At 43.9% G+C, this 66,859-nt stretch overlaps 10 protein-coding genes across 11 annotated transcripts in view; 6 read left to right on the top strand and 4 right to left on the bottom strand.

Annotated features, from left to right (window-relative positions):
* The window catches only part of LOC101762164 (probable methyltransferase PMT2), a 4,139-nt gene extending 457 nt beyond the window's left edge, over positions 1-3,682 (top strand). Inside the window, exons 2-7 of the mRNA XM_004984156.2 lie at positions 528-1,174; positions 1,298-1,508; positions 1,604-1,898; positions 2,024-2,413; positions 2,888-2,965; positions 3,049-3,682. Coding sequence (XP_004984213.1) covers positions 536-1,174; positions 1,298-1,508; positions 1,604-1,898; positions 2,024-2,413; positions 2,888-2,965; positions 3,049-3,271 — 1,836 coding nt within the window. The 5' untranslated portion in view covers positions 528-535 and the 3' untranslated portion in view covers positions 3,272-3,682. The remainder of the gene's footprint in view (positions 1-527; positions 1,175-1,297; positions 1,509-1,603; positions 1,899-2,023; positions 2,414-2,887; positions 2,966-3,048) is intronic.
* A 22,141-nt stretch (positions 3,683-25,823) lies between these two features.
* On the top strand, positions 25,824-28,270 carry LOC101761750 (transcription factor BHLH062). Its single transcript, XM_004984154.4, has 5 exons — positions 25,824-25,982; positions 26,102-26,220; positions 26,578-26,696; positions 27,222-27,349; positions 27,601-28,270. Exons 2-5 carry the CDS (start codon positions 26,150-26,152, stop codon positions 28,099-28,101), a joined length of 819 nt encoding a protein of 272 aa, XP_004984211.1. The 5' UTR covers positions 25,824-25,982; positions 26,102-26,149; the 3' UTR covers positions 28,102-28,270.
* A 608-nt stretch (positions 28,271-28,878) lies between these two features.
* Positions 28,879-33,525, top strand: LOC101761094 (CRS2-associated factor 1, chloroplastic). The gene is made up of 5 exons (XM_004984153.4): positions 28,879-29,546; positions 29,709-29,836; positions 31,250-31,475; positions 31,977-32,104; positions 32,184-33,525. The coding sequence occupies exons 1-5, from the start codon at positions 28,883-28,885 to the stop codon at positions 33,102-33,104; spliced, it is 2,067 nt and encodes a 688-aa protein (XP_004984210.1). The 5' UTR covers positions 28,879-28,882; the 3' UTR covers positions 33,105-33,525.
* A 118-nt stretch (positions 33,526-33,643) lies between these two features.
* On the bottom strand, positions 33,644-36,809 carry LOC101760693. Its single transcript, XM_004984151.3, has 3 exons — positions 36,181-36,809; positions 34,109-34,298; positions 33,644-34,031 (listed from the first exon to the last, which is right to left on the bottom strand). Exons 1-3 carry the CDS (start codon positions 36,738-36,740, stop codon positions 33,819-33,821), a joined length of 963 nt encoding a protein of 320 aa, XP_004984208.1. The 5' UTR covers positions 36,741-36,809; the 3' UTR covers positions 33,644-33,818.
* A 1,726-nt stretch (positions 36,810-38,535) lies between these two features.
* Positions 38,536-41,050, top strand: LOC101760289 (40S ribosomal protein S9-2). The gene is made up of 3 exons (XM_004984150.3): positions 38,536-38,703; positions 39,307-39,688; positions 40,616-41,050. Exons 1-3 carry the CDS (start codon positions 38,676-38,678, stop codon positions 40,788-40,790), a joined length of 585 nt encoding a protein of 194 aa, XP_004984207.1. The 5' UTR covers positions 38,536-38,675; the 3' UTR covers positions 40,791-41,050.
* An 891-nt stretch (positions 41,051-41,941) lies between these two features.
* LOC101759873 (aldose 1-epimerase) lies at positions 41,942-43,424 on the bottom strand. The gene is made up of 3 exons (XM_004984149.2): positions 43,223-43,424; positions 43,069-43,118; positions 41,942-42,949 (listed from the first exon to the last, which is right to left on the bottom strand). The coding sequence occupies exons 1-3, from the start codon at positions 43,422-43,424 to the stop codon at positions 42,095-42,097; spliced, it is 1,107 nt and encodes a 368-aa protein (XP_004984206.1). The 3' UTR covers positions 41,942-42,094.
* Positions 43,425-43,790: 366 nt separating this feature from the next.
* LOC101758373 (tRNA pseudouridine(38/39) synthase) lies at positions 43,791-50,131 on the top strand. Of its 2 annotated transcripts, none has more exons than XM_022823088.1 (17): positions 43,791-43,931; positions 44,044-44,106; positions 45,197-45,355; positions 45,447-45,510; positions 45,709-45,781; positions 46,246-46,291; positions 46,385-46,495; positions 46,837-46,903; positions 47,144-47,234; positions 47,515-47,575; positions 47,660-47,790; positions 47,874-47,991; positions 48,296-48,419; positions 48,804-48,905; positions 48,973-49,041; positions 49,336-49,497; positions 49,715-50,131. In XM_022823088.1, the coding sequence occupies exons 1-16, from the start codon at positions 43,860-43,862 to the stop codon at positions 49,389-49,391; spliced, it is 1,407 nt and encodes a 468-aa protein (XP_022678823.1). In that variant the 5' UTR covers positions 43,791-43,859; the 3' UTR covers positions 49,392-49,497; positions 49,715-50,131. The 2 variants fall into 2 exon arrangements, with proteins under 2 accessions (XP_022678823.1, XP_004984202.1); XM_004984145.4 differs by having other exon boundaries at positions 49,704-50,131.
* Positions 50,132-51,498: 1,367 nt separating this feature from the next.
* On the top strand, positions 51,499-54,750 carry LOC101759062 (probable F-actin-capping protein subunit beta). The gene is made up of 8 exons (XM_004984147.3): positions 51,499-51,890; positions 52,416-52,486; positions 52,841-52,954; positions 53,129-53,214; positions 53,296-53,357; positions 53,526-53,645; positions 54,095-54,190; positions 54,304-54,750. The coding sequence occupies exons 1-8, from the start codon at positions 51,762-51,764 to the stop codon at positions 54,385-54,387; spliced, it is 762 nt and encodes a 253-aa protein (XP_004984204.1). The 5' UTR covers positions 51,499-51,761; the 3' UTR covers positions 54,388-54,750.
* Positions 54,751-55,065: 315 nt separating this feature from the next.
* On the bottom strand, positions 55,066-57,484 carry LOC101759466 (uncharacterized protein OsI_027940). The gene is made up of 6 exons (XM_004984148.3): positions 57,328-57,484; positions 56,626-56,809; positions 56,388-56,547; positions 56,269-56,297; positions 56,118-56,193; positions 55,066-55,420 (listed from the first exon to the last, which is right to left on the bottom strand). Exons 1-6 carry the CDS (start codon positions 57,330-57,332, stop codon positions 55,341-55,343), a joined length of 534 nt encoding a protein of 177 aa, XP_004984205.1. The 5' UTR covers positions 57,333-57,484; the 3' UTR covers positions 55,066-55,340.
* A 6,038-nt stretch (positions 57,485-63,522) lies between these two features.
* Positions 63,523-64,530, bottom strand: LOC101757961. Its single transcript, XM_004984144.2, has 2 exons — positions 64,063-64,530; positions 63,523-63,965 (listed from the first exon to the last, which is right to left on the bottom strand). Exons 1-2 carry the CDS (start codon positions 64,479-64,481, stop codon positions 63,773-63,775), a joined length of 612 nt encoding a protein of 203 aa, XP_004984201.2. The 5' UTR covers positions 64,482-64,530; the 3' UTR covers positions 63,523-63,772.
* Between the last annotated feature and the right edge of the window lie 2,329 nt (positions 64,531-66,859).

Below are 66,859 nucleotides of genomic sequence, written 5' to 3'. Positions count from 1 at the left end.
TGACGATCCATGGTTTCTCACATGAAGTTGTGTGGTTTCAGTTGCCGATTGATTTGTGTTCAAATTCTTTGGCCTTGTTTTCATTATTAATTTCGAATGATACTTTGAATTTAGTGGATATGGTGCCTCTCTAAGTGTTGCAAAGAGCCTTGATGTTTGATACTTTGACTGTTCATCTGCTGATTTTTGCGACACCAAAAAGATGTGTGCTGATGCAGCATTGAATCTTGCTTCAATTGTTAAATATTGAATGCGACATAGAGATGAGTGAGGAAAAATGAAGCCTTTTCTAGCTGACCAGAAATCATTAAGGTTTTCGATGGTGATATGATACCAAAACTAAAGTGGTACATCTGTTTCAGTTCTGTGACGTATTGATGGCCTTTGATGACATCTCCATTTAGAACTTAATGGATTATTTCCTTTCCTGCTTACTTTGTGCTATTGTTGAGGAACTCTGTACTTGATTATTTTTTCATAAATATTAATTATGCCTGCTTACTGAATCTTAATGGCGATTCTGTTAGGGTCGGATATGGCTCGAAGCTTGACTGAGAACAGGACCAGAAACACACTAATTGTGGTTGTGGTCTTTGGCCTCTGTTCCTTCTTCTATCTCTTGGGCGCTTGGCAGCGAAGTGGTTCCGGAGGAGGAGACAGGATACAGAATTGGGTCAATGAACAGACCAAATGTGCACAACTCCCGAATCTGAACTTTGAGACCCATCATAGAGCGTCCGACCTTCCAAACGATACTGGTAGTTCCAAAATTAAACCTTTTGAGCCATGTGATGAGCAGTACACTGATTACACTCCTTGTGAGGAGCAAAAGCGTGCGATGACCTTTCCTAGAGACAACATGATCTATCGGGAGAGGCATTGTCCGCCGGATAAGGAGAAGCTTTACTGTCTTATTCCAGCACCAAATGGTTATGTTGCTCCTTTCCGATGGCCAAAGAGCCGTGATTTTGTTCCTTATGCCAATGTACCTCACAAGAGCCTTACGGTTGAAAAGGCTATCCAAAACTGGGTGCACTATGAGGGAAATGTGTTCAGGTTTCCTGGTGGTGGAACACAGTTTCCTCAGGGCGCAGATACATATATAGATCAGCTTGCTTCTGTCATCCCGATAGCTGAAGGCAAAGTGAGAACTGCTCTGGACACTGGTTGTGGGGTATGTGAAAGTCTGTAACCTGAAGACGCATACGCATGTTTACTGAGCAATCTGTCCGGGTTGCTGTTTCTCCTCGCATGTACTCTAATCTTCCCTTACCTTTTCTGTCATATTATCATTTAGGTTGCCAGTCTGGGTGCATACCTGTTGAAGAAAAATGTTTTGACCATGTCATTTGCGCCAAGGGATAATCATGAGGCACAAGTACAGTTTGCATTGGAGAGAGGTGTCCCTGCATATATAGGTGTCCTTGGATCAATAAAGCTGCCATTCCCATCTCGTGTCTTTGACATGGCTCATTGCTCAAGATGTTTAATTCCATGGAGTGGAAATGGTAAGGACACAATGATAACCTTTCTTTGTGGTGTAAATTGCCCATTTTTTGAGCATATGAAGCATGGTAAAACTTCCATTGCTCTGTTTCTGCAGATGGTATGTACATGATGGAAGTTGACAGAGTACTAAGGCCTGGTGGCTATTGGGTGCTGTCAGGTCCACCCATTGGCTGGAAGATTCACTATAAGGGGTGGAAACGGACAAAGGAAGATCTTCGGAATGAGCAGAGAAAAATAGAACAATTCGCAGAACTTCTTTGTTGGAAGAAGATATCTGAAAAGGATGGTATTGCCATATGGAGAAAGAGATTAAATGATAAGTCTTGCTCCATGAAGCAAGATAATCCGAAAATTGGCAAATGTGAGTTGGTGAACGACAATGATGTATGGTGGGTGTCATTCCTCCACAGCCCTCCCAATAGAATATGTGAATTTTGTCCACAAGATCTTTTTTGTTTATCTTCACTTCCAGCCTATATTTGCTCTTAAGTCTGACCTTATTCACAAAATGCAGGTATAAGAAAATGGAAGTTTGTATAACCCCTCTTCCTGAGGTTAATAGTGCATCAGAGGTTGCTGGTGGTCAATTAGAGCCTTTTCCCAAGAGGCTCAATGCAGTACCTCCTCGTATAACCCTTGGTTCCATGCCTGGTTTCTCAGTTCAGTCATATGAAGAGGACAATAAACTTTGGCAGAAACATGTTAAGGCTTACAAGAAAACCAATAACTTGCTTGATACTGGAAGATACCGCAATTTAATGGACATGAATGCAGGTCTTGGTAGCTTCGCTGCTGCACTGGAATCCCCAAAGTTGTGGGTCATGAATGTCATTCCAACAATTGCAAATACTTCCACTTTAGGTGTAATCTACGAACGTGGATTAATAGGAATGTATCATGACTGGTATGTAGTACGATTCTGTGTCGCCCTCCTGGGTTACCCAATTTTTGTTCGTTCTGTTCTATTTTCTCACTTCAATTCTGAAATCATTTTACGGAAGTTACATTGTGATATGGATAACTTTTCCTTTTGCTGTTAAAAGTGTATTCTCTTTGAGGATTATATTCATTTAACGGTCTATATGAAAACCGAGGGATAAAAATTGAACTTTAGCTATGTCAGTATCAGTTGGAGCTGTTTAAGGTGAAGTTGTAATAGAAAAAACTTGTTGCCAAGGTTACCATGTGAATTCTTTGCATTTATGCTTTTATCACTTGTACAAGCCTTTTGCTTCCAAAAAATATTCTGATTTTCGAATACTTCTACTTGTCTTTATAGATGTAGTGCATGCAATGCTAGTTTGTTGCATTATAAAATACTGATGTTTTTTTTTCTTCTCAATATCTGTTCGCTATACTATGATTATTCTTGGTCCAGGTGTGAAGGATTTTCTACTTACCCAAGGACATATGACCTCATACATTCTAATGCCATCTTCAGTTTGTACCAAAACAAGTAAGCATCTGATATTTTCAAAAGTTCAGTGTTACAAGTTTGTGAATAAATCTTACCAGCTGATATTTCATGTTATGTAACAGGTGTAAATTTGAAGATATACTCCTGGAAATGGACCGAATCTTACGCCCTGAGGGTGCGGTTATAGTACGTGATAAGGTTGATGCTCTTGTAAAGGTAGAGAAAATAGCCAATGCCATGAGGTGGAAAACAAGATTGGCTGACCATGAGGATGGCCCTCATGTGCCTGAGAAGATACTCTTTGCAGTCAAGCAGTACTGGGCAACCACAAGCAAGAGCAGCTAACGATGTTCAGATTATTTTTCTCCAGTCACACAGATAACTTGGTGCCTGGCTGTGTTTATTGGAAAAATATAAAAAAAAGTCACACTGGAGGAGAGTAAATTATGTGGACCTAGTTGTGATTTGGTTATTCTGCTGGTGCCAATCTGCTGATGGACGTACTGAAGGATAAACAGGCCTTTTGCTACTGACTCATCTCTGATCAGACGGATGCAGCTTCTCATGGTCTCTTAACTCCTGAGCAGTCCCTCGGCAGAACATGAACGAGCAATGCACTTGTAGTTTTAAATAGGATTCCTTTGCCCTCATCCCACATTTTTGTTGTTGTATATTAGAATTTCTTGAACTGGAGAGTGTATTTGAACCTATAAGGTTGTTTCCTATTTGATTTGAATGACAACCATTTCGAGCCCAGTGATGTCATTGTGTGACCTTGATAACAAAGGAGATCAAAATGCTTTCTTTTTTCTCCATGTCGGTAAGTTGGGTGCTTCCCTGCAAAGGGGTAGGTGCAAATTCATCGATTTTATTTTGCATTGTGTCCAGGGGGGGTGATTGCCTGATGACTTTGAAAAGGAAAATCTTCCATAGGCACATGCTTTCACTTAACAAATTTGTGTGCCTGAACATTTTGTTCTACTGCTCTTTTGACTTAGGATCGGTGGCAGATTCTGGGACCAATAGCTGACCTTTTTGCTGTCATTTTTGGGATGACCAAGGACAAGAAGGATCTGAACTTTTAAGTCCATCAAAAGGGTACAAGTTCTGATATAGTACTACATTCTCAATTGGTCATGCCTTCTTGCTTTTATGTACATGATAGGGTTATAGTTTGCACTTCGTCTGTTATGTCCTGCTTGATGTGGTTCGAATTGTTTGTTATTCCTGGCAGATATGTTGAAGATTTTGCCTACCAAAAGGAGACATCATGACAGAAGTGATTTGTCCAGCGTATCTTCGAGCAATGTGACCAGGGCGAGGTTACCTGTAAGTCTTATCGCAGGCAACTCCCTCCGTCCCATTCCCTCCGTCCCATTTTAAGCGCATCTTTAGAATTTAGAGGGAAATTAGTATGGAGAGGAAATGACATTAATACCCCTATTGGAAGGTAAGTCTGACAATGCAGCAGGCCCTATTGGAAGGTGACCCTTTCAAGTGCATCTTCAGAATTTACGGAGTAGAGGGTAAATTAGTATAGAGAGGAAATGACATTAATACCCCTATTGGGAGGTAACAGAAGGTCTGACAAAGCAGCAAAGCAGCGGGCCCTATTGGAAGGTGACTCGAGTGGAAGGATCTAGGCCGTTCCAAGCTTCCAGCTTTCAGGCCCGGCTGGGTGCTTCACCTTTTTTTAATTAACGAATGCGGCCCACAAAAGAGTACGGAGTACACATGCCAGGCTGGCATATCACCAATTGCTGCGTTTAATTTGGGAAAAAATTTGAATCACAAAAGTCTGGGACAGAGGGAGTATATTTAGAAAGATGATTTTGAAATACATGTCATAAAGCTACTCTAGAAGAGCTTAACCTCACTAAGGGCTGTATCATACTCTTATAGCTTAATTGCAGTTCCTACTAGTTAAATCTACTGTTGGATTGAACGCCATGTTTAATTGCAAGATTAGTTCAGTTTGAGTCTCAAACAGGTGTGAAACCTTCGTTGGTACTTGGTCAATAGGTTAGTTATGATAACTTGCAAAGTTGTTTTTATTTGATAACTGGAATAATCATATTGATTTCCATCATCAAACCTTAAAAGTTTGCCCCGTCAGCAACCCAGTAAAATGTCCTTGCAGCAAACAAGGATACTAGAAACTGGACCATGCAACAGAGTTTTCTTTCTTTCTTTTTGAAAGAAACCATGCAAGAGGGTGAGGTTTCAGATTTTCTGCTAGCATTGTATAACCTGTAGTGTGCTAAAACATACTCCCTTCGTTCCAAATTATAGGTCGTTTTGACTTTTCTAGATACATAGATATTATTATGTATCTAGACATAGGGTATATCTAAGTGCATACCAAAGTCTATGAATCTAATAAAGTCAAAACGACCTATAATTTGGAACGGAGGGAGTAGCCAACAGTTGTTTTTTGTTCCTTTGTCATGAACACGAATTGCTGCAGATGTGCTTTATAAGAAAGCCCTTGGGTTTACCTTTTCTCAAGTTTCTAGCAAAAATAGATAAAGGTCTTATGTGAAATAGTGTAGAAGCGCTGTGTTCCGCCGGTATTTGTCATCGCAAATGTATGCCACAGCAAGCTACACTATTACTGTACATCAGAACGGAGCAAGCTGATCCTAGCTGGATTGGCCTCAAGAACAGGTCGTCAGGCATTTGCCTTGGAGGCTTGAAACATAGTGGATCAGTCTGTTGACTGCGTGTTGGGGATCGCCCAAAAACTAAGCAACCTTCAGCACCATTCGTAGATAAAAACTGTTTAACCTCGCAAGTTCTGGACCAAAGAACAAAACTCGGTTAACCTCGCAACTTTTCGTAGAAGCTATTCTGGTAATAAAACTCGTACCCTCGCATATTCCTTGTTACTTTGGGATTCGAAGCTGACAACTATTGGCTGGTAACTAAACTCCAATTGAGCTAACCCTTGAACGTTCGAAGTCAGTCTCGAACATCAGACTTTCACCTCTTTTACTCTTTACTCAGGGGCAGAACCTAAAGGGAGCCGTCGCGAGGTTACAAGCTCTTGGGAGCAGCATGACGAACCGAATGCCACGAGGTTGGACGTTTTTCTCCGGCGTGAAGGTGAAGTCCTGAGGTTGAATAGATGAAGGCGTGAGCAGCGTGACTACATGGAGGAATTCCATTTGTACGCGTTACCCTAATGATCTTTAAGTACGGCATATCCTAGGAATGTAGTGGTTGAGAAGGGATATTTCCGAAATGTAAAGTGGTTCACGAGTCACTGTAAAAGGAGAACCCTACCCCGTTGTAAAGGGAGACTCATAGTTTTTTGAGAACTTACAAGTGCAATCTTTTTCCATTCACACACCTATTGGTAACGAGTTCCTTTGAAACCAACAGGATGCCCACCATATTCTCAGCCACAAAACAACCCACGATGCCACCACCAAAGAAGAAGAAGACCGCACCGCAATAAACCACCGAGGGTGAAAGAGAGCAAGAGAGAGGACTCGTTCCTATTAATCGAGACAATGACACCCTAGAGAAATTAAAAAGAATCGAGGCTAGTTTAAGAACAAGAAGTGAGAACAAAATAGCTGACGCAGAGACCTCGAACCAAGCACAACCAGAAACAAGCACAAGAAACGATCTACTCGGGGAGGCAGAAAAAGAGTTGGCCTCAGTACTAAAGCAGCTCGAAACTCTGAAAAAAGAAAAGGAAAGATTTGCTCAAGAATTGGAAGCACAACGGCTAGCGACCAACAAAATAGAGAAATTAAATCAAGCAAAAAAACAGCTTGCAAGAGGAGTTAGATGAGCTGCAATACTTGCAAATCACGCCACCGCAACCACCACTTTCGAGACAGCGGCATGTCATGAATGACACTCCCATCCCACATGCAAACCCCAACCTCATTGGGCACAACGCCCTAACGATGACAAATGCTTACGTAACGGTTGATAAAAACTCTCCATTGTCTTTAGGCTTGTAAATAGCTCCATGGCCTACAACCTACAAGGTGGTCACATTGCCAAAATTCAATGGGCAAAATGACCCTTGCCAGTTCCTCATGAGCTACGAAGCTGCAGTAGCATCTGCTGGAGGAGATGATGTGGTTTTAGTCAAGTCTCTAATCATAGCCTATGAAGGAGCAACACTAAACTGGTACTCGCTGCTTCCACCACAGTCAATTTATAGTTGGATAAACCTCAAAATCAAGCTAATACAAAATTTCTAAGGCTTCCATCGAGCAATGTCAGACCCGAGTGACTTGTTTCATTGCATCCAGAAAGATAAAGAACCCCTGGCCAATTATGTCAGAAGATTTGTGCAACTAAAATCGCAAACTCCAGATGTGGATGAGAGTGTAGCCATAGCAGCCTGCATCAAAGGGCTAGCACCAGGCCCAACAGCTTCGCATCTTACAAGAGATCAGAGGGCTAGTACCAGGCCCAACAGCTTCGCATCTAATAAGAGAAAAGCCAAAAACCATGGAAGCTTTGTTCGTCGAGCTAGAAAGACATTGCAGATCAGATGAGGATCACAAAAAAAGAGTGATGGAAAGAAACTGCCAAAGGTAAGCTCAAAAAGACCAAAATTGGCAAGCCTTGAGATACAACTTCGCACAACACCAGCAACCATACCCAGCTCAACACGTGCTACCAATCGAGGGTGCTCAATCCTCACAACAACAAAACCAAGATCATAGTAGACAGCCTCAGCAACAACAACAAGCAAACTATGGCAATGGGCAGAGAGGTGGTCACGCCGAAAGAGTAAGAGGCCGAGGCAGAGGACCTCCGAGACCCCACAACCAAAACAATCAGCCTCGAATGTTTTATTGCACTTTTCACGGCAAGCGACTAGATCATGCAACCAACTTTTGCCCAGAAACAAAAAAGACCTTCGAAAGAATAGTTGAAGAAAAAAGAGCTGCCGCGGCACCTAAAACCATCCACCATACCTCTTTTTGGCCACAACAACCATACTTCCAACTTTATATACATGTAAACCCAAATCCTAACCTCGCAAACTTTCAACCTACCATGATGTGGCAACATTCGCCACAGTTTCAACCCCAAAGTCAGCAAGCCTCGCAAACTACAAGCTTTGTACCTTCCCAGCCTCCACACGAAACAACAACCCCAAAGCCTTATCCACCTACGGCATGATAATGCCAATATTGGAAGGATCCTCTCAACTCAAAAGCCCAGAAACCAATTCAAGCGCCTTGCCCACCTACAGCATGATCATGCCAATAGCAGGTGGATCCTCCCTTGAGTTCGAGAACAAAAGACAAAGACAAAATTACTTCAGGCAAGTAAATTTCAACATCCCCGATGGACCACCAACCAAGCCAGAATGGCCACACATGCCCATCTCCTTCACAAAAGAGGACTTCAAACTAAAGACAGCTTCACATAATGATGCGATGGTGATCGAGGCTATCATAGAAATGTGGAAAATTGGAAAAATATTAGTCGATAACGGAAGCTCAGCAGATATCATTTCTACAAATACGTTTAGAGAAATGAAAATTGATCCTCATCTACTACATCCAGCAGAAGTGCCATTGCTTAGCTTCGGGGGGAGGCCAGTTCGAGCCTTTGGAAAAATATCATTACCGATGTCATTTAGAAACCTAGATAATACCAGAATAGAACACATAACGTTTGACGTTGTCAAGATGTACTATCCATACTTCGTTATCCTTGGCAAAGGGTTCATCAACAAGTTTGATGTAGCAATAAGGCAGCTATTCTTGTGTATGAAGATCCTAGCCATGAAAGGAGTCATCAAAGTCTATGACGACCAGCAAACGGCCAGGAACATTGAAAAAGGTGCAACCCCGGGCCAAAAAAGTGTACACCACTTAACAAGCCCTGATGAGGCTGAGCTTTTAGAGAAGAAAAAACCATACGTCGAGCCTAAGAGAGACAAAGAAAAGGTGAAAGTAAGTGCTGACGGTGAAACCAAAAGAGTGTTGTTACATGATTGCATTCTAGACAGAGCTGTAATAATTGGGGCTAACCTCGAGCTCGAAGAAGAAAAAAAGCTAATCGAGTTCCTAAACAAAAACAAGGATGTCTTCGCATGGTCCACAAGTGATCTATAAGGAGTCGACAGAGATATAATAGAACACAAGCTAGAAATAAAAAAAGGCATGAGAACCAAAAACCAAAAACTTCAAAAAATGTCAGAGGACAAGATACAAACTGTCAGATCCGAGGTTCAAATGCTAATTGATGCCAATGTGATATGCTCAGTTATGTAGCCCGAATGGTTGGCAAACACGGTCCCAGTCAAGAAGAAGAATGGCAAACGGAGGATCTGTATAGAATTCACTGATCTAAACAAGACCTGTCCAAAAGATGACTTCCCATTAGAGATGGTTGGTAAAGTAGTAGATGACGCTGCAAACAGTGAAATGTTGTCACTACTAGGCATGTTCTCAGGTTACCACCAAGTTCGAATGAAAAAACAAGATGAGGAAAAAACAAGTTTCATAAATCCATTTGGAACTTATTGCTTTGTAAGAATGCCCGAGGGGCTCAAGAATGCAGGACAAACCTTTTCAAGAATGATAGCAATAGTCATGTGCAAGCAACTCCAAAGAAACATCCTAGCCTACGTAGATGACATTGTTGTAAAAAGTGACAAACGAGAGGATCACATTCATGACCTCGCAGAAACCTTTGCCAACCTGAGGGCAGCAAACCTAAAGTTGAATCCAGAGAAATGTGTATTTGGAATTCAGCAAGGCAAGGTCCTGGGATGCCTGGTCTCAACAAAAGGCATGGAGGCTAATCCGGATAAAATCCAAGCCCTCGTTGATATGAAAGAGCCAACCTCGGTAAAAGATGTGCGAAAGTTAACAGGAACAATTGCAGCTCTCAACAGGTTCATCCCAAAAGTTGTTGAACGAAGCCTGCCTTTTTTCCAGGTGCTATGAAGCTCCAAGAAATTTGAATGGGGGAATAGCAGAGCAAAGATTTCGCGCAGCTAAAGGACTACCTAACAAACATGACAAAACTATGCCCACCTGAGCCAAAGTCCCCCTTGCTGCTATACTTGTCAGCCTCGAGCTCCGCAGTCAGCGCTGCCTTGGTGCAAGAAAAAGAGATCAACGACAAGTCAAAACAAACACCAGTTTATTTCGCATCAAAATCACTATCAGGCTCAAAGTTGTTCTACTCAAAGTTAGAAAAAATTACCTATGTCGTAATCATGGTAGCACGCAAGCTAAGACATTACTTCGAGGGTCACAGAATAGTGGTAGTCACCAACTAGCCACTTCACGACCTCTCACAAACATGGAAGCCTCGGAAAGAATAACAAAATAGGCATCAAAGTTGTCTGAGTATGTGGTGGACTTCGAAAAGAGATGTGCAATCAAATCTCAAGTTCTAGCCGATTTCATAGTAGACTGGACATCTCTATGTATTAACCAAACTAAGATTGAGATCACATGGATCATACACTGTGATGGGGCCTGGTGTGACAAGGAGGCTGGAGTGTCCACCATCATCATCTCACCATCGGGCGTCAAAATCAGATACGCCACAAGACTTGATTTCATAAACAAAGCAAGGTCCACCAACAATACTACTGAATATGAAGCATTACTCTTGGGGTTAAGGAAAATGAGGGCCTTGGGCCAACAAGTATTCGTTATGAAGACAGACTCAAAAGTAATTCAAGAGCATATTGAGCAAAACACCAAGGCTAGAGAGCCAGAGCTCGTGAAGTACCTGGCTATGGTAAGATCAATGGAAAAACATTTCAAGGGATTTACCGTACAACACATCCCGAGGGCAGAAACTGATGAAGCAGATAGACTAGCAAAAGCAGCGGCACAAAATCAACCTATGCCTCCTGACGTGTTCTACGAAGCCATCCATTCACCTTCAACAAAAGAGCAAATCTCAAAGGTTGTAAACGCAATCACCAAATTTGACTGAAGAGCCCCAATCATGGCCTATCTAAGGGGACACTTCGAGCCTCATGACGAGGCTGAGCTAAGCTGAATGAAGGAAAGGGCTAGGGGCTATGCCATTGTGGATGGAGAATTGTACAAATCTGGAATATCGACTCCTTGGTTAAGGTGCATAACCTTGGAGAATGGAAAAGAATTACTAGCTGAAATCCACAATGGGTTTTGTGGTTCTCATTTTCCAGCAATTTAAGCATACCCTCGCAGCAAAAGGAGGCATCGTGGTCGTTAGTTCCGATATTAACCCCAGGCAGGTACTCAAATTCTTGATCCATCCAATCGAATATTTCTTTGGCACCCTTGTCGAAGGGGAAAGGAAGGTGCTCAGCTCCAAATTCTGCTAAAGCAACCCTGTATCCATTGTGAATCTGTGCAAACCTAGTTTTCAGGACTTGCTCTGCTTCATCAATAAAAACTTTCTAGTCCTCGAGGCTCTTGCCAAGTGTATGGATCATCATGTATTTTCCGGCACAAGCCTTTTTCAAAGATGAGATATTTGTTGAATCTTTCTCAATGGTACTCCATAACTTCTCGAAAACGCCAAGATTATCTTGTGAATTTTTCTCCAAACTCTCCACCCTCTGAACAAGGTCCTGCAAGTTTTCACAAGCAATTCCTTATTCTTTTTCAAATCTTCGTTGGCCTCGGAAAGTGAAGCCTTGAGGTCATTTAAAGTATTGTTTTCCTTTTTTAGCCTCGCGACCTTAGCCTCAAGTTCAAGAACCTTAGTTTTGCGGCTAAGAGTGTCCTTTTCCTTCTCTTTAAGCCTCTCAACAGCAACTTTTCCAGCAATTACAACTGGAAAAGAAGGAACCACGAAAAACAAGTATAAAGCTAAAAAAAATGGCTTCATAAACAACCAAAACCTCATTAGTTGCAGAAAAATTACCTTATACCCGAGGGTAGCTGTTATTCTAGCCAAGTGATCAGGATCAAAACACCTCAAGGACTTCTCATACTTTGCAAAAATGAAAAACATCATATAAGCAAAAAAAAAACAAGACAAGAGACAATCAAAATACTAACTCTCGGGATCAAATGCGCTGCCTCGAGCATCTTCAACAGAAAGCTTAGCTGGTGTAGGGACCTGAGGAACATTATCTTTTTCTATGGCAGCCTCGCTCTCCTCAACAACCTCATCAGTATCATCCTTAGTCTTTCCCAAAGCTGCCTTCGTTGTTTCATCTACAACACGGAGTGAGTTCTTGGAACCCCACAGTAGCGGTAGATTGTAAGGATCATCATCCTCACCTGACCAAGGCACATAAACAGACAACAATTTCTCCCTTAGATTGGTGCCAAAGGCCTTGTTGTAGTCAACCACCGATTGAGGTAGAGTGGAGCCCTCAGGGTAAAGGATCCACCCTTAGAAACATCGAGGGCTCATGGTATGGCTCCCCAGTTGCGCCCATAGTATTTTGCAATTCCATCAAATTCTTAACAGAAGCACCGCTGGAGTCAACAAGACTTAATTTAGGTGAAAATTGATAGCATTTTTAACTGTCTCAGCAGGCACCGGGTCAAGCTTGTCCATCTTGACGGCAAAAGTAGCCTCGTGGTGCACCTTTTCCTTAGCCTCGGGGCCTTTTAGAGGAAACTTTTCCTTAGATTTAGGGCGCAAAGACGAGGCCAAAGACAAATCTTCATCCAGAAATCCTCCGTCATCGTCATCATCTTCCAGTGCACTAACAATCCTAACCCCGGTCTTCTTGCCAGCTTTCTTCAATTTCAGCCCTGCAAGAGCTCCGGTAGCTTCGAGCTTCAGCTTCGTGGCTTCCGACCTAACCTTGGGCTCGTGCGCTGAAGGCAAAAAGCTCTTGGCAACCCCGAGATTCTTGCCAAAAATACTTAGTTGTTGGTCAGCTGAGGAGCCCTGACCAAGTAGGCTTTTCTTCTTAAGGGCTTCAAGGCCAGAGGTCTTGGACCTCTTGCTGACCTCGACCATAGGCAAGGAGGCTGAATCCTCAGATTTCTTCTTCTTCTCTTTGCCTCCATTCCTACCGATCTCAACAGAACCGGTCACACCAACCTCACGCATCCGCTTGGAGGGTTTGCGAGGTTTGGTGCGAGGCTCGACCTCTATGCCCATCTCTGAAAAAACACGGTTCACTCAGAGACCGTGCGTAACAAACTTGCGAGCAGACAAAAATTCACTCTCATGGCAGGGCCTAAGAAGATCTACTTCCCGCCTTTCAACCTCATCAACAAAAACGTCGGCACTAGCTCCCTCCGGCAAGCTCAATAAAAATATAGGAAAAGGGACCGTCCTAGGGTACCACGGTACTGTCTTCATCACAATTTCCTTTGGTGCCCATCCGCTAGAAAGATGCCAGTTGTCTGCCGCCAAAAATTCCTCAACCAAATCTCGCCTAGCAATAGACGAGCAAGCAAGAACAAAGGCATCCTCACAAACCCGGAAAGCTTTTGTCCTGTGGAATGGAGGAGCAGTTGTAACATTCAAGGGGACATCGAGCTAAAAAATGGATAGAATGACTAGCCATAGCCATAAGTCTTGGACATGTCTATCTTAATGTAGAACCAGTATCTGAGCCAATCATCTTCCCATTTGTTCTTTTGCGCCGTAGACCCAGGAAATTTTCTTGCTTTCATTCTGTAACAACTAGGGTTGTTAAAGACCTAAGAATAGTCATTAAGGTGTTAATGGTGAAATTTGGACTAAAAGGAGGTATTATGGGCCAAAGTCAAATTTGAGATAAATTTGACCAAAAAAATTCAAATTCAAGATTCCAATTTGAAAAAAATTGACAAAAATATGGAATCAAGTCTTGAGGGCATTTAGAATCAATTTTGAAGTCAAATTCAAGTCATAGACACCTCAAATGCATAGTCAAAGATGAATTGACTTGAGTTACTATTCATCATCTGAAAATACTCAAGTTGGAAAACAGTGACACTCAACCAACTTTGAAATTAATTTCTAAAGGATTTTTCATCTGAGCATGTTGTTGGAGAAGGAAAACAAAGCATTAACAATTTTCTTGGAGCTCAAAGATTGAGTATTTCACTATTATGACTAACTGACGAAACTATGGCCAGAGCCAATTCAGTTTAGAAACAGTGAAAAATGGCCAAGTTTGGCTCAAAACTTGGGAAGATTCTAAATGTAAAAGTTGAACTCTAACATTCAAAATGGAATCCCTATTATATGGTTAACAAGTTCCAGTGGTTGTTGGGCAAAATAAACCAAGTTTGAATGGTTGAAGTGGAGATCAAAGTGAAGCATCACGCTGTCTGTGGGGTTTCTGACGAAACTGAATGGGAATTTCAGTTGAACTGTAACTGACCAAACCCTAGCTCGACTTTGGGGTCAAAATTCACGGTGATAGAGAGGTTTTTGGTCCTTAGTTCAAATCAATCAAATGTAGATCCAAGAACCCTATGTAAGTTTGCTTAAAGAACTTTGTGGCCGTCGAATTGGAAATTGAGCGCAAAGTTGAGTTGAACTTCAGTGAAATTTGGGGAAAGAAAAAAGAAGGGAGGAGCAAAACAAAGAGGCCAGTGCCGTATAGGCACAACTGTTCGCTGGTGATAGCCAGCGCGCCACCACCATGCCAAGCCCCGGCAAGGACGAGCCCCACGGAAGCAGGCACGTAGGCAGAAGGTGGCACTCGTGAAGGAGGTAAGAATTTGTATGAATTACTTCCCGCCACCGACGTTATCCCGTTTGACAGTGCCTCCCTATTTTTCACCGTGCCGCTCCAGTCAATCCTCGCCGTTGTGCGCCACTGCTGTTCCACAGCCGCCAGTCCATCCACCTCGCCAGAAATGCCGCCAAGAACTCCTAACCCAACCTCTACCGCCACCATCCAGTCCCAAGACTGTCGTCACCTCGACGCCGCTGTCTGTCATTCTTTTTATTTCCCTTTCCCATCCACAAGAACAGAGTAGAACAGAGACACCGCCGCCAGTTAAATCCCTGAGCCCCGTCGCTTCTTCCTTCAGTTCTTTGCGCCCACAGCTCCACCACAACCCAATCCACACCCCACGCCCCTCAATCGCACAGCTCCACGCCGGCAAGGTCACCCTCGCCATTTTCCCCCTCCGTCGTCTACCATAGCCATCCTCTCTGGTGAGCCCCTCTACACCATCGTTCTCTGCTCAAGTTCTTGGTCCAGGGCGTCTTTGCAGGTGCTGTAGAAGCTTGCGAGCTAGTCCGTGGCCAGAGAGTCACCATCGCCGTCGCCCGCGTCGGCCCTGTTCCGACCGTACCCGCCACCGCCATCGAAAGCCCCTGTGCAGCCCATCTTCTTGGACAATAACACCACGAGGGGATACGCGCTGCCCTAGGGAACGCAGCCAGCTAGACCCTGCCGCCGGAAACCTCGCCGCTGGCGAGCTTTCGCCCCTACACGTCGCGTGCCCGTGGTCAATGGCCGAGCAGCTGTGCCTTGACCTGGGTCCCGCTCATTAGTGGCCGTGGGTAGGTGGAGTGCGGGTGAGAAATGAGAGTTCCAAGGGGTTTTCGGGAAAAATTGATTTAGGTCTTTTAGAAATTAGTTTTAAATCCTATTTTCATATTTAATTCATTATAATCTAGAGAAATGTCCAAAAATAGTGAAACCAATTTTGTTAGGTTTGTTTTATTTTCCTTTATGCATTAAAAATTTTTAAACCATAGGAAAAGATAATAAAAATTAGGTATTTATTTAGTACCTTTATTTAAGGTACTTAAATAAATACTTAACATTTATAAAATGTATAAAATTTTGAAATTTTTTTTATTATCCACAAATGCTTATTAATCCATAGGAATTAGGTTTTGAGATTTGAAATTATTTATAATGCTTTTCGAAATAAAAGAAAAGGCTTAAGTTAGGTTAGTTAAGAAAATAATTTGTGGGTTAATCTTTTATGGGTAGTTTAGTGTTGGCTTGCAACTTTATCATGAAGATAAGTTGTATAGTCAGTGTTTCTGAAAGTTTTGCATGTTCTAACTGTGACCTACATCATATCGTAGAACCTGAAGCTCCTGAAGTGGATTTCATGGAATTATCTTAAGATTGTTAGAAGTTCAAGGAAGACGTTGAAGTTCATGCTCTCATTGAAGGGTTTTCCGTAGAAACTAACATTTTTTGACCCCAGGCAAGCCCTGGTGCATCTAAGCCTATCTAATTTCAGAAATTATTATTCATGAGTCCATCTATTGGTTATTTTTTTACGAATGCATTAAGTATAAGAGTTGATTGCAAACCTCTCTTGTGCATGATCCTAACTTGTGTAGAGGACATCTTTGCCACATGTTCAACTAATTAGTAACTATCCTATGCTTAGCAATGCTTAGATACCTTTAAGTAACTTTGGTTACTCAACGCTAAGGTTAATTTGGTCATACATGTTAATCAAGAAAAATAGCCTGGAATTTGGAAATGTGGACAGAAGCTAGAGATGTAGTTCTATCTGTTGAGTTTAATTTGGTTAAGACCCGTTTGTTGTCTTAACCTTTGATCAAGTGATTTTAGCTAGTTGCTTACTGTGTATGGGACCAGCAAAGCTTGGTAGGTTAGTTGGCTCTCTGATCGGGAATATTCCGTACCCGTGCTTGGCGTGCAGTGGAAAGGCAGGGGTGTAGCCTGAAACTCACATGGAGATCAGGCCAGACGTGGGGTCCCATGTGAGGGTGCGTCCCTAGGTTCGGGTAGTCATATTCCCAATCATTGGCTATGACTAATCAAAAGGTTGTTATGTGCAACCCGGACAGTTGTGCATGGCTGGTGGCCGGGTATCTCCTGCAGGATGTAAATCGGTCCGGATCACCGCAATTCTCAGTTATGAATGCACTTGATCATCGCTTAAGCATTGTAGAGTAATCAAGTTGAATATAATGTTTTCCTTGATTAATATTGTTGTATGATGTTAGTTCCACTTGATTGATCAAAATATTTTATTCACCTAGCCTAGTTAGGTAAGAACTAATTCTGGTTAAAATCATAAAACTAAGGTTCTACAAGTAGTAAGCTTTTCGCAAAATGTTGAGTCGGCCAGTACACTAAAAGGCTATCATACTCCTTGGAACTTTATTTTAGTTTATCTATACTGGTTAGACGGATCAGTCTTGTTGAGTACCTTCGTACTCAGAGGATCCTTCGTTGTTGTTTTCAGACGTGCAGCAGCAGTCTGGCGAAGAGGAAGGCCCGAAGAACTACGGTATTTTGTAAGTCTCGTAATAACCTAGTAACAAACTTAGTTGTTGAATTACTTGACTTCCTAGACTTGTTTAAATTTGAAATTCTTAGAATGGATTAACTTGCACTTTAAGTTTGTTTCAATCTATAGTTTGTAATAAATCGCACCTTTAGTATTTATGTAAAAATGTAATGTTTGTTGATGCTTTCCCATCGTGGAAGCGATCCTGATGTATGGCTAAGATTTAAGTCGTGGATGATTCGAGGCATCCTAGGGACACTCGATGGACTACCAGATTTAAAATATTTTAAGTGTGTTTTGGATAATTACTGTTTCGACAGTAATTAGGCGTATTTAAGCCAGTTTAAATCGGATGGTTCCGCCACACATTCTTCCTTTGGGTCGTGAACATGCAACAACCAAACTATGTCTCCAAAACACCATCTTCATTGTCAAACTTGACCCTCTTCTTTTGCACATGAAGCTCAAATAGCCTCGCAAAACCATCAACGTCGATGACACCTCCAAACATGCGCTCAATCCAGTAAAACTTAGAAAGTGCCACGAAGAAGTTAGGAGTAAGTTGATGAAGCTTAGCACTGTATCTATCCCGGATCAGAGGCAATGTTTTGTCGCAGGGAAATCGCAGGCTGGCGGTAAACAAGTCCCTAAACACCACAGCTTCTCCAATATCTGGTTTCAGCACAAAGTCATCACCGGGAGGCCTAGCAATATCCTTTGGAAAATACCCTTTGCTGATGTAGAAGTTGATCATGTTCTTTGAAACCAAGGACCGCCCGAAGCGAAGGGTTGGAGGAAAATCATCCTTGCCAGCCATTAGCTCTAATGGGTCAGCTTCAACATTAGAAAGATCTTCTCCGCTGTTACTATCGCAAAAAGCCAAAGCCTTACCAGCCTCCTGAGCCTCTTGTCTCTCGGTAGCATCACCACGTAGCCTCGCTTGTCCCGCTTGTTCTTCAGAAGTCATCAACCTCGCCATTTTCATAATTCGAGCCAGCTAAACAACACATAAACAGTAAATCAAAACAAAATAATAAAGCGAGAGGTAAGCAAGAATGACAAATACGCATAAGAACAATACCTTCGAAGCTATGAAGATCAACAAAAATAGCAGACGAAGCATGAATCTTAAAGCACCAGCAAACAGCGTGCAAACTCACACCAAGACGTGAGAGTAACCCCGAGCGACCCGCACCCCTTGCCTCTTATAGGCGCGCTAACGAGCGCGAACGGATGCCTCGAAACTTGAACCGAAGCCGAAGTGACAACCAATCAGGAGTTGACACGTCAGAAGCAAAAAAGTAATCATTGGCTCATCTCTCCTTCGACGCTCGAGGGTGCATTTTTGATAGAGCGATCCTTTGTCGCGGGTTCGGCCCGTCGGAGTCGACCCTCGCCCACGAGGGGCTACTGTTGGGGATCGCCCAAAAACTAAGCAACCTCGAGCACCGTTCGTAGACAAAAACCCTTTAACCTCGCAAGTTCTAGACCAAAGAACAAAACTCGATTAACCTCGCAACTTTTCATGGAAGCTATTCTGGTAATAAAACGTGTACCCTCGCATATTCTTTGTTACTTTGGGTATTCGAGGCTGACAACTATTGGCTGGTAACTAAACTCCAATTGAGCTAACCCTCGAGCATTCGAAGTCAGTCTCGAACATCAGGCTTTCACCTACTCAGGGGCAGAACCTAAAGGGAGATGTCGCGAGATTACAAGCTCTTGAGAGCAGCATGACAGATTGAATGCCATCAGGTTGGGCATTTTTCTCCGACGTGAAGGTGAAGTCCCAAGGTTGAATAGATGAGGGCGTAAGAAGCGTGACTACATGAAGGCGTGAGTAGCGTAACTACATGAACGCGTGAGAAGCGTGACTACATGGAGGAATTCAATTTGTACACATTAACCTAATGACCTTTAAGTACGACATAACTTAGAAATATAGTGGTTGAGAAAGGACATTTTCAAAATGTAAAGTGGCTCAAGCCACTATGAAAGGGGAACCCTACCCCCATTATAAAGATAGATTCATAGTTTTTTGAAAACTTACAAGTGCAATCTTTTTCCATTCACATACCTATTGGTAACGAGTTCCTTTGAAATCAACACTGCTGCTTGAACATTTCTGGCAAGTGCGCGCATAGTAGCGTGCCTGTGTGGTTTATATATATCGTTTTGTTGTACGTAGTTTTTCCCGCCGTGAAGACGTCGCTGAAGTTGAAATGTACACGTATATTTATCTGAAAATGTCGACACTATGTCCACATGTTCTTGCGTGTGTATTGTAATCAGAGTCTCCATTAAATGCTGTCAGGTCCCCCCGGAGATGTGCTTTACTTTGGTTTCATGATTTCATCAAGTCACCAGATCCGCAAGTTGACATCACCAAAGATCAGGACTGCCGAAGATGGCTCGGCAATTGCAGCGATCGTTGATCGGATGCATGGTACAGTGCTACTGTGCATGGTACGAAAACAGGCACCGTCCATTTCAGCGATCTCATATCCTAGTACTAAAACAAAGTCGTTTTGGACAGCGACACGGTTTCCAAAGCATTACTTTGACTCCTTATTTTTATAAAAATATTTATCCAAAAGTGGTATATGTATATTTTTATGAAAGTATTTTTCAAGACAAATCTATTTATATGACTTTCACATTTCCAAACTCAACAACTTAAAAATTATTCATGATTTATATTCTCAATGTTTAATCCAAACCTTGTCAAAACGACTTTCTTTTCCTATACGGAGGAGTACGTGCGGATTTGGACGGCCAGGGACGTCCAGATGGTTGCGGAGATTGATGCCCGCGTTGACTCAGCAGGGGCAAAAAGCAAAAAGAAAAGAAAATAAACAAGCCACGAGTCGCGACGAAACGCCACCAGCGGCGGGTAGGGGCGCGACTGCCGGCTGCACGAGGCGGGCCCCGCGGCGGCACGAGCCAAACCCTGTGCCGCGTGCGCCTGCACGCGTAGCTACGGCCCGGTGGACCCTGGACGACAGCGTGGCGGCTCGTGGGTCGTGGCCGCCACGGCGCGCACCAGCATGGGTCTCGCTCTTGGGCTCTTGGCTCATGTTCCGACTTCCGAGTCTCGCTGTCGCGACTCGCAACAAAATGCTACAGTAAAGCTTATGTTCACGTATAACTGCCCGGCCCGGCTCCAGGGGCGGTCAGTGCGGCCGCCGGGGGGTCCATGGAGCTGGGCCCATAAGATCATATAGATAATTAATACATATAATTTTCTATTTAGTATAGTAAGTATTTGAAAAGATCCATGATAAAGCAGCTTATGTCGTACTAACGCTCTCTTCCAGTCCTATTCTACGTAACCTGATCATCAAGTGGAGGGCAGGCCGCAGGCGACATTTCATTTGATCGTTTCCTGCCGCCGCAACCCTACCTGCCCATCGACACGCTCCGGCTGAGGAGAGGAGACGCTCGCGCTGATCCGATTGGCTCCTCACCCGGCAAGGTGACGACCGGCAATGGCAAGGACACCGATCCGACTCGCTCATCACAATCTGATGATAATGATCTACGAAAGTGTTGCACTACTCTTGCAAAATCTTTTTCTCATGATAACAAGTCTGATATTGAGTTGGATGATTTTTTCTCTGAATTAAAAGTGTTGCAAGTATCTTTGCCAGAAAAATTTATGTCAGCACCTGAAATTCTTCAGTTTGTTAAAACTGCAGATTGCTACCCGAATATCTCCATTGCATATCGGATACTTTTAACCATTCCAGTGATAGTAGCATCAACCGAAAGAAGTTTCTCCAAATTGAAACTATTGAAAAATTGTTTGAGATCAACTATGTTACAAGAAAGATTGAATGGCTTGGCTATGTGCAGCATTGAGAAGGATGTTTTGGACGACATTAATCTTGATACTGTTCTCGAAGATTTTGCATCAAAAAATGACCGAAGACGTTTTTTTACAAAGCACTGAAGCATTATATTTTTATCTGAGGTAATCATAATGGTTATTGTTTTTAGTTTTTTTTGTTACACTATTGTTATGTTTTATGAGCTATACATATATTGCAAAGTAATTTTTATTATTCTTACGATATACTTTTGTTATATTTTATGAGCTATATACATATGTTGCAAAGTAATTTTTATTATTCTTACTATATACTTGTATGAGCATCACATTGTCAAATCATGGACTAATTAGGCTTAATAGATTCATCTCGCAAATTAGCCTCCATCTATGCAATTAGTTTTATAATTAGTCTATGTTTAATACTCCTAATTAGTATCTAAATATTTGATGTGACAGAAATTTTAGGAGCTCCTAAACGAACAAAGACAAACACCCCTTACCTGGTGTGCATCTTTCTCATTCAAAATTCAAATGTACCATTGCACACAACAATTAATAAAGACGCACCCAACTGCTTAATAAAGTATACTAAACTGCAAGGGTACTCCTCTGTGCACCCAATCTATCTGTTTTGCACACCTGCGGTACATCGAGCTCTTTTGTTGTGTGTTACGCCTGTACATCGAGCTCTTTGTTATTTATTAAATCAGCTATATATCTTTAACTTTTTTTTGGACACCACAGAAATGAACAAGTAAATATTGGAGCTGTAATGAAAAATCTAAAAAAGGTATCAAATCATTGGAGCGATGTACCGCATAAGCTCTATCTTGAATCCACATAATATCAGTGCAGTATAGCAATATACCCTCGATGTACTGCACAAGCTCTGTCTTGAATTCACATAATATCATTGCTGTACAACACTCATTCCGAGTAATTCGATACTTCATTTTACTGAGCAGCCATGCAATGAGCCATGACCACTAATTTTTCAGAGGCCCATATAAGAATATTTAAAATCATGTCTACAAGTGTAGCTGTTATGCCAATTTTTCAAAGGATCATGTTGGCTGGCTTTGTAGCAACGACGAAATATGTGTTGTATTTTGGACTACATTACAAAATGGTAGTAAATACAACATAAATGAAGGGTTTTTCTAAAAGTTGGATTTGGGCTTGCACTTTGGATATTAGAAGACCCAAACACGAATATTGAACTGCAGGCCCGCATGAGGAGCTGAACTTGCACGGGCCATATCTTCCTCATCCGAACTTTGATTGGGGTGAATATACATGGAAAATTGCATGTCTCAAAAAGACCTATAACTTTCGTATGAAGCGCTCAGGCATTGGAAGCCTACAGAGGGCAGGCCGATCGGCCTACGGTGTCCAGGCCGATCGGCTTGGCCCGTTTCTGACGCCGATCGACGTGCCCTTCGCCCCATGGCACCTCTGGACTATAAATGTCCCCGTTCTCTGTTGGCACGCGCATCCATCCACCAGAACTTGACGAAACCTAGGGTATTCACCAGAGGGACCTGACGGCCGCTGCAAGTCTTCGGAGTTGTCTAGGAGATGGCTTAGGCCGAAACCTAGCTGCCATGACCTTCCTACACGGTTGTGCCATGGTGGAGTTCAGGAGATACTTGTGATCATCAATGGTATGTACTTGAATGTGATGATCTAATACATCTATTATATGAGCAATATTTTTCATGCCATCCGATCTATTAGCGACTCAACATCTTCTTTTATGCTTTCTATCTACCTTGAATATGCTTGTCCCTTAGTCTAATTCATGGTTGGACTATAATCATGATGATTAGATCTGATATGTTAACCCTTCATGATAGCTAGACATATTCACCTTGTGGTTGTGCCCTTAAACTGCCTGCGCCGATAGGAGGATTGTGACGGGATCTGCTTGAAAGGACCGAGATGTCGCCTAGAGGGGGGTGAATAGGCGAGTTGACTAATTTGTAAAACTTCAACCCACTCAGTAGCACTGCCCAAGCCAAACCGGTCAGACCAGTTGCTCTGACCGGTCAGACCAGTTGCTCTGACCGGTCAGACCGGTACAGGGCAGAATACACACCAAGTTCTGCTCATGTTCCTCCTTGACTTCTAGCACCAACTGAACTTTGAGAGTGGCTTTTGTAGATGATATTTGGCTAGGGTAAAGTAGTTCCCGCACACAAGGTAAGTACATCCAAGTAGATCGAAGCGGAAGTACAAGTAATTTGCTAGAAATCAACAAGTGAGACAAACCAAAGGAAAACACGATGATTTGTTTATTCGAAGTTCAGATTCACTGCAATGAATCCTACATCTCCGTTGAGGAGCCTATTGGAATACGAGTCTTTTTCAACTCCCTTCCAACAAGCCGAGTCTCTTTCAACCACTTTCCTCACCTCCACTAGATGATCTTTTTCCTTGCGGAGGCAAGATCATAGCCCTCACAAACTTGCCACTGCTCACCACACCTTGGGAGCTAGCCGGCGATGCCTAGCCGTCTAGGAGGCACACCTCCAAGAGTAACAAATGCTTCAAAACCTTTGTTGATGCAAACCACAAGTGCTCAAGCTACGGATTGCTTTTTTCAGCTCACTAATTCTCACACAAGATCGCTATCTCAACCCAACTCAAAAATTTCTCAAGAATCACTCAAGTCTCACAAAGAGAGGTTGGGGAGAGCTTTTCTGGTCACTAGATGATGTCAAATGCGTGTGTAACCAGCAGCCCTCAAGGAGGGGACCAAGGGGTACAAATACTCCCACGCACTAGAAACTAGTCGTTAGAGTTGCTCAAACCAAACATACTGGTTGCCAGACCGGTCTGGTTTGAAAAACTAGCTGTTGGTGCCCTGATCCCCTAGACCGGTCAGATCGGTCTACCAAACCGGTCAGTTTGGCTGAGTTAGTCCCAAAAACCTCCAAAGACACTTACTCGGTCCACCTACTGGTTGAATCGACTTAAATCAGCTGAGCCAGAACAATTAGCTCGCTCAAGGGTTTTCTCAAGGCCAATCTCACATAGGTCAACTAAGAGCACTTTTAGTGTTGTCAATTAGCTAATGTTGCATCCCTCTTGATAGTACGGCATACCTATACTCAAGAATAAATATAAATACTATATCATCCACTTGAGCTTATAAGTCTTCATCCGTACAATACTTTGATCAATAGTCACTTGAGGGCTCTCAATATAGCTATCATCTTGAGCACATCCATCTTGAACTAGTGACTTAAGATTTTCCCTCGTTCATGATAAGATATAGTCAAATTCTTAAGTCACTCCATTTTATCAATCATAATAGATTAGATGCATTGCATTGCTTCCCTCAGTAAGGATTAGATACGATACTTCGAAACCCCCCGATACTAGCCACTTCACCTTAGCAAAATACACATAGTCCAAACTGTCGCTTGACCAAACCTTGCTTAGTCCCTCGCTCTAGTACGTCGCTTGATTTCTTCACCTACTCTTGCCACTTTAAGTTTAGCTTTGCTTTTGACACCAACAATGAAATTCCATTTGAAACCCTCTTCAAATGCTCATTCTTGATTGATAAAGAATATCTCATGAATTGCAAACTTTCAATAACAAGACCAATATGTAACACATAAGCTCATGTCTTTTTATCATATGTACATGAAGTCTTCCAATATCCATTTGTGAATATCACTGTTCTTTTCTTAATGATCCCTTTACTTGTCAATCAAGGTATCACATGATTTGGAGACTTATAGATCAACCATAAAACATATCCCAAGTTTTACTTCAGCCTTGCTTGCCATTTATCATATAATTGCATCACGGGATCACATACTTGCTTGTTTTTCTTTATTGTGAGCCATATAATACATATTTAACATATGAGATAATATTGCATCATAAATATGAGAATAAAATCTCGCTCATAATCTTAAGCAAACAAGTTAGTCCTTTAATCATTTTGTCATTCAATTCATCAAAACCCACTTAGGGGTCTAGGTGCACTTTCACCGCTTCCGTGTAGGGTGGGAGTTTTCGAGAGGTTTACCAGAGGTAGTAGTTTAAAGATTGCTTTGGATAAGATGTATGATGTGCTTGCTCGTTAGCTAGAACTACAACTAGAAGGCGATAGGATGTTGTTACCCTTGATTATGCTATCTTATATGTATCTACAGGTTTATCCCTCGTATGCAATCGATGCTTTATGTTAGGATAGATCTATTAGACTAGATAGAAGATTTTAGCCAGTTCGCTGCTGATCCACAGAAAAACTACGATGTGTACACTTCCTGTCCATGAATAACGTGCTAACCGACTGCCAATAACACCGCCAGGGCGCCACCCTTGCGAAGCTTGCCGCCGTCGGCCGCCCGTGCCCTGCCGCACGTCTTGGGCACCGCCGCTTTCCTTCACCGAATCTACATTTGAGGAGAGAGAAAGGAATCCATTCAAATGATTTTGAATCCCTCCTAGAGAGAGAGGACAAATACATGACGAGACATAATGTTTGGTGCCATTACATTTCTTGTATCCCAAGAGGGGCCAGATTCCCGGTTGGATTCCATCGGGACCGCCTGTATAGAATCGTTCGATAGATATAGTGAACCGGCCTCAAAAGAAATAAAATTAACGTAGGCTGAGGTGAGGTGAGCAGAGGCCCTGCAATGGGAGGGCGCGTGCGCTGAGGCGAAGAGCACGCAGCGGCACGCTCCGGCCTGTAGCGCCGGAGGGTGCCAGCCACGCGCCCACTCGCGCCCCCGTGCCCGCCTCCTCTCCCGCCGCCTCCCGCGTCACGCACCCGCAGCCACCGACGCGCGGGCTCCACCGGGCTCATGGCCCGCAGGGCCACAGACCCATCCGACGCCACCGGCACCCAACGGGGACGGCACGAGCCGTTACGTGGCCGCGCGGGACCCCCACCGCCCTCCGCCGCTATCTCTCCCCCCTTTTCTTCTCCTCCTCCCACGAGCAGCGAAGGCGGAAGCCAACTGTTCCTGCCTGACCCGCATCGAGCGCCCTCCGCAGGAACCCGAATCCGGACGCCTCGCTGCCGTCGTCCTCGCGCCTTCTCATTCGATTGGAGGTGCGCCTCTCGCGTCCTACGTCCTCTTTCTGTTTGGTTCGGAGTTTGGACTAGGAGAGATTGATGGGTTGGTTCTTGGTTGATTGACTGGTGGCTTATTGGTTCGTCGGTATCTGCAGACTGCTGGGGGGGGAGAGGAGGTTGGTTCAAAGATTTGGCCAGCCGCGATGGTTCCATCAGAGAGGGGGAGCGTCGCCACCGCCGTCAGCACGGCTGCCGCCGATAAGCTGCTCCATGGGTAAGAGACTTTAAGCTTGGAGTTTCCTCTTGGGGATGTTCCAAATTTCGTTCCTTTGGTGGTTTCATTGGGTGCTGTGTTGGAGAGCTTCTTCAGTATAGACTTTGGAAGTGTATCCTTAGCTTCAGATGCTTCCGGTGCAGATTATTAAATGAACAGAGCTGGGTAGTCGAGAAGATCATTGCTGTAACAAACTAATGTAGGATAAAGCACTGAACTTCTGCATAACTACCATCAGTTGAATCGAATTTTTAATTGCTAGCAATTTGAGTCCTCCGTTTCGTCATGGGAAATTGGGTTTGACATGGAAATGTTGCTCTGTTGCTGAAGATGCAATTCTGTTTTGACCTTGTGCAGGCCTATCGCTGGCAAGAAGTGCAAGAAGGCGGCCCCGAGGAAGGTTCACAAGGCTGAGAGGGAGAAGCTTAAACGCGACCACCTAAATGATCTCTTCGTTGAGCTGGGTAATATGCTAGGTGAGCATTCATAGGCTAATATTCATAGTCTCAGTGTTGCTGCAGAGTTCATGTTTATTGTTTGATGTTTCTCAATCTGCATCATGGTATGCAGTATGAGATGCCACAGACCACTTCTCTTAGATGTGGCTGTTTCAGTTAAAAATAAGATGCAATTGAACCCAGATGCAGGGGTTGTCAGTCTTACTGGTGTCAAAATTTTGTTGGGTACAACAGAGCTTAGATGGTTCTGCAACATGTCAAAGTATATTGTTTGTAAAAGTTTTGGATTGATAGAAAATTATACACAAAACAATCAACTGAAGTTCTGCCTCCTAGATTAGCATATAAAGCGGTCTTCTCTAGAAGAGCCCAAGCACATATCACTATGAATGTATGAAGCGTTTGCTGATTTTTACAAAACCATTTACTTTGGGGTTTTAGACTTAACCTGCTCTTTGCTTTGTATTCGTAGTGATTTCTTACTGCTCATTTTTCCTGTAGGACATTTTCTGATCACAATTCACGTGTAACATCTCTTTGCAGAAGCAGATAGGCAGAACAATGGGAAAGCATGCATACTAACTGATACTACTCGGATACTAAGAGATCTGCTTCTTCAAGTAGAATCTCTTCGAAAGGAACATAGCAACCTGCAGAATGAATCTCATTATGTAAGGTTTTTTCTAATATGTAAACTAGTATTCAATTATTTTTGGCAGTTGTAGTAATAACCCTTATCTAACAAACTTGATTAAGAATTGTTATCTGATTTTATCTACTGTAAATGCTTTGTACAAATGCCTAGACTCTTAAGCCAACTCTTCTTTAATATGCATAATATTTGGCTTGTCACACTACATTTGTTGCATTTTCCAGCATGATTCAACCATTATTCAATCTGTTTTCCTTTTTGCACAAACAGGTTGCAATAGAGAGAAATGAGCTGCAGGATGAGAACGGTGTGCTCCGCAAAGAAATTTCAGAGCTTCAAGACGAGTTGAGAATGCGGACTTCCAGCAATCCAGCGGATTGGGGCCATGGCAACGCTGGATTGAATCCCCCTGTTCCTCACCCTGCAAGTGCAGTATTCTCATCCCAGCAGGCAATGCAACCACCCACCATCGCAAGCACTGTATTCCCCTTGCAGCCGCCACTGGCACCATCAGCAGTGATCGAGCAGTCCTACGCCACACCACCATCACTGGAACTGAAGCTCTTCCCAGGAGCTGAATCTGTCGAAGTTCACGAGCGATCAGAAGACCAGGAGGCTCCCAACCATGTGGCACGACCACAGGCAAGGTACCCACCACAATCAGCCTCGTGGCCAGTAACCTTGTTTTCTGGGCTTCCAAGAATGGAGGATGAGCAATGCAGTAGCAGCACAACCAGCAGCAGCAAGGAGACTAGCACAGGTAGAGACTGAGTGGATCAGCTCCAACTCCAACAATCTAAAGAGTTTCTGTTTCTGAGCCTATTGGATGTACTGACAGCACAAGCTGTGCGCATGTAAATATGAATCTCCATTTTGGATCTCAGAACGATAAATTTTACTCTGATGGAAATAGCACCCTCCCCTTGCAATTGTTGATAAATCTCTGCAAATGCAGATTGACCTTGTTGCAACTTTGCATGCTGAAGTTACAATCTACGAGTCTGGCATGATCAATGTTTTCGATAAAGCTTATAACAATGTGGCCAATGGCAATTATACCAGGATGCTGTATAACATCTGATAATATCAACTATTGTACTCCCTCCGTTCCAAAATGTAGATCGTTTTGGATTTTTTGGATTTTCTAGGTACATAGATTTTGCTATGCACGGTTATGTCTAGATATATAGGAAAATCTATGTATCTAAAAAAGTCAAAACGACATACATTTTGGAACAAAGGGAGTATAGTATTTAATAAGCTTGGACGCTTTGATTACTGATTAATTAGGAAGGATCACATTCAGCCATGTGCCCATGTTCTCAGCTCTCCAAAAGGAATTATCCGCCATACATTTTGAGACAAAAAGAAAAGCAAGCCTGTTTGCACTATGCCAGTGAAATTGCAAGGTGATGGTTTATTGGAGAACGTTCCGGTGACATCCAAACACAGCGGCATTTAGCGAAGCGCCGAAGCCCATTTCCAATTCGACGATCCCTGGCCCAGAAGGCCACAACCAAACGAACCCTTATCTTTTTTACGAGGTAAAGAAATGAAAAGGAAGCAGCAGTCCGCCTTGCAGGCAATCCCATCCATGGCGACTGCCGCCCCCTTCAGCTGTCGCTCGCTCCTCGCCCCGGCACAGCAATCCCATCCACGGCTGCCTGCCTCCATCCGCCTCGACCTCTCCCACCCCAAGCAACCTCCCGCCGACCCGAAGCGCCGCCGGCACCATGCCGCTTCGCATCCGGCCTTCTCCGCAGCCGCGCGGGGTCGTGCCAAGAAGATCCCCGTCCCGGACACCGAGGAGCCCGCCGCCGGAGTCCGCGTCACCGACCGCGGCCTCTCCTACCGCCTCGACGGCGCGCCGTTCGAGTTCCAGTACAGCTACACCGAGGCCCCGCGCGCGCGGCCCGTTGCGCTCCGTGAGGCCCCGTTCCTGCCGTTCGGGCCCGAGGCCACGCCGCGCCCGTGGACGGGGAGGAAGCCGCTGCCGAAGAGCCGCAAGGAGCTGCCGGAGTTCGACTCGTTCGTGCTGCCACAACCGGGCAAGAAGGGGGTGAAGCCCGTGCAGTCACCGGGGCCGTTCCTCGCCGGGATGGAGCCGAGGTACCAAGCGGCGTCACGAGAGGAGGTGCTCGGGGAGCCCCTCACAAAGGAAGAGGTCGCCGAACTCGTCAAAGGGAGCCTCAAGACCAATCGACAGCTCAATATGGGTGGGTTCCCTCTCATGTCGTGGATTCAACTGTCGCGTGTTGCAGGATTAGGATGTGCCGATGTGGATTGCTATTGCATGTTGGCTTTGTGCGCATGGGCTCTGAAGCATATACTTGGAGTTTTGCCTGCTGTAATTTCTGGTCTCCTTTTGACTTCTGCAGGTAGGGATGGTTTGACGCACAATATGCTGGAGAACATTCATTCACATTGGAAGAGAAAGAGAGTTTGCAAGATAAAATGCAAAGGTGTCTGTACAGTGGATATGGATAATGTCTGCCAGCAGCTAGAGGTAGCTAGCTCATTTCCCTTCTTTTTGACAAAGTTGTTTGTGTTAATCGAGCTGAGTCAATAATGATATCAATACACAAATAGAATGTAATCCAGTCAAGGTGTGAAAACACCAATAGATAAGTAAATTCCTGGAGAGGCAGGCAGAATTTGCACTATCCTAAGACCAAATTACACCCTTGACATATAGAATTTTCCGATCTTTGGTCCCAAAGTACAACCCAGGTGTGCCCCTCCAGTAGCATAGTCACGGATCAACAGATCATCGCCAAACACATCAAGTCATGTATTTTAGAAAACAAAAGTTCTTGAAGGATTATCAATTTTGGAACCCAGAGTATGTACGTGTGTATTAGGCTACTGAAGCTGTGAGTGTATTAGGCTACTGAAGCTATGAAGCACTCTGCTGCTAGGAAAAGATTACTTTAGCTAATAAATATATTTATGTACTCCTTGCGTACCAAATTATAGTTCACTTTAGCTTTGTCCTAAGTCAAACTACTCTAACTTTGATCAAGTTTTTAGAAAAATAGACTAACATCTATAGTACCAAGATAAATGCATAATCAAAACATATTTCATGGTAGATTTAATGAAACTGATTGGATGTTGTAAATGCTGGTGCCTTTTCCTTATAAATTTGGTCAAATTTAGGAAAAGTTTGAGTTAGGACAAAGCTACAATGAACTATAATTTGGAAAAGAGGGAGTAGCAATGGAGTTTCTAAATTGTAACTGTTTTAAGGAAAAGATTTCTATGAATATATTTTGCTAACAATCCCCCCCACAAAAGTTATAAAACTTTTCATGAAAGAGAAATTGGCTTTTAATGAACTGAGTACTTTTTCTGGTTTAACCTCATGCTAGCACTAGATGTATCGGAATAACGAGCATGGTAGTCGCCTTGAACCATAATTCTTTTTTCTGGGCTTCTACATCTAGAGCATAACAGTAAAGAGAAGTTCAGGTGAATTTCTCAGAGGGTGTACAGTACAGAAATACCACTTCTCTAACTTGGGCCTCTCAGATTAGATCTGAAGGATGTGGTTGAGTTTTTATATGTTCAACAATATGGTCTCATGCGCCTACCGCTAATATTTTCTCATTCTTGAAAGGCTCATGTTTGCTCCTTGAGACAAATACATCACACATAATTTTAGAAGTCACCGTAGTTACAGATATAGGTTCTGTTTCGTTCTCGCTGAGGTTATCCGCACCACAACTGCCAAACTCCGCCGTTGAAACCCGGTGCCACAGTTTAGGTGAGTATTGGCGAACAGAGCTGCAGCACGTTGCAGTTGCGGCACGGCAAACCTCAGTGAGAACTAAACAGATCCATAATGACTACTGATCTCCTTCCTGCAGTTGCATGATTCTTATCCCTGTTTTGATAACTTTATCTTATACTGCAACAGGAAAAAGTTGGAGGAAAAGTAATACACCGCCAAGGGGGTGTCATATTTCTTTTTCGTGGTAGAAACTACAATTACAGGACTCGCCCAAGTTTTCCTCTTATGCTCTGGAAACCTGTTGCACCAGTGTACCCTCGCCTTGTTAAGAAGGTCCCAGATGGCTTAACTCCAGATGAGGCCGCAGAAATGCGAATGAGAGGAAATCAATTACCGCCAATTTGCAGACTTGGTAAGGCCAAGTTTCCTTCTTCCTGTCCACGTGTTCATGAAACTTCTTCTCTTCGGAGTAATGGTTGCTTCAAACTGTTTTGAATTTTGGATACGCAGAAGATTTCATGCCCCCCCCCCTCCCGCAGTTTGTCTTTAATCGGGAAAAACCACTATAACTGCCAATTAGTATGGTAAACCATATTCTTGGACTAGCATCAATTGTTGAATCCATCTGATATATTGTGTAAGGCTTTGACGCACGTATTCTGATTTTCATGCCTTCCTCCTGTTTTTGTACCGCCATGTGGTGAGAATGGCCTTTCAATGCCATCAGCTCATTGTGCACAGGCAGTAACCTTTCAATGCCTCTCACTCACTGTGCACTGGAAGCAACAATTTGATGAGTACAAGGCTCAGCAAATTCACATTTGAAGGGCATATACTAATGCTGCATTGTATCATTCAGTAATTCTGCATTCCTAACTCTTTGCTCACTCATTTACTCATCCAATTTTTATAGGGAAAAATGGTGTTTATGTTAACCTTGTGAAGCAAGTTAGAGAAGCATTTGAAGCATGTGATCTTGTCCGTGTTGATTGCTCAGGTCTAAACAAAAGTGATTGCAGGAAAATTGGAGCTAAACTAAAGGTTCGAAAAATCTTGAAGAATACTGTTTGGTTATGGATTTTTTTTTTTGTTCAAAAGTTGATGAACTCTACCTTTACAGGATCTAGTACCATGTATCTTACTGTCTTTTGAGTTTGAACATATACTGATGTGGAGGGGAAGTGATTGGAAATCATCTCTTCCTCCATTAGAAGAAAATAATTTTGAAGTGACAAAGGCGGATGAACATTTTAGTGGTGAAGAATTTAATGAAAAGGTTAGACATTCAGGAACTGTTTTAACCGAGATTGAGTTGGCCAGTATTGCAACATCTCACAAGAACTGCAACTTGGGTCAAGCTGAACAAGAGTTGAAAGGTACCATGAAGCTTAATCATGGCACTGATATGGTGCTGAGTTCTGCAGTAGAAGTCCCTGGATTGTTTCATTCTACAGGTATATCTGGAACTGAACCCTCAGCAGACACTAATAGAGGTCTGGTTGAGAAGTCCCTTGATCATTCTGCAAGATCTGAACACTGTCCAGATGATTTAGAACCACACCCTGGTGTAACAAGCATAGGTGATGATTTGGAAACTAAGAGGAAAGGCAACGAAGGTATAGAAGGTACGGATGTTCTCAATAGTAGTTCTGAAGTGCGGCCTTCTTATATGGTGGGAGTGTTATGCCTTTTGGAACAGGCCATTGACAGTGGCAGGGCACTTGTTCTGAGTGAGAATGAGTTTGTTGATTCAGATCTGGTCTATCAAAAGTGCGTTGCATTCACAAAGTCAATTCCACGTGAACTGGTTTTCAAGCGTACTCAAACTAAGACCAGTGCCAGGAGAAATGGGCTAGACAAGCAAGTAAAAATTAAAAAGCATCTTGTAGAAAATAAACTATCCAGCAGTCATATTGAAAAGAAAGATAATGCCAATGGATGTTTGGCAATGCGGACAAATGGCCGTGCGCAAGAGTTCCTATCGGATGTGGTTCCACAAGGTACCTTAAGAGTGGATGAACTAGCAAAGTTACTAGCTTAGAGGTCATTGTTCTTTTATCAGCCATGACGAGCAGCTAACAATGTTTGGATAACATTACTTTTCTCCAGTCACACGGATAACTTGGCCCCTGGCTGCGTTTGAAATCGGCAGTACATGTTGGTTATTGAAAATATAAAAAATTCACATAGAAGGAGAGTAAATTATGTGGGACCTAGTTGTGATTCTATTATTTCGCTGGTGCCATTCCGCTGATGGAGGTACCGAAGGATAAACGGGCCTTTTGCCGGTGACCATCTCTCATGGCCTCTTAACTCCTAAGCAGTCCCTCGGCGAGACGGATTTTAGATAGGATTCCCTTGCCCTCATCCCACATTTTTTGTTGTATTCTGATTGCAATAGCGCCCTCGCCTTGTAAGTTTTGTTGATAAATCTCAGCAAAAGCAGAATTGCAGATTGATCTTGTTGCCACTTTGCATGCTGAAGTTACAGGCTACGAGTCTGGCATGATCAATGTTCCGATAAAGCTTATAACGATGGCAATCATACCATAATGTTGTATAACGTGTGATAATGCCAACTAGAGTTATAAGCTTAGACGCTTCGATTGCTGGTTAATTGGAAAGGATCACATTCAGCCTGTTCTCAGCTATCAACAAGGAATTATCCACCATACATTTTAAGATTAAAAAAAAAAGCCCAAGCTTGTTTGCACTATACCAATGAAATTAGGCAAGGGGGTGATTTTACTGCATATCACTGTGGCCGATTTCCTCTGAAGGAGGAATTTGAGGCAATCGCAGGAGTGTCTTCTATGTATGACTGGGTTGCAGGATCAGTCACACTTGGTAGCCTTTGGACGCTCCCCTTTCCTTTTCTTGCGTTTGGGCCAATCTCTTCAATCATGTACTTCCAGCCATCGATAGGACGCCTCCGACTGAAAATGTGGGTTTTGATGAAGCTAGCAATCTGCAACCACAATTTTAACGTCATTATAGAAACCATTGTCAGAAATAGCATTGGGTGACGATGTATAACTTCTGGACCTGCTGTTTACTGAAAGCCATTCTCCTTTCGAATTCCTGGAGAAGAATGTCCTCTTCTCGCTGTGAGATCTCCCATATATTGCCATCCTGACCTCTTGTGGTAGTTTCCCAACCGTCAGGCTTGGTTTTGATCTCAGTAGTGCTTGGGATCTTGGAATCACCAAAATCAGCATTGCCGGAATCAAAGATACTGCATTCAAAAAGGATTGTAACCAAGTTAACAAAATCAACTATAACCACGTAACAAAAAATAAAACTTTAGTATGCACGAGCACAACACAAATCCTAGCCTGTCATGCGCTATAAATCTGCTACCACAGGAAGACGAGTAAGCTAGAAATGATTTTACAGTATGAAAAGTTTCTATAAGCCCTTGACCCAGGTGATACAGGCCAGCTTAATAGATACAGTGCATACTGGGCAAGGTTGATCAGTTTAAGGCTTTAAGCAATAGTAGCACAGCCACAGAAATAGGGCTTATTATATAACTAGAATGTGAAGGATGCATTGGTCAGTCAATCTGGCATGCTACTTTAAGCTGCCGATGCTTATTCCTGCCAACTAGGTGATGAGCAGCAATATCTGAAAAAGTTGGCATCTCTTCGGTCAATCAAGAGCAATTGATACTCAACCACAAGTGCTTACTGTTACAACTAAACAAAAACTCAACTCAAAGTCTACAAAGAAATGTGGTATGTACTGGACCCAGGGTTTACCCTCATCTAGTAAACTTGATTCGTGCTGTCATCCTGCTAGAATGGAAATTAGGTGGAAAATGGTATGGGTCATGTGACATTGATTCTAATTTGGATTATTTGGACAAGCATGACAGAAAATAAAACAGCATGTAATCTGTCCATCAGGATTCAGGCAGTGAACTGGCTAAACATGTAGCTTGCCATAAAGATTAAGGCAGTGAACCAATGCAATGCACAAGTTGATCAGGATTTACCATTTAAGCGGTGAACCAGTTTAATGTGTAAGTCGCCACCAGGATTTAGGTCATTAACCGGTTTAATGTGCAAGATGTCATCAGGATTTTGGTAGAGAACTGGTTTAATGTGTAAATTGCCATCAGGATTTAGTTTTCTCAGTGAACCGTTTTCACCAAAATTTCAGTCAAACTATTGCAATTAACTAAGACATCAAATGTGTTTTATTTTGACATGCAACAGATGCTTTCAAGCCCATGTTGTATAGCACCACAATCCACTTTAGCAAAATTTCTGGTGTTCTACTGATTGTTGAATGGTCTACCGAACAGCAAACATCAACAGGAACCATGACAGAATCATTTAACAAACGACATGGCAATCGATCTTCCATACTAGAATGTCTAAATGACACATTTATCATGATTGCTATTGCCATGCATTTGGTACATCTTTGTAACTTATCTAATGATAGGTAACGCATGGAACATTGGGCTTGCAAGAAACAGAAAGACTTTTCATGGAACTACCATTCCAGTGGAGGTAGTGACACAAAATTGCACTGACATTCTGGCACTACGGAATCATAGAGCAAGATCTCAGAAAAGAAGAGACGTTTTGCTGCACTGGGCACAGGAAGCTCCCAGATTTCATTAAGACCTTAATCTTTTTCTTCGATGTACTCCTTTATCACTTACTTTTATTTTTATTTGGTTCACATGTGTACAGCTTTTTGCATGTCACAAATAAAATTTAGTTAGGGGTCTCCCCTCCCTGACTTCCTAAAAAAAAGCAAGAATCATAGACAAACACTACATTTTTAAGCTTTGCCAAGAATCTGAAAAGAAGATCCTTGCAAAGAAACTTACTGCATGTGGTTCCAGTACGTAACTAACCAATCCATGTGATCATCTAAATCACAAATATAACTGGTCTCATAATTTCGATAGAATCTTCATCAACGTGGCGTCAGGGACAGGGAGGATAGCCAAAGGCAAAATACTCCACTAATATATGGGTATGTGACAACTCGCGAGCAATCAAATTTAAGCAAGCAATACTATGGCATAAATCAACCATAGATATGGATCGCAATTCGCTCCGAGAACACCAAAGAATGGTAATGGAGTAGCAACGTACTCAGAGCACGAGTCGAGGAGCCGGTCGATGTCGTCAGCGCCGACGCCTCCGCCGCCGAGGCGCGCCTCCTCCATCTTCTCGATCTCCTTCACCCACAGCGCGGCGTGCACGCGCTGCTTCCTGGTCCTGTACTCGTCCGCCCGCGCCTTCTTCTTCGCCGCGGTGCCGCCCTCCCCGCCTTCCGCCGCGCGAGGGACGCGCGTCGGCGGGCCCCGCCTCGACGCGGCGCGGCGCTCGGCCCAGCGCTCGTCCATGTCCGCCACGAAGGCCTTCGTGTCCGGGTCCACCTCGGCGGAGACGGCCGGGACGGCGGGCGCCGAGGCCGAGGTGGGGGACTCCCACGGCGCGGCGGGCGCTGGGGAGGAGGCGGGGGAGTCGCCCGGAAGCCATGCGGTCTCCCACGCGTCGTTCCACTCGTCGTCGCCGGTGGCCGCGGAACGGGGCGGCGGCGGCGGCGCGCGGCGGTGGGAGGAGAAAGCGCGGAGGCAGGAGGAGGCGGCGGCGGCGGCGGGGTAGGTGGAAGGGGCGGGGAGGCGAAGGGCGCGCCGAAGGGAGTGCATGGCGGGTGCTCGGCGAAATGCCGCAGAGAGCGTGGGATGTGTACAAGTCCACTGCTACGGCGTACATGCTACTCGTTTTGGATTGAGCTGGAGTTGGCACTTGGCACGGATCACAATTTCCGGAAAGATACTGAGAGGGCGTTTGGTTCTTTGCTTATTTTTAGCACGTGTCACATCGAATATTTAGATACTAATTATAAGTATTAAACGTAGACTATTTACAAAACTCATTACATAAGTGGAGGCGAACGGCGAGACGAATCTATTAAACCTAATTAATCCATCATTAGTAAATGTTTACTGTAGTAACACATTGTCAAATCATGGACTAATTAGGCTTAATAGATTCGTCTCGCCATTTAACCTTCACTTATGTAATGAGTTTTGTAAATAGTCTACGTTTAATACTTCTAATTAGTATCTAAACATTCGATGTGACGAGTGCTAAAAATAAGTCCGAGGAACCAAACATCCCAAACCCGTTTGAAAATGAACTGCTATTCCAATCTAGAGTCCATAAGAACAATGCTACGGCGACTTGAATTATCGTTGAGTGCGTGATGATTGATGAATAGGCAATAGTAAAGGCAAGGAAGCAATAGTGATGTAAAAATGGCGAGAACAAAGTTGATGGGGCAAAATAGGCGTGCCATGGAGGGGAAAAACTTTATTAAAAAATCAGGTCATTTCGTGGTGCTGTTATGTGAGGAATACGAATACAAATATAAAATTAGATAAAAAAACAAATCTGTGAGGGATGGAGATAGAGGCGGATCTAAGAGCAACTTCGAGAGTATTCTAAAAAATTCTTCCCCAAAACTATATATTGGGGGTTCTCCTAAAAAAATTTCCACCAAAAACATATCAGTTCATAGCAGATCGCTAATAAATAGCTCCCAATATTTTAAACACAGGCCATGTCATCATATTGGGCCTATCGGAAGGGACGCGCGGGCGTGCGGGAATCAGGATTGGGGGAGGAACGTCAACGCTAAAATATACGCGGTGGCATACTGTTTTTTAGCGTCGCTAAAAAGTTGGGGAAGGTTTAGGTGGATTGTTGGAGTTTATTTTCTTTCTCTTTTTTCTAAAAAAAGTATTGGGTGTAAGATTAGCAGCCTCTTAAAGTTGCTTAAGAGGCTTCCTGCTCCCCCTATATGCGTGAATCCGATGGATTCCCTAAGACCCTCTATAATTTTTTGTCATGAATGGAGTATAAGAAGAAGATGGAGATGAGGAAGAAGAAGGAAGCTAGCTTTTTTGGCTGCCTCTGCCACTGGAATGGAGAATATATGCTACTGGGATAAAATGCCATTGTAAATAGTAATTTGGATGCAAACAACTATTGCTTACAGTATTGAGCATTTCTAGTTCGCGAGTCTTTATTTTACAAGGTAAGAACTTCAATTTATTTTTTAGACATTGAAGTACACATCTTGAATATTAGCCCAAACTTAACACGGGTGTTCATATTTATAATTAATTGTTCTTTAGGCTTTATTTGATTTGAAAGTGATTGGGATGAATCCCCAACAAGTCAAAATCATACTAGTATAGAGATCATTTTAACAAACATGAACTTAAAGAGATGAAAAGAACATGAAAGCAGCGAGATATAATAACTATTACTTCAAAAAAAATTATATACAATAAAAAAGAAAAGAAAACGGCAAAGGAAAAGGAATAAAGAATTTCACCACCGAAGAAGGCCCGTAAAGAGCCAGCCCACTGTAGCACGTAAAGCCCACCGAGCTTGGCCCGTATAACTAACCTTAAGCTCTAGGGTTAGGGTTTTAGCGCCTCCTTTCTATAAGTGCGCCGCCTCCACACCCTCATTCGCCTTCCCACCTCCCCCTCGCAAGTCACAGCAGACCTCGCGGCGGCGGCGGCGGCGGCGCTCGAGACCGGCGGCGGGCGGCGGAGGCATCATCAGCCATGGTGCACGTCAGCTTCTACCGCAACTGTAAGCGACATCCTGCTTCACTATTGCCATGCTCTGTTTGATCTCATAGCGTTGAGCGGTAGGACATGATCTTGATGAGTGGCTATGTTCTTATTTCCTTGTCCATTTGAACCTGAAAGACCGTAACTCGAGATCCCTCGCTGTATTTGTATTCTGGAAGCGTATGCTCGATGCCCACCAAGAGATTTAGCCTTTTACTGTCGTTGAGGCATATTAACCTGCGTTAAAGTCAGATTTAGTTTCGTAAGCTGAGTTCTTCGTCGTGGTAGATTATAAGCTGTACGGTCGATTATCATCATCAACGCTGAAACTTCAAAATCAAGTTCCATTATACTGATTCGATTTTACAATGGTTGCCAACTGTTAGGAAAAAGAGCAGTCAAATCTGCAGCCACCAAACATTTAGCGTTTATCGAACAGATTTGCTTGTTAGGATGTTGAACCCTGAACTGCATTCATGATTAGGAATCTTTAGTGGTTGATGAATGAACATGAATATTTTGATTGTATGCTATTGCTACAGAGCTCAATGCACATGTTGCTGATGCCTAGAATGTGGTTGTTGTTTGTCCTGCTCATTCTGACAATGTTTGTGTAATGCAGATGGGAAGACTTTCAAGAAGCCAAGGCGTCCGTATGAGAAGGAGCGTCTTGATGCTGAGCTGAAGCTGGTAGGTGAGTATGGCCTGAGGTGCAAGCGCGAGCTGTGGCGTGTGCAGTATGCCCTCAGCCGCATCCGAAATGCAGCAAGGGAGTTGCTCACCCTCGATGAGAAGAACCCCCGCCGTATCTTTGAGGGCGAGGCACTCCTGCGCCGCATGAACCGCTACGGACTTCTTGGCGAGGGCCAGAACAAGCTTGATTACGTGCTTGCGCTCACTGTTGAGAACTTCCTGCAGCGTCGCCTCCAGACCATTGTTTTCAAGAATGGCATGGCAAAGTCCATTCATCATGCTCGTGTGCTCATCAGGCAACGCCACATTAGGTATAAAATAACATTCTTCACCTAGTGATTATGCTTGTGACACTTGTTATGAATTTTCGCTTAAGCAGGCTAGTGTCATGGAATGTGTACGGATATTGTGAAGTCAGGGTTCAATGCCAATTTCTTTTTTATTATGGTCATTCTACAGTTTTTAGGGCTGTCACAAACCACACTATCTCTTGCCCTGTTTGTATTTTGGGCCATGTGATGAGAAACCTTATGCAACTCACGACGGTCGTCTGAGACACTTTGTGTGTAATGTTGCAGTCATATTTTTCTCTGATGCCCACTTTTACTTTTGAAGCTTTTAACACTGTTTTTGACTCTGCATTTATTATGTGTTTTGCTTTAAGGTGCTTTTGGTACATTTGGTGGCACAATGAGGAACTACTTTTGCTAATGTATCTATGAGGTCAAAAGGCCAATGACTCAAATGTCCTTTTCATTCTGAGTGCCCATAAATGATAAATGTGTTTTTCCTTCACCTTCTTGTGAACAATGTCATTCTGATTGACGAGTAGCTAACTGTGGCAATCTGACTGCTTAGTTTATCTCTTCAAGGTACTAACCTTTTGTTTGTCCTTGAGCTTTAGCAATGCCATGTGCAGAACCTTGTATAAGTTTATTTTAACTATGTTTGAGCTATGTTTACATGGGTCTTTACTGATTAATAGGTTGATATCTTTGAGCTATGGTTACATGGGTCTTTACTGGTTAATAGGTTGACATGCTGGATGCTTGATCTGTGCACAAGCTTTAGTCATGCAAGGTTTCGCAGTTTGTATCCACACCAATTTGGCGACTTTGTTTAAACCATACTGTCAATTATAATATTGTCTGTGCCCTTGGATTTATTGATAAACTTTTGCTGCGTGGTATTTTCCATTGATTGCGTCCTTCCCAATTTAATCTGATCTTTTTATGCAGAGTTGGGAGGCAGCTTGTCAACATTCCCTCATTCATGGTTAGAGTTGACTCTGAGAAGCACGTCGACTTCTCCCTTACCAGCCCGCTTGGTGGTGGTGAGCCTGGAAGAGTGAAGAGAAAGAACCAGAACAAGGCTTCTGGTGGAGGTGGTGATGGTGATGAGGATGAAGAGTGATCATGCAATGCTAGCTCCCGGTTTTGTTGTTAGGACCTAATTTTGCTGGCTTTGTTAGGACCTAATCTTGTTACATGAACGGAAGCAAAAGTTGGTCACCATGGGTTGTCTAAAATTGCTATTTAAATTATTGAAAACCGTCATTGCTGAGACTCAGTTTCATTGTTGAGTTTTTATCTGATGAATATGCATGTGAATTAAGAGAGACTTCAGAAAATTGTTTCTCCTGTTACTTGAATGAGCACATAATCTTTTCTGTCGATGAGGTTTGAGCTTAGTAAAATTCTGTTGTATTTTTTGCTACCTTTGAATCTCTGGTGTTGCCCAAGTTATTGCCGTGCAGTCCTGGTTCCACTGTAATTTTATTGTCAAACTAGCAATTGACTTGCATGGTGTCCTATTATGCAGTATTTTTTTTTGTAAAAATGAATCATAAATTGATTGCATTGTGCTTAGCTGATGCTGAGCAAAGTCTGTTTTTGTGTGTGGTTGTGCGACGACCGGGTTATATAGTAGCATTATTGTGTCCACTGTGCTCGGTTTTTCAGGTGCTAGCGCACGGTATTAGCCCTCCAAACGTAATGGTTTAATCAGATCCCCATCACAAAGAGAATTGATAATTGCAATTAGACGTGCAGTTTGGCTAACACACTTTTGGATCAGGACTATTGGTGTGATGGTGTCAGCACAAATTGCATCCAAGCGAGCACATTGGTCAACATTTTCGTGGATTTCAACAGAAATCTAGAATACGTTATTCTTATTATTTTTTCTTTTTACAGGAAAAAAACGCCCAGAAGATCTGAGTGCCATCCACTTTGGATAGTTTAACCCATAGAAAAGAGTTCATTTTTCCTCGGAGAAAAAACAGAGTGACATTTAAGAGAAATTGGCCTTATGCATTTCCATTTCTATGTTGGTGTTATATGAAAAATGATATTTCTTTTGAGGGAATGGAAATGATATTTTTGATATTCGATGCTCACTTGTTTGCAACGGGCCAGGGAGAAAGAGAGAGTAACATGCCGGTGAAAATTCATCCAAAAACTTGGCACATCTATAGTCCATCCAAAGATGTACTTCTAGAGTTCAAGTTTCATCCCACAAAATCCAACTCTGAAAGATTTTACACACATTTGAGCCATACACATCTTTGTTGCAACTCCTGAGCTAAACAGAGGCGAAGCATGCACTGCTTGCTAAATTACACATGATCAAGTTTCAACTTTCAAGAACTCTTTATTCCTCGCAGTCGCAGCCTAGCACGCACCCCACATCCAGACTATACAATTACAATCCAGCAGCTATTTCTTGAGCGAGAACTTGTAGAGCATGTAGTGCTTGTACACCTGCCCGGGGCGGTAGACCTCGGCGGGGAACCCCGGCTCGTGCACGGCGTCCGGGTAGTCCTGCGTCTCCAGGCACAGCCCGCCGTGCTTGGCGTAGACGGCGCCACCCTTGCCCTCGTCGCCCTTGAGGAAGTTGCCCGTGTAGAACTGGAGCCCGGGCTGGTCGGCCCACAGCTCCATCACCCGCCCGGAGTCCGCCTCGCTCACCACCGCCACCTTCCGCACCCCCTGCCCGTCCGCCGCGCCGTCGAGGACGTAGTTGATGTCGTACCCTCCCTCCACCTCCGCGATGCGCGCGCCGGGCGCGGCGGGGACGCGGAAGTCGAACGGCGTCCCGGCGACGGGCGCGACGGCGCCGGTCGGGATGAGGTCCCCGGCGACGGGCGTCACGGCAGACGCGAAGATCTGGACGGCGTGGTCGAGGATCGAGCCGTTGCCGTGGCCGCGGAGGTTCCAGTACGTGTGCTGCGCGAGGTTGACGGGGGTGGGCTTGTCGAGGGGCCGGGCGTACATGGTGACGCTGTAGGAGAAGTCGCCGTCGATCTTGTAGGTGACGAGCACGTCCAGGTTGCCAGGGAACCCCTGCTCGCCGTCGTAGCTGCGGTAGGAGAAGGTGATGTGGGGGAAGTCGCCGGTGACGCGCTCGCGGACGGACCAGAACACCTGGTTGAACCCGCGGTGGCCGCCGTGGAGCGTGTTGTTGCCGTCGTTCCGGTACGTGTGGTAGGCGCGGTCCTTGATGGTGAAGCGCCCGCCGGCGATGCGGTTCGCCACGCGGCCCACCAGCGCGCCGAAGTAGGTCGTCTCGTTCTTTTTTGTTTTTTGCCAATGGATGAAACACGACAGCATTTACTTCGTCATTTCTTTAATCAATCAAATTGCAAGAAGAAGAAGATGAGATAAAATGCATGGAGTTCACTGAATCTCACCACGTAAGATCCGATGTCCTTGTAGCCAAGAACGACGTCGTTGATGTGCCCTGCACCAGAATTCCAGGAACGTACCAACGATCAGGAAGACGAACCACCCGTTAGAGGATGGATCAAGTTGAAGTTCATGAAGAAAAATATCAGAATCAGTCACCGTTCTTGTCGGGGATCCTGACGGCGAGGATGGTGGCGCCCCAGTTGGTGACGACCATGGAGAACTCGCCCCGCCGCAGCTCGTAGAACCCCAGGGACTGCTTCCCCTTCTTCCTCGCCTCCGCGCCGGGGACGCCGCCATTTCCGATCGCCAGCAAGACGATGGCAATGCACAGCAGCAGGGTGCTCTTGCCTCCTGCCATTCTTGATCGATCGATCGACGATTCAATGGCTTCCTCTCCAACCTACAGTACAGTTCACTTCTGCAGTTGGATGCTCTGGCTCTGAGATGTGACCTCGTATTTATAGAGGACGATCTGGCTACCATTGTGATTGAGGAGAGTGGGAGATGACTGTCCGAGTCAACAGGATCTATCTGATTGATCTCGCATTTCTTCCCTCGTTCGTTGCGAAATCAGGCAACGGGCGCCGTAATCCAATGCTGGTAATTCTAACCGCCCGCGATTTGACCAGTCAAAGCCCCGCCTCTCCCTAGTCCTTAACGGGTCTGGTTCCATACGACGCGGACACGTGCCCACGTCTAACTAACCGGACCCGCTAATACAATGACAGTAGCGCGAGCCGCGAGAAGAGATTCCTCTTACCGGGCGCGGGTAGGGCTCCGATAGGAAGCTACCATGGCGGCGGCTGAGGGCGAGACAGCGGCGGCGCTGCGGGCGGAGGTCGCCGCGCTGCGGATGCGCGTGCAGGTGTCGAACCCTAGCCGCAGTCGTGGCTTGTGCTTGCTATCTTCGCCTAATTGCTTTGATGGGTTGGGTGATTTTTATTTTCTTCCTCAAATGCTGAGTTGGATGTGGCTAGGAGTTGGAGAGGGAGAACCAGAGGCTGGCCAAGGTTGCTTCGAGCTGTACCTGCGGATTCAAGGTGATGCTCTTCACTTTCTTTCGGCTGCAAAGATAGGTAGAGACAATGGGTTAGAGCGGTTTTGTTCCTTGAGCTTTACAGACATGTGGGAGTTCACAAGCTAATTACTTGTTTCCTTACAATCTTATACCATGTTAATGTTTTGGAGGATGCTATATTGTGTGAGGTATCAGTACAATTTCCAATAGCTGTTCGTTCCATAGTTCGCTAGCTGAAAAATGGAAGCCTTGCAGTTTTTTTTTGTTGAAAAGATAGGATCATAAGACATCAATGAGGAAATATGGCCAGTTGGCCACTACCTACAATGATTCAATTAGCTGCCAAGGGTGAAATTGCCGCAATGCCCTCAGCTTCAGGATTTGGCAGAAAAAGGGTTCTTTTGAGGTTGATTGTGCGAGGTATCAGTACAATTTCCAATAGCTGTTCGTTCCATAGTCCGCTAACTGGAAAATGGAAGCTTTGTAGTTTTATTTGTGTTCTTTTTTTAGTTGAAAGATAAGACATATGGCCTGTTAGTCACTACCTATAAAATTCGATTAGCCGCCGAGGGTGAATTTGCATCAATGACTTCATGTGAACCAGTGATAGCCTTGTCTCCAGGCTTTGGCAAAAACGGGGTTTCTTTTTAAGTTTGATTTTCTGTCTATAAATTGTTATAACATGTTAACCTTTGTTATAGCATGCCATTTCATGTTATAGCGAGACTTGAGAAACTTGTAGTCATTATTTGCTGCCAGAGGTTACATGGTACAAGGAAGGTTGCGTTTTCATAATTATACTAGATTAGTGTCCTTAATCTTCCCCATGACCATGGTTATCTGAAAACGAATTTCGACAGATGTAAATGGCAATCCTCAACACTATATGCATACTCATATAAATTTGTAGAACCCAAGCATGACACATCATGCACATAAGATTCAAACAATGCGTTAGGACTTAGGACAGTTTGTTTGCATATGTAGGATTCAAATTATCTGGATGTTGGTATCATTTGTATAAGCAAGTCAGTGTATTGCATCCTTGAACTTGTACCATGTACCATGAGGTTCTTGCTGTTGATGCTTTGCTGAACTTTGTTCTTCTACAGGAGGAAAATGTTGGGTCTGTTGCAGTTGCCAGTTCATGTTTAAATGGAAGTGATCCAGAAGCACGGCATAATGAGAAATTCCATCAAAGTAGTGCTTTGGAAAAAGATTTGAGCCCTCCATTTGATCACACAGTAATATCTACTGAAAATGAAATACAGGTACATATTTTCAAACAAATTCTCATCTGATCTAGTTCTTTTTTTTTTATCAAGAGCATTACTAATTAATATATTTACTTTTGACCTACAGTGCAACAGAAATGCGGAAGGCAATGGTTTGCCTGACGATTCAAGCAAACGTACTAAAAGAACAGGTGCTACTAAAGATGCACCAGCTACACCTATTTTACAATGATTCTGATTTTGATAAAGTGATGTTTGCTTTCATTTTCACAAATGTTCATTATGTCCACATTGTGGTTGGCCTTTTATGTTTCCTTTTCCCTTGACTATTCAGAAACACTACATTACAATGATTCTGTAGAAACTGAAATTTTCTGTTTAATGCACAGGTCACCAGGTCGCGATTTTAAGTCACTGCCCAAAGCGACTTGTTGCTCTCAAAGTCATGTACTTCGGCCAGAGGTGTGTTATCCTCTGAATAGAACATGCATGCTTGATATATCTTGCTTATTATGCATTCTGTTATTCGTAAATTTTTGACTTGGTAACCATTGCTGTAACAGTTTCTGATGAATCACTATACCATTAGAATCATACTACTCTATGATTGAATGGAAGCAAACTAAATGCTGAATGTCAAGAATGTTTCCTCCTTAAACTGAGTCTCTTTGTCGACCGAACTTTGTCTGTACTATAAAACCGTTGTTATTCAATGTGGTCACTAAACTGCTTAAATTCCAAACGAATAAAATTTTAAATAAACCCCAATTTTCCTTCTCTAATTTTGTAATATGTTTTTTTTAGAAAAAAATGTTTGACTTCTGTGGCATCTTCATCTGCGCTCTGTTCTTAGCTGGTTAATTTGTATTACTTGTGATCTGTCTTTCCTCCAATCCTATCATATGACTTTGCTTGTTCCTATGCAGATTCTATGGCTTTTCTTCAGAAGGTAACATGGAGCCAACAGTTGAGGTGATTTCCTCGATGGGCTATTTGCTTTGCTATTTTGATATTTCGAAGTCAATGAAAGTTTCCTCAAGAAGCTCCATTTTCCTATTTTGTCAGTCTGAGATTTTTAAAGCATTGGAAAGAGCAAAACTTATGGTTGCCAGTAGAAAAGAATCGTGTTATTCGAGGTGTGGAAGAACTGACAAAGGAGTTTCTGCCTCTGGACAGGTAGCAGCAGAATCACAAGAAATCATGTCTATTGAATAAATACTTTGGTGCTACTGATCATAGGAGTTATACTGACATCACTTCTCCCTTCTTTCCTTTACATACATAGTCTTAAACTTCTGGTCTTCAATATGCAATAGGATTTCAAATCTGTATGAAATGTTGTTACACATTCTAGAAGATTTTTTTTTTCTAAAGGATATAATTAGCCAGAGATTTAAGGAATGTTGACTGTATCCACTTAAAATTGTATTATTTGTTCTATAATTTTTGTTTGGTATTGTGCTGAAACTGGAGCTATATGCATGAAAGAGATGTTTTACCCCTTTTGCAACATACAGGTGATTTCCTTATATCTGCGATCGAACATAAAGGATGTTGGAGAGGACATGCTAGACGAAAGATCCGGTACGCTTCTGCCTTGTATTCCTGTAGTGTGGACAACAAGGAATGCAGTGATATGAGTACAGGATCTGATTTGTTTCTTAAACGACTTGCTATCTTTGCTAAGGGGAAAACCTTGATTTTCCCCTATCAAAAGCATTTCATATGTTCCTGTCGTAGTATCAAATATTCCTAGAAGATGTCTCAATTGCATCTGAGCTTTGCTTACAATTATTCTGTCTCACTAAAATCTTTTGTCCACAGAAATTGATTATGTGAAGGTATTGAATAGAATTCTTCCCCGAGATATACGTGTACTAGGTTGGTGTCCTGTTCCAGCAGATTTTCATGCAAGGTTAGCTCAAATCATATGTTTTGTGTTTTGTTTTATTTTTCTTTCTTGCAAGAGTAAATGTACTCTTTTGCAAACGAGGATATAGCTATTGACAAGTGTTAATTCTTAGAAGGAGCCAAGGAGGTGATATATTGCCTCCTTTACATTTTTTTGAAAATAAGATGAATAGCTCCCTCTTTTCTTGATCTGGTTATTATGTCCAGTTATCATACATTATCCTGTGATGGTGCTTTGTGATTACTGATCAACATTAGTTTTTTCTCCCACTGCTATTTTGCAGATTCACCTGTTTGGGCAGGGAATACAAATACTTATTTTGGAGGGGGGACTTGGATATATTGGTACTTACATTACCCTTGATTTCTGTAGTTGCTAGATAAGTAAGACACATGTCTACTGAGCTACCAACTTCCATTTGCAAGCAGGAAATGCAGAAAGCTGCATCCAAATTTATTGGAGAACATGACTTCAGGAATTTCTGTAAGATGGATGCAGCAAATGTGAGTAACTACAAGCGGCGCATTACAGAATTTACTATTTCTTCATGTGACAAAAGGTTAAATTTTCATTTTAGTTGAACAATCTTATCTTCGGCTCTTAATATACTGCAATGTCCAGTAAAAATGCTTCATCTTCTAGGTCCTACAATGATGAGCTGTGCTCCATGACGATCAAGGGTACTGCTTTTCTGTGGCATCAAGTTCGCTGCATGGTAGCTGTGCTATTTCTAATAGGTCAAGGCCTTGAGTCACCATCTGTAAGTGAAACCTGCTCTTCAGCCTTCTTTTGTTGAAGAGTCAATAACTGCATAAATGTTCCCTTAGGTCCATGAATTATGAACTCTTGACACTTAAGTCCCTATACGTTATGCTGTTATGGTGCAATGGCAGCCGCATATTCACATGTGTAAGCTTAGAAACCTTGATGTTTAGTTCTCAAGTTCATGGATATGAGTGGAACATCCATGCAAGAACCAGGTGTAATGTACACTTGATGAAAGCATGTTTCCCTGGTTCTGTAAAGATTACTTACCTTTGCCAATTTTTCTTATTTACCCACAGGTAGTTGATTCACTATTGGATATTACTAAAACTCCTAGGAAACCTCAGTATAAAATGGCAGCTGAGCTTCCATTGATTTTGCGATCCTGTCAATTTGATAAAGCCGACTTTATGTGTTCATCAGGTTTGTCTTGTTAGACTTTTGGACATAACATTCAGAAATCATTTTTTTGTCATGAGGTATTTAACTATCACTGCAAGCAAGATGTATCACTTGCGTGTCTGACCGCATAAAGTTTACTTCCAGATCTTGATTTGACTGTGAAAAATGGTAGATCTAGATGATTTTTTTTCTGCTTATGCTTTAGACTTAATGGATTAACATAATATAATTGTATATAAGAAAACTTTTGACCATGGCATTGAGCAAGTATCTTTTGAGAAATGAGTTGTCAAATCAGTACTTATTTTTTGCATAAAGCTAGACTCTACATTCTATTGTCTTCATTGCACAAAACTTTTTGTCTTTTGCATGGATATTAATTGTGATGATATTATTGCACTTCAGATGTGAGTCAGTCTCTGACTGAGCACTTGAATGATGAATATCATCATTATATGCTCCAAGCTGAAATATTTCACGAGGCGTTGTCCTGTTTACCTTGTCCAGGTACATACAATTAAATATTTAGTTCTATTTAGTACTCTAATGTTCTAATAGTCAGATTCCACTGCAGAATCTAATCCACTGGAAACACTACAGAAGAAGAGGAATCATATTCCTCTCCTATCACGACAAACAGAGCGTAAGTTTCCTTTTTTTTACAGTCTGAACATGTAGAACATTCTTCAGGTGTTATGTCTCCTTATGAAAAAACTATGCTTTGTGTTTGATCATATCAGTCTATAGTTGCCTCTTCATTATTCTGGCAATCCATTTTGATAGTTCTTGGGCAGTACTTCACAACAAAATCAGTCCATTGTGCATGCATATCTAATTTTTAATCGTCCAATGCAGTGCTTAGTTTCAACATTTTCCCCTTGCACTTTCATACAATCATACATCTGAAACTAATGCTTCATGAATTTTCTTATTTCAGCCTCTTACGAGGAGCGTATAGCAAAAGTCAAAACAAAGCAGACAAATATTCTCTAGCAGAGTGTCCGCCTTGAATAGGAACATCTATACTTTGAAGAGAACGGATGGAACTGTAGAAGCTCAGTCCTTATAGTGCAGATTCTACCACAACTGCAACCAACAGGTATGGTGAGATATTTTTATGATTTTATTTCATTTGCAGAACATATCTACATATTTCCATAAAATCTTAAAGCTGTTGCTTATATGCTGCATATTTTGTTAAGAGTTCATGTGCTGCATGATTTACTTGATTGCTTTGCTAAGATGCAATATCTTTATGCCAATTTTGGCTCCTTAAAGCTTGTGATGGGTTCATGATGCGCACAGTTTGATGGCAGCGAATTGGATCTGTTTCACATTCGGGGATGGACAGTAGCAGAGATCAAGAACGAGCGGATTTCATCAGTTTAAGACGGTTTTACCAGCGGTTGCTGCCTATTCCAGTCATTGGACAGTAGTCGGCAATCAGAATGTAGAGCATAACAGATGAGTAGATCGCTCCCTTACTTTTGGGGACGTGTCGTGTTGTGTGCTTCATGGAGCATAAGTATCTTGTATTCTGAATCTGTTGTAAATTAGTATAGAGATGTAGAGATCATGTAACGTTATTCTCACATGCTGCTGTACCAAAACTGTAACAAGCATCCCTTGCAAAAAATAATTAAACAAGACATGTAAGAGATATCCCGAAGGAGTGCTGGATCTCAGCTGGATCAGGTTTGGATTGAGCAACGCTGCTATGCATGCGAAGTTTACTTGCACTCGCATCTAAGCAACATCCTTTTCTGTTACGATGACACTTGAGGCAGAATCATTTGGTTTTCTCATGTGGCCATCCGTCATTGCTTCGAGTGCATCCCATCCCTTGTGGTAATTGTACTTTGCTACAGAATGAAATAGCAAGCTTTATTCAGCCCTGGTCAGTGTCATGTGGTAGTTGTAGATTTGTAACGGACGTGCTCTGGGATTGGTGAGCCTTGAGAGTTATTCTTGTTGCCAAGGGTCAACAAACGGAATGAGAAAGATTCTACGGAGGAACACTTTTTTGCACTCTGCATAGTTGTAAGCAATCAAATCTTGAACAAGTTGTGCGAGACTTGAATGCCATGACAGCAGAGTGGTAGAAAGTACCTTGCTATATCGATCGATGAAGTTCTTTGTGTATGAGATTCGATCTCGGGTCCAAATTTTGCTTGCAAGGTTATGTGCCCAATGTGCTATTCCCTCGGATGATATTGTCCAAATATTTCTATGGTATCACCAAATAACACTCTACCCATTTTTTAAGTATACAACGCTTTGAACTAATTAGTTTATCCTTCATATATTTAAAAATAATGAAAGCAATCATTTTAAGGTGGAGAAGTGAACTTAGCTCAAATGGTTGATGATGTGGCTGCATGTCTCACTCAAATTCGAGTCTTCTTTAATAAGAGGTAACCATGAGTTTGGATTTACTTCCTCCGTTCCAAATTGTAGGTATTTTTGGCTTTTCTAGCTACATAGATATTATTATGCATTTAGATATAGCATAGGTCTAGATGTATAATAATATCGATGAATCTAGAAAAGCCAAAACGACCTACAATTTGGAACGGAGGGAGTATCGTTTTTTTTCTCTAAAAGAATTAGGTCCCTTCAGCGTGACTTAGGCCATGTTTAGTTTCCTCCAGACTCCCAACTTTGACACTATGCAAAAAGAAGATTCCCTATCACATCAAACTTGCGGTACATGCATGGAGTACTAAATGTAGACGAAATCAAAAACTAATTGCACAGTTTTGTTGTACTTTGCGAGACGAATCTTTTGAGCTTAATTAGTCAATATTTGGACAATAATTCACAAATACAAACGAAACGCTACAGTTGCGCATTTATGGCAAAATGCCAATTTTGCAACTCCCAAATTGGGAACTAAACAAGGCCTTAGGCTAAAGGGATTTCAGCTTCACGCTATAATAATACGTGCTATTTAGCACTGTGAGCTACCGTACCAAAGAGCACTGTGCGCTACGGTACCAAACGAGCCCTTTGTTTAGAAGATCGGTGGTTGCCCATGGTGGGGCTGGGCTACCAGTTCCCTGTCTCGAACGGGTCATCAGGGTGTATCTGCAGAGAGATGCTGTTCCGCGACATCAACAGCACCGCAAACACACAAAAGAAGCAAAGAAAACAAAAGAAAGAGACGACGAAATGGAAAGAGAGCCACAGAAGAAGACGAAGCTGAGGAGGGACGATCAACTGAATTAGGACGGAAGCAACGAAACCAAACGAGGGGAGAGGACGACGACGACGTAGCAGCTGGAGGAGGAGAAGCGACGAGGGATCCACGAGAGGAGGACGCGGGGACAGGACGAGCAAAGGTGAAACAGAGTGCCGGGTCGCATGGAGGCGGCGATGGATCTGATGCGGCGGATGCCGCCGGGCAGCGCGGAGACGGCGCTCAACGCGCTGCTCTCCCTCCTCCCCGACCACTCCCTCGACCTCCTCTCCCAGGTCGACCTCCCGCTCCAGGTACCCCTCACGCCGTCCCCGCCGGCTCCTCGGTTCGGTTAGGATTGGGCGCCGGCGCATTTGATTTCGTCGTCTCGGAGGTCGCTCGTGGGAATTGGATGCTCCGCCGGGCGCGCGTCTCCTTTGATTGCTTTGTGTTCATCAACAAATGCGCATTCGTTGCCTTGCGTTGCGCCCCCTTTGGTTCCTGACGTGCGTGCGTGCGCGCGCGCGCGCACCTGTGCTTGCCTTGGATTCGTCTGAATCGAGGTCCAATAGAATCGTTCTGTTCCAATCCCATTTTGCCCTTTTGAATGGAACCGAACCAAAGTTTGCTGCCCGCCGAATGGATTCTTGAAGGAATCCTACAAGTGTGGTACCTTGTTGCCAACAGCTTGAATGAATTCCCTGGGTGAATGAATCCTAGTCGTGTGCTACCTTGTTGCCAACAGTTAGATTCTTCAGTTCCCTTTGCTTGCCTCTCGTTTCTCCATGCTCCCAGTCTCTTACTGATACACAAGGAAAAAATGGTGTATCCTTTTGCAGGTTTGCATGGATAAGGAGAATCTGAAGGAATACATTCTATGCGAGTATAACCGTGACGCCGACTCATATAGGTCAGTAGCTCACCATTACCCCCATGATTTCATTTTATTCATAAGCATTTGAAGGTGCAGCCATTGTAGAATGGTAACTAGGGAAACAAAAAGTAAGAGAATGGAAATGATGCATTAGATTCGATTATCTCTTCATTTTGTAGCGTGTTGCAATTCTCATTGTGGTGCCTGATCTGGATAAACACTGCCTAGTGATACTGACACCTGATTCTCTGTGGCATCCCCAATCAAGAAAATTAGTGTGCGGAACCATGGATGCATTAAGTAGTCTGATTGAGTTGGGTTGTTGGGCAAACTTGAAACCTTGTGGGTCTGTTTTGCTTCTTGCCTTTTGATTATGAGGTTGGCTTGCAGATCACCTTGGTCGAACAAATATGACCCTCCTTTGGAAGATGGTACAGTTCCCTCTGAAGAGATGAGAAATCTCGAGATTGAGGCAAATGAAGTTTTCTCTGTCTATCGTGACCAGTAAGACTCATATTTCATCTTACTGTCTCCTTAAAGCTGTAATGCGAAGTAAATGCAATATGAAGAAGGCTATGACCCATAGTAGCATGGCATGGTTCCTCAATTTAGTATATGAATGATGATATTTATCATGTGGATGTAAAGCAAGTAACAAGATCTTCTGTTAACAAATAGGTACTATGAAGGTGGGATCTCATCTGTGTACATTTGGGAGGATGAAGATAATGGTGGTTTTATTGCATGCTTCTTAATTAAGAAAGGTCCACACAAATGCCTGAAGTGATCTTGTTTTCTCACTAAATACTCTAAACTTTTTTTAATCATCTGTTTTGTGGTTTCAGATGGACAAGGAACAAGAGGGTACATGCAGATTGGTTCATGGGATGCCATTCATGTAATTCAGGTAACTCATAGTAACCTTGCCTATAAATAGTCAATTGTTAGACCATCTGTTTATTTTCTCATGGTAACCTTGCTCATGGATTGTCAATTCATAACCTGGTTTGTCTCCTTCTATTGCCTTTTTTTTATATTCCTACTTAACAGTTAAAAACATGTGTGATGCTAATAGGTTGGTCCTGAAGAAGAAGGAGCAGCACATTACTGCTTGAACAGCACTGTGATGCTGTCATTGACAACAGACAACAAGCAGTCTGGAACTTTCAATTTGTCTGGATCAATTAGACGGCAGGTCTGTCTCCCGCTCCTCCTCTTTGCTCATGTAGTGTTAAATTTCTTCCAGACCAAGGGCATGCTGTTTTAATCAAGGTTCTTTAATTTTACATGAGGAACAACGGGCGTCCCTATTTTCCAGCTACTGCTATTGATGTATATTTAATGGATCTGAGACTTCGTGCATGTAACGGTGTTCACCAGAAAAAGAAATGTGTAGGCTGGTTATCAATTAGTGAACTGCTATGCTACTTGCAGTTTATCAAAGCCAAGAAGACAGATAGGAACATGGTAGCTGGACTAAGAAAAACAATGAATAACTTTGATGTGTTTATGTATCTATTGTTGGTAATTTGTTTATCAACTATGTAGGCATTGTCTGGTGGACACTTCTTTGATTAGAAGCATTACTGAGGTATATAGAAACTTGGAGGGGCTAATGCGACAAGTATCTGGTTCTATTTGCAGATGAGCATGACTCTTGCTGTAGCAGATGGGCACCTCGTTAATATGGGGAAAATGATAGAAGAAATGGAGGGGAAGCTGAGAAATTCACTGGACCAGGTAACGCTTTTGCATCGACAGTGACACAAATTTTGTGGATACCGAGATCCGCGGCCATCATTTGCCATTTTCAAATTCATTGGTCGTCAAGCTTAATATGGTTTTGGTGGCAGGTCTATTTCGGGAAGACGAGGGAAATGGTTTGCACTCTTCGGCCACCACCAGAAGTGCTTAATATGAGACTACCTGACAGTTGAAGCAGTGCATAGAAGTGTCAATTTAACAAAGAAAGATATCATGTCTTCACTATTATTTCGTTAGGCATGGTCAGTTTGTGCTTTTTCCCTTCTTTGTTTGTACTTAATATAGTTTCTAGTCTGTGTATCAGAACCGGCACCTTGTTGAGGTATCATAGGAGCTTCTTTGTCCTCCGATTTGTTGTGATTGAATGAGAGATGCGAAGGTGTCAGCTGTAGCCGCGATGTTTCGTCAGGAGAGTGTTGTATCTTCAGAACTGTGTTTACTATTCTGAAGGTCTGGTGCTCTTGTGGTCTGATAGTGATAGATTATCCACTTGAACCGATGAACAAAGTTGGACTCGGTATGAGTTCTGGTACTGGTACTTGATTATGTTGAGAAAAAACCGGACAGCTGGGTGCTTTGGCTCCACAGCCTGCAGCGGCAAGTGGCCCGGCGACAAGCTCTGCCGGCAACGCCCCAAGATAGCCGCCGGCCGCCAGGTTGACATTCCAGCTGGTTTGGACTTTGGATTCGATGATGCGTTAATGACGGTCCAGCGCCAGCAGGCATACAACCAATCCTCGGCCTAACTGGGTTGTGCCATTTTCATGCCAACCATGCTTAAAATCAATGACCAAGCATGGTTGGTGTCCGTTGCTCTATTCTGATAGCCACAAGATGCATCACAAGACGGCTACAATAAACAGAGCTATCGTGTCATACAAACATCGAAAAGCATCTCCTATGGTGGATGCAAATAAGCTCTGACCAAATATTATACCAGCAGTTCACAAGGTTCAGCCGAAAACTACAACAGCAGAGTGCACGACTGTTTGGTTTTCTTTACTTCATATGCAGTGAGTGATCAATCCAATCCTCCAGATTTTACACCAAAAATCTAAGGGAGCATCTAGTCTAGCTAGATATCATGCTCGGTCACCGATGGTGCCGAGCGAACTCATTTCCTTCTTCATGGCTTTGCTTCCTCTGCAGTGGCGGCTGCTGGAACTGCTCCCTCCCCCTTGCTCTCCTCTGCCTTAGCACCACCATCTGCATTTTGTTTTCCGTGCAACAAGATCAGTTCAGTATAATGTCTTCAAAACTCACAAGATATGTTGCAAGTCAAGGTTGGAACAGCCTTCAAGGGAAAGACAAGACAATGTGGACTAAGAACTCCACAACATTTTTGCATACTAATCAACACTCTGACGGCCAAGACCCTGACTTGGACCATATAGCACTGTGAAGAAATCAACCCTTAAGACTGGCAGTGTCTTGCCTAAGAATCACCAGGCGGCAAATGACTGGGTCTACCAGCACGTTTAAGGATATCGTTATCAACTTTTTTTAAGCAGCCACAGGAAGTCAAGAATAAAGTACAAAGAAAAAGGGTTCTAGCTTCTGTATCTGTTTGATGACAGGGTGATACGCAAGCTATTGAGCTATTGTATTTTGTTATTGATGTCATTTGGAAAGTGTCATAAAACTATTTATATTCTGGTTGCAAGAAATGGCAATACTAAAGGGCTAAATGTAAAGGTTGGATGACCTTCTAGACTACTCTGCCAGTACACCATTCAGAAAGTTTCTACAATTACAAGTTAACTGTTAACAAAATTTAGAGAAAATTCCAATATCCGTACTAGAATGTCCAGATCCTCGTGATAGTGCAAAATCTATGGCTAAAATCCAGGAACAGCTGTCTTTAACCAAATAAATCGTTGAGAGGACAAGGAGAATGGCATACCGTTGTTAGCGCTTTCAACCACATCATCTTCATCATCCTCAATATCATCATCATCAGCACCACCCATGTCCAGTTTCTACATGCACAAATACTATGAGACCATTTGCTCCATCTTCTCAATCATTGAAGAAAGCTTTCATTAGACACTTACCGAGAAGTCCATGTCACCAAAGTCATTAACTGCAGCATGAATAACATAAGTCAATTCAAGCTAAACTAGATAGTGGTTTGAAAACAAATACAGAATCAACCAAAACTTGGAAGACTTACATCCGACGTCCTCATCATCCTCATCCTGCCATTTGTCCCAGTCAACCTTCAAGAACACAGGTGGCTTGCCCTCCTTTTTCGGCAGCCTTGGCCACCACTTGCTCTCAGCTTTCTTGATCAGGTAGCATATGGTCCTTGGGGCAACAGCTGCCTTGCTCTCCTGCAAACAGCAGGACTGATACAATTAGCGGCCTAGAATGCTACATCCTGAAGAAAACCTGTTAATAATTGCACTAACCTCCACGTTAACAGCATCAAACAGCTCGAGGTCCAACTCATAGGGCAAGTCATCAGAGCCTTTCGCCGAGAAGTTGAAATGGCCCTCAGGCTTCAAGTTCAGCTTCACATCCTTGGCATCTGGCAGCTCGATCGTCAAGAACACCCTGTCAGACCTCTGCGCCCACTTGGTGATGGGATGGCGACTGCAAAGCAAATCGATCACAAGAATATGCAGCTGAAAACCATACTCAAAGTCAACATATCTCAGCCTCTAAGAACATATTAGATAACCAGAGATGGTACGACAGAATATTCGAATCCCCAAACACCAGCAACTTGAAGACTACTGACAGTTTGACACAATCATTGCATAATTCACCCCAAGCTACTCGAGAAGTATTCAAAACAATTATAAGCAATACACATATAACAGCAAGTATCAAGAGCATGTCTATCGAAATCAGATGCCTGATAATTTCACATTTCCAAGCGGCCATGTTAAACAAGTTGTCAACAAATTTTCTCCGGCGCGTCGTGTTTCCTAGTCTATTTCCCCCAACGAGCAAGAAAGCAGGCTTGCTGATAACCTACGGGCTGAATAACACCACGATAATTGCACATAAATAGATATCACAAACTCCACAACCAGAACAGCACCAAACAGCAGCTCCAGGGCTCATGAAATTCAAGAACTACGGAAGGATCGCAGCGAGTTTAGTACCTCATGCTTCCTCCTCGAGAGCTCCGGCACGCTGCGTGTTGTTTTGCGTCGGGGATTTGGGGGATTAGGGTTTAGACGACTTCGGGAAGACCGCCGATGGGGGGAGAGGCTGCGGGAGAGGGGTGGGTGAGGAGGAGGGTATAAGAAGAGGAAGCGGCGGACCGGGGGAGAAGGGAGGGCGACGGGGGCAAACTCGTCAAACCGCGGGGTCGCTGCTGCTGCTTCCAAAAGGCTCTGGATGGTTCCATTTCCTTCGGGTCCCGAGCCACTTGGATTTCCTTTTCCCCCTCCAATTCCTTGACATACTGCACCAGTTATCTGCTCCTATCTTCCCCTTTCGAGGTACAGATAATCTCTACTACAAACAGATTACCTAAACAATAGTAGTTATTCATCAATCGTAAAAGGGTTTTGCTACATCTCTCGGGTGTTGTTTACTGATCAGCATATTGTCGAATTTTTTTTGCCTGAGTTTGGTTTGAAATTTATTTTTGTTGTTGTGTATTCCCTCCGTCCCCAAAACAATGCAACTCTCGTTTCTCGAGGAATCAAACAGTTTTAAATTTGACCAAATTTATACAAAAAGTACTAACATTCACGTCTCGAAATAGATTTAGTATGAAAATATATTATATGATTAATATATTGATATTTATTTTGTACCATAAATGTTAGTACTAGTTAGTTTGTATAAATTTGATCAAATTTAAAATTAGTTGACTTCTTGGAAAGTGAAAATTGCATTCTTTTTAGGACGGAGGGAGTACGTAAAGAACATAAGCATAGATGTCTAGTGTGCCATATAATTTCAGTGGCAAGATTTGTTCGCATACGTGGAGGCATAAAAGAAAAGTAGCTCAAGAAAACGAAAACATGCTATCAAGGCCTTTTAGGGGAATATTAGGATCTTCCTTTTCACTTTAGGAGAATATCTACATCCTCTTTGAACAAAGAATTGTTCTCCATAGTGGCCTCATCGACCACATATTTAGAGCATCTTCAAGTGAAAAGCTGTAATAAGGTGTGTAGAAATAAGTATGGCTACAAGTGAGAATTAGAAAAAACAAGGGAATATTACAATGATAATCGTTTGCTTGTTTTCTTAAAAAAAAATCCATTCATCAGGGATAGGAAAAAATATTTTTTTAAAAAAATTCCACGTGTCTATACACCGTGTACTACTAAAAAGCTCTATCCCACAGTTATGTAACTATATTTGGCTTTTGTTTCTATATAATAGATTGTGGTATACATTAAAAAATACTTCAATTTAGTATGGCCTTGGTATTTTTATGTTCCAAATTAACAAATCTTAACTAACTACATTCGTCATTAACCCCTGTTTCCCCTCTACACGATCTTCATGTCTTCAACCTAGATCTATGTGGGTCTTGATGTCTTCACCACCACCTCAGGAATCTTTGGTAAGCTCACACCTACTTTTCCACTCAACTTCATCAAAATCACCTAAGTTGCCAACCTAGGTGAGATTTAGAGACAAGAATGGTTGGTTATTTGAGACAATTATTTTAACTTTACATCATATATCCTAAGTTTAATATTTGAATGAAAAATTGCAGAGATTAATATGTATGAGATGATATTAGGCTACCTATTTCACAAAAATGCAAGATCAACTGTAAGCATACAATGAGTGGAAAAAACAAAAAAAAATGGTATGTATCAAAAATTTATAACATTTTTTGCATGTGCTAGCATGTCAAACCATCTGCTTTTTTTTTAATATATGCTTGGTTGCCTAGAAAACCTATGTAGAACCATGTTTTTAGAGAAACCCTCACTCCTGTGCGATCTTCGTGGATATATCCAACTTTAGCCTTGATATACAATCTGTGTAATAATATGGACATACTTTAACTTAAATGGAAATCATTTATACTTTTCTACAAATATAAAGTTAACAAACTTAGAAAAATTGTGAGGATATATTTTTAATATTTTCTATGCAATTCATGGTATATTTTAATAGTTTAATTATAAAAGCCAAGTCATTGCATTTGTAGTCCAAACCCAACAACCTATATGCGTCAACAATGCACACTTGTCCGGTATTCTTATTTAGTGATGTCATCCCACCTAAGGCACCATACGGTATGTGCACCAATCCACTAGCTTCGTCCATATATAAAACTACCCCGGCTCGAATTCCCCATCTCTAAATTACACTCCTTGCAAAGGTAGCCTAGCGATGACATCTCCCCTTGATGTTCTCCTCAAATCATCAGGCGTCTCCGGCATCTCCACCTAGGTAATCTCCGCTAACCTACAAATCACAAATTCCTCTGCTCAACTTCTTCAAAATCACCATATTTGTCACTCTAAAATTGCCACATCTGCCATCTCTTTAGGTATTCATCGCCACCATTGCCGAATCTCTACATCGCCGCCATCGATTGCCAACGACGCAATCGTCAGAGATCCGTAAAATTGCAACCGCCAAAGATCCGCAAAGTCGTAACCAGTTGCGATGGTGAAGACGGACTATAGAGATCTCTGCGGATTACCCCCCTTGCGTGACATTCTCCATCAGTCTCCATCCTCGCCAAGCGATTTGGTCGACTCATTGGAGAATGGTAATTTTCCCCTCTTTTTACAACTCATTTTCAGTTTCTATCCTTCATAAAGTATTTTTACCGTGCAAGAAAGATAGAGTAGAAGGGAGGAGTTTATTTCCTTTAGCTAGAAAAGGGGGAAAAGGAGTGAGTAAAGAAAAAGTAGGAGCCTGCAGTTACATCTATAGTTGGGCCCCACTTTAAGCCCATGAGTTTTTGGGCCAGAAAAAGATAAAGTAAACTAGAGGAGTTTTTTTTCTTTCGCCAGAAAAAAAAAAGGAAAGGAGTTACCATAGGATGCTATAGTTATATCTATAGTTGGGCCCCCACTTTAAGCCCATGAGTTTCTGGCCCGGAAGGAAACGATAGAGTAAAAGGGAGAAGTTTTTTTTCTTTAGATAGAAAAAGGGGGAAAGGAGTCAGTAGCAAAGCCAAGGTCGGGTACAGTGATATCTCTAGTTGGAGCCCCACTTTAAGCCCATGGGCTTTAGGCCAGGAAATGAAGCCCAGCCGCATGACTGCCTTCCGGCCTGCATTTCGAAATTTAAACCCAACAGCCGACAGCGAGGCAGCGAGCTGAGCCAGCAACCCCACGCCCACCTCGCATATTTAAACACTACCTCCTCTGCTTTCACATTCTCTCTTCCGAATCCTCTTCTCTTCTCTTCTTCCCGCTGCTCAGCTAGACTCAAGTGCGTCGGGAGGAGAGCAAGACCTCTCACCTTATGCATTTTGTTTTTGCTAGGCTCAATTGCACTTTGCACGATCCTGCTTCAATTCCTGGCTCTGCAGCTTAGGCATGCATTTGTGCGGCATTTAGTTCAGAATTCATTATCGCGTTTCTTCAATCTTGTGTTCAAAATGTTTTGAGAATTTGGTCCTGCAGTACTAATCAACTTCCTCGTGTGCAGAGATGGACCCTTGCGTCACCCCCGACAACGGTGGTAGCGGCACCGACGGGAATGGAGGATGCTTTGCGCACACCTTGTCGCAGCGCCGCCGCCTTCAGTCGTCCTCGCCTACGGGAAGCCAGCTCATGTCAGAGTTTGACGCTACTGCTAACGGCAGGGGCTCAGAGTCATCCTCACCATTATCATCCTCCACGAGCTGCGACCTCGAGCTCGACGAGTCCCATAACAGCCACAACATCCACCGGGTAAACCCCGAGGACTCGCCGACACCGAGTCCAGTGCAGCATCTCCTCCTAGTCTCGTCGGTTCACACGCAGGTGTCGACGGATGACGACGTGCTCGTCATGGATGGTGTGCTCGTCGATGACGGACTCCGCACCCCCTCTAGTGCCATGCGCTCAATCTCCTCCATCGACAACAACAGGCACGGCATCAGGCGCTCCGTCTCCACCAGCGACCTTATCGTGATCTCCTCCGGCGCTCAGGGTTCCAGCAGCGGTAGGAGCGGCGGCGGTAGCAGTCGTGGTAGCAACAGCAGGCGCAGCGGCTTCGGTGGTCAGGTAATTGTTCACTTGGCACTGATGATCTCATATCAAAAGTTTCGGGTCCATGCCGTCCTGTGTGCGCGCGCGCGCGCGTGTAGGGTACAATTTGTTAGTAGAATTGTTGATAGGAATATGATAAAATAGCCCTCGAATATGCATACGCTGATTACTCATTTCTTTTTTGCCTTTGATTCTTCAGTTTTACCAGAGGAGGGAGGACCATCGTGGGACGCAATTCCAGAGGACCAGCAGATACTACGAGGTACATATTTCTGGGCCATTCGTTTTGACTCGTGGGATGATCTCCTGCATGATTTCATACATGATTCCTATTGCTTAACCCGGATTTTGAATGTTACATTTGAAATTATGAAGTAGTTTGATAATAGGCAACCTGCGCGATAATTTGTGTGTGTGTGGCACTGCTTTTGAAAATCCGAGAACCGTTAACCTTAGTCTTGCCTCTTATGCAAAAGTTTAATAGAGATGACTTCATATGTGCCATTTCATAGTTAATCATTCAGACAGAGAACGGTTTACTTCAGAATAATAAGAAGCAGAGTGAAGGATGTAGTGATATACTGTTCTGTTTTCTAGAATAGTTGCTATGATCAATTCTAGTAGTTATCTTAGCAGACGAAAAATCCTAGCTTCTTCAGTTAATTTAAAGGTGCAATTTCCAAAATTGCAGTTACATTATGATGGTTTGTGTTCTCTTAGAACACATATTTACGATTCTCTGGATTTCTTTACAGGATTGCACTAGGTTTGCTACAAATCCCTAATTGTGTCAAGTTTAGAAAATTGACCATTATGAGCTGTCTAATGAACAAAGACCTGAATCAACTAGAGACATAAGCAACAGCCAGTACCGAGTACTAACAAAAAATGCTATTTCTTTTGGCAGCAATGCATTTATCTTGGCATGTATTCTTGTTAAAGTTCAGTGTATTCTTAGGCTACATGTCAATTATTTGTTTGGAGATCAAAAGTGTAAACCACATAAAGATAGAGGATTTGTTTTCCTGAACTTTGTTAGGAATTCCATGCTTTTCACAAGATAAATTTTAGCCTCTGTTATCAATAATGCATTAAGTGCATCTATGGTTGCTCATTTGCTCTTTGCTAATGCTATAGTGTCGTACAGACAACTGACTGCATTTTCATTTGGTAACTGATTCTTTTCACCAGCCTTCATATTTGTCGTTGTTGATGCATGCAGCTGGGTTCCTCGAGCCGCCGGCACGCGCAGGGAGCAGGTCCCTCCAACTTCCAGCAGGGGCAGCAGCTCCCGCCCTTCCCCTCCAACATCCAGCAGGGGCAGCAGTATACATACAACAACATGCAGCTGCCGCAGTACCCCCACCACATGACCCCGCCGGCATACATGGCGCCGTGGGTGGCGCCGGCATCCCCGCCTAGCTACACATTTGCTCCAGCCATGGTGACCATCCCGCCGGCGGTTTACTACCCGCCATACGGCATCAGGAGGCCCGGAGTCTACCCGCCACCCGGGATCACCATCCGCCACCCGGATGGCTCGCCGGCGCCGCCGCCGAGGCGATCCGAGACGCCGATCGTCATCAGAGCCCCGCCGGCTGACGAAGCAGGCACGTCGGCACCGAAGCAGACAGAGACGCCGCCGCCGCTGCCGCCACCTGAGCAGCCTGAGACACCGCCGCCGGCACCTGAGCAGCCAGAGCCGACCTCGGGGCAGGAATCCTTCGTTTTGGAGGTGCTGTACGGCCCCAGCACCAGCGCCCGCCCCAGGCTGCCCGTGTTCAGGGACATCTGCCCCGACGACGAAGCAGGCCAGGCCCCTCCTCCTCCCCCGCCGTGCGCGCGACATGGATCGCCGCTCCGTCCTGTTCATCCCCGCCCATCGTAACCGTGCCGACCCGTAGCCCCGTCTCTGCAAGTCGTCGCACCGGATGGTGACGATGGTGACCGTTGGTTGTCTGCTGGAACCTTAGTTTTTGAGTCTGCATCGGATTCCTCTGCAAACATGGTCGTTTGAGGAGCTCGGAACAATGGACATGTAGCCGTAGTTGGTTGGTGCGTGTACTCTGCCTGTCGAATCGATACAGTTTATGCTGGTTGGGCTTAAATTTCAGCTCTGCTTGATGATTGCGCTGAATTGGTTTGCTTTGCATAATGGCCTAGATGCTGTGTGATCTGGACAGGGCATCGGCGTGCCGCGGCTTTGCTCCTGGAGCATCGGAATAGGATATCTGAATGGCCAGGTCAGGATTTAGAGTTCAGTCTGCTCAAGTGCAGGTTACTCTGTTCAGAGCCAACAGCCAAGTCTACGTAACGTAGCTACTGGTCACTGTATAGCGTATAGAGAAACAGAACAGCTTTTTACATGATGCTACACAAAACACTGCACAGGGCCAACGAACGCGGCGCGCTCTGCTCAGAGCTCCGAGTCGGAGGAGGACGGCGAGCCTGCTCCCTTCACCTTCTCCTTGGTCGCCTCCACGGCGTCCCCCGTGGCTCTTGCCGCGGTCGCCGCCGCCTGCTCCACCGTCTCCTTGCCCATCTCGAAGCTCTTCTTCGCCGCGCCCGCCACAGAGCCGGCGCTCCCGGCGGCGGCGTCGGCGTCGTACCTTGGCACAAGCACACACACACGGCGACACACGTTCAGAGTTGACCTCGCGGCACACTTAAAACACCGAACAGGAGACGGTGAGCTAGATGAGATACCGAGGCTCGTCGGAGCGCGGCCGCCGGAGCTTCATCCACGTGAGCCTCGCCCACGCGCGGAACGCGTCCAGCCGGCTGTTGAACCCCGGGATGCCGACGTCGCCGCCGAGCGCTTGCTCGACAGGCTCGGCGCGCTTCCCCGCGGCTTCCCCCGCCGCCCCGCCGCCCGCAGCCCCCTGCATCCCTTTGCCGACGGCGCCCTCGCCGACTCCGTCGCCGGCGCGCGGCACCGACGACACCAGCAGCGCCGCGACGGAGGCCACCAGCACCGCGAGCAGGACGACCGCCACGGATATGGTCGCGCCGCCCTTCACCGCCGGCGGCTGCCCGCCCTCCGCGAGGCCGCTGGCGCGGCCGGCGTCGCCCGTTGCCGCGGCCGCCGCCCTGGCGTCGACGTCGTCGGCCATGGATTCGGACATTTCAGGGGTGTGAGAGACTGGAGGTAGCGAGATCGAACTAGCTGCCGGGCATGCGCACGGCGGGTACACGACGTGACGACGTGCCTCCTGTCCTAGTAGTAGGCGCGAGTTGCTCGTGAGTCGTGAAGCAACGGTGACACGTCGCCGATACGTGTCCAGCCCAAACGGGAAGGCCGAGGAGAGGAGGTGGGCGGCGGCGGGGGTGTACGTGCGCCGTGTGAGTCACGGGCGCACGTGTCGAGCGCGGGCGGCAGACCAGACCGTCCTGAACTGGCATTATATCAATTTTATACAAAAAAAAAACACGACGGGCCGGGATTGGGCGTTTGCATTGATGCGTGAACCAGGCCCATCCGAACCAATTTTATCTGCTACTTGGGCATCAGAAGATGAGGCCCACTCTCTTCTATCTCTCTCCCAAAAAGGATTAAAGGAATTACAGGCCCATTCTCTTCTATCTCTCTCCCTTTTAGTCAGTGGAGAAAATAAGGGGGCAAAAATCAAATCGATACTTGTTCATGGGGCTGTAGCATTCTATTGGGCAATTTGATCCATAAGAATGATACTATTTTTTTTACAAATACCATCCTAAAACTTATTTGCATGTTCTACTCAAGGTAACGTGTTGGCTCCGATTTAGGGCTTAATTGCGGCAAAGTATGGAGCTACAAAATCGACGGGTTCTGGCATGTCACACATTGGAGAAGCAGCACTCTATTTCCCCGCTTCCTATGATGGCCTTTTAGTTTGTCAATTGGGTTTTAAGTTGGAATTTATTTATTCATGTTCCTTCTTTAAATTTGTGTAGTTTTTGGCTACTACTACTTGTAATAATTGTGGATTGGTTCCTTCCACATGGAGGATGATGCCGAAACTTTCTTCCATTATCTAAAAAAGTTGAGATGATTTGTATGTTTAATGCAAGGTTGGATAAACAAAATGAAATATAGGGGTGGAGGGAGGGAGGGAGGGAGGGAGAGAAGAAACTAATCTATGAATGACCGTAATGCGTACTTCCTTCCTTTTAACTATATATATGACATTTAGAACAAACCAATTAATGTAATTGGTCAGATTTCTAAAAATCTTGACATATAGCATCCATTTCTTAAAATATCAGACATACTTTTTAAAACTACATATTTTTTTACCAGCCTTAGTCATGTTGTGAGTTATAAGATGTTAAATGTATTAATTTATACATCAAACTAGGGAAGGGAGGAAAAGTAATGGATGAATAACCTTATCGTGTAATTCCTCTTTTTTTTAACTATATGATATTTAGAATGATCATTTAGTCTAAAAACAAATTAATTATCATGTCCTAAGCATCATATATTTGAAAATAGAGGTAGTACTCAGGCATCCATGTTCACTATCTTACGGTTGCAAAGAAGCAATTTGTAACATCCCTAAAATTCACCAAATTAAATCGCTCGCTAAAAATCTTTTTCAAAATCTTTTCACTGCTTGAGCTCCCAAATCCCTTCTTCCCGGCGATTCCGCCGTCCCGGCACCAAAGCCGACCACCGTCCATTCTTTTCCTTTCCTCTCCGCGCATCATGCCGTGTGCCGGTGGGAAGACTGCCGCGCTCGTGCCCGCAACCGCTTCCACAATCCCCGCCATCTCTCTCTTTAACTCTTCACACAATTTAATTCTATCTTTCCCTTTTTACTCCCATCCTTTTTCCTTTTTACCTCATCTCCTTTTTCTTCTTTTCCTTTTCTTCCTATTCTCTTTCTCTCTCTCTTCCTTCTTCTTCCCCTCCCTCCTTTCTTTTTTCTCCTCCCCTTTTTCCCTGTGGCCGCACACGCCTGCCTCCCAGCGCCACTGCCCCGGCCCCCATCACGCACGCCTGCCGCCCGCGCCAGGCCCCCCCACTGGCCGCTTGCCGCGCGCCGCAGCGACCCCGCGCCCCGACCGCCACCGCGCAGCGCGCTAGCGCCCCCGCGCCTGGCCCCGCCATCGCGCCGCACGCCAGCACCCCCACGTGCCCGCGCCCAGCCCCACCACCGACCCTGCGCCTGCACCTCCCCCCCGCGCTGCGCCATGCGCCTCCGCGCCACACGCCGCCCCGGCCCCGGCCCCAGCCCCGCCCCGCGCCGCTCGCTGCCCTGGCAGCGCCGCACGCACACCACCTTCTTGCCACCCCGCGCCGCGCCCAGGCCCCTACCACCGCCACCCTTGAGCTCGCCTATAAAAGGGGACTCCGCTCCCTCCCCAAGCTCACCACCCCCTCACCTCCCAAGGTCTCGTAGGGTTCCTAGTGGACGATGTGACAAATCCACAAGTATAATTTCATTACAACGAACGAAAATTAGACGCACCGAACAACACCATGACGGGAGGATTCTAGGAATGACCAGGACAAAATTTT

The sequence above is a fragment of the Setaria italica genome, chromosome IX, assembly GCF_000263155.2.
Source record: "Setaria italica strain Yugu1 chromosome IX, Setaria_italica_v2.0, whole genome shotgun sequence".
Lineage (NCBI taxonomy): Eukaryota > Viridiplantae > Streptophyta > Magnoliopsida > Poales > Poaceae > Setaria > Setaria italica.
The sequence above is the reverse complement of the archived record's forward strand: the minus strand, read 5'-3'. Positions and strand labels throughout refer to the sequence as shown.

What these genes read in the sequence shown, in the direction of transcription:
- LOC101761750 (XM_004984154.4), top strand. Translation starts at nt 26,150, where the DNA reads ATGGTTCCATCAGAGAGGGGGAGCGTCGCCACCGCCGTCAGCACGGCT. An exon ending in GCCGATAAGCTGCTCCATGG is followed by an intron (nt 26,221 to 26,577) that starts GTAAGAGACTTT and finishes GACCTTGTGCAG; the next exon opens with GCCTATCGCTGGCAAGAAGT. An exon ending in TGCAGAATGAATCTCATTAT is followed by an intron (nt 27,350 to 27,600) that starts GTAAGGTTTTTT and finishes TTGCACAAACAG; the next exon opens with GTTGCAATAGAGAGAAATGA.
- LOC101761094 (XM_004984153.4), top strand. Translation starts at nt 28,883, where the DNA reads ATGAAAAGGAAGCAGCAGTCCGCCTTGCAGGCAATCCCATCCATGGCG. An exon ending in CAATCGACAGCTCAATATGG is followed by an intron (nt 29,547 to 29,708) that starts GTGGGTTCCCTC and finishes TGACTTCTGCAG; the next exon opens with GTAGGGATGGTTTGACGCAC. An exon ending in ACCGCCAATTTGCAGACTTG is followed by an intron (nt 31,476 to 31,976) that starts GTAAGGCCAAGT and finishes CAATTTTTATAG; the next exon opens with GGAAAAATGGTGTTTATGTT.
- LOC101759466 (XM_004984148.3), bottom strand. An exon ending in TTGGTGACATGGACTTCTCG is followed by an intron (nt 56,194 to 56,268) that starts GTAAGTGTCTAA and finishes TTGTGCATGTAG; the next exon opens with AAACTGGACATGGGTGGTGC. An exon ending in GGTTGAAAGCGCTAACAACG is followed by an intron (nt 55,421 to 56,117) that starts GTATGCCATTCT and finishes AACAAAATGCAG; the next exon opens with ATGGTGGTGCTAAGGCAGAG.
- LOC101758373 (XM_022823088.1), top strand. Translation starts at nt 43,860, where the DNA reads ATGGCGGCGGCTGAGGGCGAGACAGCGGCGGCGCTGCGGGCGGAGGTC. An exon ending in GCTGTACCTGCGGATTCAAG is followed by an intron (nt 44,107 to 45,196) that starts GTGATGCTCTTC and finishes GTTCTTCTACAG; the next exon opens with GAGGAAAATGTTGGGTCTGT. An exon ending in GTCCTGTTTACCTTGTCCAG is followed by an intron (nt 48,906 to 48,972) that starts GTACATACAATT and finishes ATTCCACTGCAG; the next exon opens with AATCTAATCCACTGGAAACA.
- LOC101760289 (XM_004984150.3), top strand. Translation starts at nt 38,676, where the DNA reads ATGGTGCACGTCAGCTTCTACCGCAACT. An exon ending in CGTCAGCTTCTACCGCAACT is followed by an intron (nt 38,704 to 39,306) that starts GTAAGCGACATC and finishes TGTGTAATGCAG; the next exon opens with ATGGGAAGACTTTCAAGAAG. An exon ending in ATCAGGCAACGCCACATTAG is followed by an intron (nt 39,689 to 40,615) that starts GTATAAAATAAC and finishes CTTTTTATGCAG; the next exon opens with AGTTGGGAGGCAGCTTGTCA.
- LOC101759062 (XM_004984147.3), top strand. Translation starts at nt 51,762, where the DNA reads ATGGAGGCGGCGATGGATCTGATGCGGCGGATGCCGCCGGGCAGCGCG. An exon ending in ATGCTTCTTAATTAAGAAAG is followed by an intron (nt 53,215 to 53,295) that starts GTCCACACAAAT and finishes TTGTGGTTTCAG; the next exon opens with ATGGACAAGGAACAAGAGGG. An exon ending in ATGCCATTCATGTAATTCAG is followed by an intron (nt 53,358 to 53,525) that starts GTAACTCATAGT and finishes TGATGCTAATAG; the next exon opens with GTTGGTCCTGAAGAAGAAGG.
- LOC101757961 (XM_004984144.2), bottom strand. Translation starts at nt 64,481, where the DNA reads ATGTCCGAATCCATGGCCGACGACGTCGACGCCAGGGCGGCGGCCGCG. An exon ending in CCGCGCTCCGACGAGCCTCG is followed by an intron (nt 63,966 to 64,062) that starts GTATCTCATCTA and finishes GCTTGTGCCAAG; the next exon opens with GTACGACGCCGACGCCGCCG.
- LOC101760693 (XM_004984151.3), bottom strand. Translation starts at nt 36,740, where the DNA reads ATGCACTCCCTTCGGCGCGCCCTTCGCCTCCCCGCCCCTTCCACCTAC. An exon ending in CTCCTCGACTCGTGCTCTGA is followed by an intron (nt 34,299 to 36,180) that starts GTACGTTGCTAC and finishes TTTTGAATGCAG; the next exon opens with TATCTTTGATTCCGGCAATG. An exon ending in TGGCTTTCAGTAAACAGCAG is followed by an intron (nt 34,032 to 34,108) that starts GTCCAGAAGTTA and finishes TTGTGGTTGCAG; the next exon opens with ATTGCTAGCTTCATCAAAAC.
- LOC101759873 (XM_004984149.2), bottom strand. Translation starts at nt 43,424, where the DNA reads ATGGCAGGAGGCAAGAGCACCCTGCTGCTGTGCATTGCCATCGTCTTG. An exon ending in CAGGATCCCCGACAAGAACG is followed by an intron (nt 43,119 to 43,222) that starts GTGACTGATTCT and finishes ATTCTGGTGCAG; the next exon opens with GGCACATCAACGACGTCGTT. An exon ending in AGGACATCGGATCTTACGTG is followed by an intron (nt 42,950 to 43,068) that starts GTGAGATTCAGT and finishes AAAACAAAAAAG; the next exon opens with AACGAGACGACCTACTTCGG.